Source organism: Mytilus edulis, chromosome 8 (genome assembly GCF_963676685.1).
Source record: "Mytilus edulis chromosome 8, xbMytEdul2.2, whole genome shotgun sequence".
Taxonomy (NCBI): Eukaryota; Metazoa; Mollusca; class Bivalvia; order Mytilida; family Mytilidae; genus Mytilus; species Mytilus edulis.
In genome coordinates, this window is record NC_092351.1 from 37,968,181 (window position 1) to 38,031,485 (window position 63,305).

At 31.9% G+C, this 63,305-nt stretch overlaps 4 protein-coding genes across 5 annotated transcripts; 2 read left to right on the forward strand and 2 right to left on the reverse strand.

The window, feature by feature from the left end:
* Nucleotides 1-273: 273 nt before the first annotated feature.
* Nucleotides 274-2,174, reverse strand: LOC139484070 (uncharacterized protein KIAA1958-like). Its single transcript, XM_071267793.1, has 2 exons — nucleotides 1,721-2,174; nucleotides 274-1,356 (listed from the first exon to the last, which is right to left on the reverse strand). Exons 1-2 carry the CDS (start codon nucleotides 1,970-1,972, stop codon nucleotides 274-276), a joined length of 1,335 nt encoding a protein of 444 aa, XP_071123894.1. The 5' UTR covers nucleotides 1,973-2,174.
* Nucleotides 2,175-3,063: 889 nt separating this feature from the next.
* Nucleotides 3,064-31,033, forward strand: LOC139486799 (uncharacterized). Of its 2 annotated transcripts, XM_071271771.1 has the most exons (21): nucleotides 3,064-3,321; nucleotides 6,457-6,672; nucleotides 9,385-9,449; nucleotides 10,428-10,487; nucleotides 10,659-10,727; nucleotides 11,953-12,015; nucleotides 14,549-14,611; nucleotides 15,727-15,789; nucleotides 17,809-17,871; nucleotides 18,901-18,963; nucleotides 19,291-19,353; nucleotides 20,193-20,255; nucleotides 20,851-20,913; nucleotides 21,771-21,833; nucleotides 23,117-23,179; nucleotides 24,153-24,215; nucleotides 24,843-24,905; nucleotides 27,751-27,958; nucleotides 28,487-28,552; nucleotides 29,043-29,135; nucleotides 30,320-31,033. In XM_071271771.1, exons 1-21 carry the CDS (start codon nucleotides 3,313-3,315, stop codon nucleotides 30,611-30,613), a joined length of 1,836 nt encoding a protein of 611 aa, XP_071127872.1. In that variant the 5' UTR covers nucleotides 3,064-3,312; the 3' UTR covers nucleotides 30,614-31,033. The 2 variants fall into 2 exon arrangements, with proteins under 2 accessions (XP_071127872.1, XP_071127873.1); XM_071271772.1 differs by lacking the exon at nucleotides 19,291-19,353 and having other exon boundaries at nucleotides 3,146-3,321.
* Nucleotides 4,840-5,834, reverse strand: LOC139486802 (uncharacterized). The gene is made up of 2 exons (XM_071271775.1): nucleotides 5,452-5,834; nucleotides 4,840-5,091 (listed from the first exon to the last, which is right to left on the reverse strand). Exons 1-2 carry the CDS (start codon nucleotides 5,701-5,703, stop codon nucleotides 4,930-4,932), a joined length of 414 nt encoding a protein of 137 aa, XP_071127876.1. The 5' UTR covers nucleotides 5,704-5,834; the 3' UTR covers nucleotides 4,840-4,929.
* Nucleotides 31,034-38,094: 7,061 nt separating the features above from the next.
* LOC139486809 (uncharacterized) lies at nucleotides 38,095-56,198 on the forward strand. The gene is made up of 6 exons (XM_071271782.1): nucleotides 38,095-38,203; nucleotides 41,032-41,174; nucleotides 45,970-46,297; nucleotides 48,016-48,341; nucleotides 49,624-49,844; nucleotides 52,440-56,198. The coding sequence occupies exons 2-6, from the start codon at nucleotides 41,042-41,044 to the stop codon at nucleotides 52,683-52,685; spliced, it is 1,254 nt and encodes a 417-aa protein (XP_071127883.1). The 5' UTR covers nucleotides 38,095-38,203; nucleotides 41,032-41,041; the 3' UTR covers nucleotides 52,686-56,198.
* Nucleotides 56,199-63,305: the final 7,107 nt, after the last annotated feature.

Genomic DNA, 63,305 nt, shown 5'->3' on the forward strand with positions numbered 1-63,305 from the left:
CAAGTCTAAATAAGATAAAGAACACACAGGTTGATTTAATACTAAAATTATTTTTCCATCAATATAAAAAAAATTGTCATTAAAAAAAAATGAAAATAAAGTATCATCGACATCTTCCTATTATAGTCTTGATATGTAAGATATCAGTGTCACAACATGACACAATGAAAACTAAAAAAAAAACCCCGCTTTTTCATACATTTCTATGTACGGCTTAAAAACAACTTAAAATAACAATTCAGTGTTAAAAATTGAAAACAAAATCTGTGAGGTTCACATCTTCGTTACAAAATTGAGCACGCAGTTTTGAAAAGAGCTGTTACTTGGCAATCCCCGATATTTTCCTTCTGGTTTTGAAACATTAAATGCATTTTCTGTATTTTCAATATTAAATTGCTCAGAAAGGATTGCACGAGTATCGGTTAATGGTTTGGGATTCTCAAGTTTTATCTGCTTATTAGATGGATTCAAAATGTTAGAGCATATTGTCTTCATGAGTGACCCTAATCTATTAGCACCCAGTATGTGGTCAAACTTAACAGAACCATCATATAAAACAGGTCTACGATAAAAAGGACTGCTAACCGATTTATCAATTTCGTATATTGCATTCATATACATCTGATACGATTTTAGGGTCTGACAATCCTTCTCTAAATATTGTCTGACAGATTTTGGTGCAATATAGCGATGGTGTAGCCCTCCATTATAGGTTTTATTATCCTTACCCCGGCATTCAATATAGTTTCCGTTATCATCTTCTCCTAATTGTATTTGAGAAATTTGCAGATTACGGTGTTCGTCACGACCACGTAGACCAAAATATTTACAGTTGTAGAAAAAAACAGTATGCAATAAACTTTCGGATGAATGATTACCAAACACAGACTTGTCCCACAATATTTCTTCCTGTTCAACTGAAATTGGATCTGCTTGTTTAACATTTATACCATGCCCATCTGATGTTAATTTCTTCATCTGTGCATCAAGTATTTGTCTAAACCTCAGAAAGTTAAGATTAGAAACACCGTGTGACCGCATTCCTCTTAGAAGTCCAGTTACAAGAAGATAAAGTGTTTTCGCTGGATATTTCTCTCCATTCTTTTTCCGAACTTCTACTACAAATTTTCCTAAAATGCTGTTAATATCTTGAACAGACAAATCCTTCAGGTTTGGTATAATTAAACCACTACCAATTTTAGAATTCTTCCAGTCTTCATAGACATTAACTGCCCATTGTGTGGCTTTCTTTGTGTTTTTGTTCTCAGCATCTTCAATAAGTGTATCAATTTCATTGTCTGTCATTTCTGCAAACCTTGATTCGACTCCTTGTTCCTGATCTTTAGGTTCTTCATCCTAAAATAAGATAATATCACATAATTCAACACATGGCAGAGGCAAAATCCAGCAGTGGCAAATATTTCATGAATGTTCCGGATGAGAACAATTAAACGATAAAACTAGTCGGAAGTTTCCGTAAATGATTATATCAAGGGTCTAAATAGCAGATCCAGAACTTTTTATTTAAGGGGGAGGGCTGACTGACCTAAAAGGAGGGGGCGCGCGTCATGCTTCAGTGATTCCCTATATAATCAACCATTTTTTTTCCACAAAAGAGGGACCCGGGACTCCATCCCTTGGATCCGTCTATGGGTCCACACCTCAAATCATGCCATAATGGGTCTGCGCGTGGCAGATAATTCTAAAAAAAAAGACGTACCTTGACATTTTGGATCTTTCCGTTTTCCGAAGGAACTTGCAACCATAGATCTAAGTCTAGTCCTAGGTCAAATGAAACAGCTGAGGTGTCGATTAAATCTCCAGATGCATTTTCATCCATCACATTACTAGGAAACTCTCCAAAAAAGTCCTCTATATTTACATTTCTCAGTTCCATTTCATCCTCCAATGTTTCTAATACTTGTGATAAGATCATATCATCCTCCGATAATTCATGATGAAATCCACCCATTTCAACGTCTTGTTGGGCGGATGTGATTTATGCGGGAAAATTGTTGACGTCATGTGTTAAAACAGTTATTGGCCAATCAAATCGGTATATGTTTTAATTTGCACAGCACGAGATGACCCATTAACCCGAACTCCTTCGTCGTTCGGGTTAAACAGGGTCACTCGAGCTGTGCAAATTAAATCCCATATACCGACTTGCTTGGTCAATAACTATAATGTGACACCAGTATCGTGCGACGTTTCATAAAAAAGACCATTCAAATATCTACTTGAGAGTCGGACTGCCTGAGTTCCTAGATTGAGGCTGTGACCCGAAGTACTATTTTGACATTCAAAATATGTTAAACTACTAAGGAAACATATCTGCAAAACTTCACAGAACAAATGGGTATATTTATCCCTGATAGAAGATTGCTCAAATTTGGACTAAACCATTCGATTTACATTTACTGGTCTGAATATTCAGGTATGGCAGATGTGTTGAGTGTGGGTAGTGGGGGAGGGGAGGGGTTTGGAGGATGCATAAAAAAAAAACGTTTAACAAATTTCCAGGCAGAAAATATGAGTACTAATCTTTCAATCTTTGAAAGTTTGCACATTTCTCTTCATGTTTGCTACATGTATGCTCAATGCTCCACCGCCTACGATAAATTCTAACCCCCCTTTTATCTATAACTTTGATTGCTCCTTGATATTTCCTTCCTTTCGATTACCTTTTATTTTTACCATTCTTAATTTTTTATGACCCAAGAAGTGTCATTGATGATTAATGTCCAACAGCAAGTATTACATGCATAACATACTAGTAGTAAAGTGATATGAAAACGAACATATGAATTCACAAGAACGAATAAATAACTATATATATATATATATAGATACTTATTTCTAATTCTTTAACTTGACAGGAGATTTAATCAACGTTGTCCCGCCCTCGGAGCATGCTACCACAAGATTTGACTAAGTACACCAATATTGATTGAAAATAAAGTAATTTGAATATTATTCTACTTTCATAATACACACATTGAAAATACTTTCATGATAAAATTTAAATGAAAATGAAAATGAAAGTGTGTATATCATTTAACCAGAGCACCCATTGATCTTTATTTAAATTTCACTGACTGTTTATTTTATTGATATATAAAGACATTTTATCAACAAAATCTGCAGTGTCAGCAATTTAAGTGTTATACATGATAAAAAGAACCGAAACTAGTGTATATCTGTACATAATAATGTATAATTGATCGGGTTTTAAAAATAAATAATCTACGTGTCAAAGATTATTAAGCAACACGGATGTAAAATTGAAGAGAACGAAAGGAAAGTTAAAAGATGGGAAAGGTATTTATAATCTTTATTATAAGGCTTTAATCGGTGAAGTAATGTTGTTTATCGACTTTACTTTGTATTTTGTAGTAAATGTCCTCAGTTAATATCAAGTCACAAAGCAAATCATAATTAAAGTTAGAGGTTTGTGTACATTGAACACTCGCAAATATTAAAGATATCCAGTATTATATACTAGACATTGGTAGCGAAACAAGACAAAGGGTATAGGTCAAAGAAACCACAATAAAACTAGTAGAAAGGATTTCTAGAGGGTAATCTATGAATGGAATATATTAGTAATAAGCTAGCGTTTCCATGCCAGTACATGTCAAACTCTGAATCGTGTTAAGTATATATTTAATACAGATAATACTTAAGAACTGCAGACGATACATAATCCTTGAATGGTTTTAGGGTTCATCTGCACATACAACAAGCACATGTAGGTCGGCTACATGTCACGAAAAAATAATATGCGCTTCTCTGTACTATATTGATACGATGGAAATGTATTTCAAGAGACCTGTAGCGAACACACTCGTCAGATTCTTAAGCATCTATAATTCCGAGCATTATTTTTTTTTTATCGAAGATGTCCCTCGAATGCGTTAATGACCAACTAATCAATAAATATATAGAGGTCGTGAAATATGGTGTTTCTAATATCCAGGAATTCTGCATTGCTATTAACAAACATTATTCAAAATGCCAGACTTTAACACATGACAGAGGCAAAATTCCTTTGATCTTACTGTGGTATAATCTGGATAATGCACGGGTCAGGTGTGCATTAACTACTTCAATAATTGCACAGGTCACGTGAACTTCACGTCCTTGACAGATGTTTATTGTACAGTACTTTGCGTTTGTTGATTCCATTGCTACTACAAATATTTGTTTTTCTCCATTTTGTAAGAAATATCAAGTGGATACATGTATCTATACTCGGACATAAAAATCAGTCACTTGATAAAACATCAGAATAGAAAACATACAAAACAAATGTAGTAGTATTACAATCAACACAATACAAGTCTAAATAAGATAAAAAAAAAACACAGGTTAATTTAATACTAAAATTATTTTTCCGTCAATATAAAAAAAATTGTCATTAAAAAAAATGAAAATAAAGTATCATCGACATCTTCCTATTATAGTCTTGATATGTAAGTTATCAGTGTCACAACCTGACACAGTGAAAACTAAAAAAAAACCCGCTTTTTCATACATTTCTATGTACGGCTTAAAAACAACTTAAATAACAATTCAGTGTTAAAAATTGAAAACAAAATCTGTGAGGTTCACATCTTCGTTACAAAATTGAACACGCAGTTTTGAAAAGAGCTGTTACTTGGCAATCCCCGATATTTTCCTTCTGGTTTTGAAACATTAAATGCATTTTCTGTATTTTCAATGTTAACTTGCTCAGGAAGGATTGCACGAGTATTTGTTAATGGTTTGGGGTCCTCAAGTTTTATTTGCTTATTAGATGGATTCAAAATGTTAGAGACATCTTTTAGCATAGAATCTGCAGGTCTTTTGTAGGTACGAACAGCCTTTTCACTCCTGTGACCTGTTCTATCCATTATCATCTGCTCACTGACTCCTGCTTGGTACAATCTAGTTGCAAGTGTTCTTTTCTTCATAGACATTAACTGCCCATTTTGTGGTTTTCTTTGTGTTTTTGTTCTCAGCATCTTCAATAAGTGTATCAATTTCATTGTCTGTCATTTCTGCAAACCTTGATTCGACTCCTTGTTCCTGATCTTTAGGTTCTTCATCCTAAAATAAGATAATATCACATAATTTAACACATGGCAGAGGCAAAATCCGGCAGTGGCAAATATTTCATGAATGTTCCGGATGAGAACAATTAAACAATAAAACTAGTCGGAAGTTTCCGCAAATGAATGTATCAAGGGTCTAAGTAGCAGATCCAGAACTTTTTATTTAAGGGGGAGGGCTGACTGACCTAAAAGGAGGGGGCGCGGATCATGCTTCAGTGATTCCCTATATAATTAACCATTTTTTTCACAAAAGAGGGACCCGGGACTCCATCCCTTGGATCCGTCTATGGGTCCACACCTCAAATCATGCAATAATGGGTCTGCGCGTGGCAGATAATTCTAAAAAAAGACGTACCTTGACATTTTGGATCTTTCCGTTTTCCGAAGGAACTTGCAACCATAGATCTAAGTCTAGTCCTAGGTCAAATGAAACAGCTGAGGTGTTGATTAAATCTCCAGATGCATTCTCATCCATCACATTACTAGGAAACTCTCCAAAAAAGTCCTCTATATTTACATTTTTCAGTTCCATTTCATCCTCCAATGTTTCTAATACTTGTGATAAGATCATATCATCCTCCGATAATTCATGATGAAATCCATCCATTTCAACGTCTTGTTGGGCGGATGTGATTTATGCGGGAAAATTGTTGACGTCATGTGTTAAAACAGTTATTGGCCAATCAAATCGGTATATGTTTTAATTTGCACAGCACGAGATGACCCATTAACCCGAACTCCTTCGTCGTTCGGGTTAAACAGGGTCACTCGAGCTGTGCAAATTAAATCCCATATACCGACTTGCTTGGTCAATAACTATAACGTAATCATGGACCCATATAGTTTAAGATGTAAAAATAAAAATTAATAGGTGTCAACATTGTACCTTTCTTTTCAATTCGACAATTCATATAGATAAAATGTATTTGCAGTCAAAACCAAAAAAATAAAATAAGGACAAGTTGTATGATTGTCAATGAGACAACTACCTACAGGAATTAAAATGACGAAGATAAAAGCAAATTATAGGTCAGCGTACGATATATTTTCAGCCGTCAACAATGAAAAATACATATCGTATAATTACCAATAAAATCTGAGCCTGTGGTGTTACAGTACAACATATGAACAAACTAAAAAATCAGTTTGCAAATGACTAAGCCCAATAGATCGGTATCGAGCAAAAACGAAAACCAAAAAGACTAAACTCAGTATAGACATAAATGACCACTATATAAGAGTGCTTGCAGTTATTTAAAGCTGAATTAAAACCAATTACAACTAACAAAAACAAATCTTGTTTTTCGTAATTTCAGATAAGTAATTTCAACTCATCAAATCTAAATTTACAAATTTTCAGAAAAAAGGAGGCAACACGAAGAAGCGACAAAAACATGACAACAATAAGTACGGAAAAAAGGAAAAATCTGACGAATTCGAACACGAGAACAAAAAGGAAGAGGAAAAAGAAAAGGAAAATGTAACCGTTTTTAGTACATGCTTTAGACGATTTAAAGGATTGTGTGTATTTTTGTTTTGTACACTGCCGCTGCTACCTTTTAAAATTGCATATATGGTAAGTAACATCAAGTATGGAAAATTGATGAAGCTGTAACTTTTATATGGTGTCCGATTTTGTTGCTTTTTGTTCATTCTTCTGTCAATTAGTATATACAACTCATCTCTGACCAGTGACTAGATTTGGAGGAATGTAATACCTTCTAAAAATCCGAGTAAAATTATACATAAACTATTCTTGATTGAATTTATTTTGGTTTTCCAAGGCAAAACATCTATTCGAACCACTGTTATAAGCCCTTATATGCGTAACAAAGGTACACACAATTCACTTAATGTTTAATGCGGAATTTGCACTTCAATGTTGCAGACATTTTTGTTGTTGAAAATGTTGAGTCAACAGCTATCGTTAAAAATTTAAAAGCCAAAAATGTAAAAATAGCTAAAGACTTGATGAGCTAAATAACCACTAGGGACATACATAAATAGCATAAGTCACCTTAAGGTGAACATTGATAAGGTTAGTTGAAAATTGAATTTCTAAATAATTTGAAGCGGGCATCTGAAAATTTAAAAAAGGTATGTAATAAACCATGTTGGTTACAAAGTATTGAACTATACCCACAGGGACTAGAAGCGCGATATGGACCCAGTGTAAAAAATATAGAAACAACACCTTTAATTATCAGAATTTCAGCATCAAAAGGTACATTTGTGATATTATAAGGAACATTTCAAATGAAAACATCTTTTTTATCAGAAAAAAATATTATGACAAAACAGTCCTACACACAGCCCTCAAATTAAAAAGTTTTACAAAACTACTGTTTAGATAAAAACAACATAAAACCTAAGTGGCTGTCAACATTCCTTAAATGAAATTTGTCAAATTTGTTTTTTTATCAGTAAAATTAACATTACACAGGTTGGGTCGGTAACCGTCGGTTCAATTATCTTGCTAGCTACAGGGATAATTTCTGCCTCCTTTGTGATAAAACTGGTTTACATATAAAATGGCATTGTTTTTCATGACTTTTTATAAGGATGAAAAAGAAACCAACAGAAAGTACCTGTTTGGTATACACATTTCAACTACATGTAGTTATAATAAATAAGAATGTTTTAAATAGATTAAATTTTACATCAAAAATGCATGACAGTTGGTATTTTTAAAGTTCATCTTATCAGTTATTTTGCACTTTACATGTATCACACATTTCAAGTTAATAAAATAAAGAAGAACAAAGGGAGGCGGAAAAATTAAGATAAAAGTTTCATTTAAATATTAATAATGAATTAAAAATCCATAAATAAGGATTCACAATTTATTCTTTTAGTAAATTTCACTGAGGCTCTAGCAGAATCTCCTCCCACTCCACACACACATTCCTAAATAATAATGATCAATAATATTTCAGGATAAATGTAACTGTCATGACTGTTTTTTTTATCATTTAGTCATCTGAGAATCAACATTCCAATTCTGAGCTGACCACACTTTGCAGTTACTCTTTAATGATTTGTGCTTTGCTGGAGAAGCTTGTTTTGTATTGACTTAAGCACCTCCTACCCTATTTGAATCACAACGTCCAGACTATAAAATCAATGATTAAAATTTATTAAAAAGTCGTAAAGGTTCCGCGGAACCCAGTGTCTCGCCTACTTTTGCTGTCAATCGCAGGCTCAACAAAAATTTTAAAAACTTTAACATCAGAATATGTATTGTTTTCTGGCAGAAAAACTAAGTTCACTTACAGATAAATTACGGATAAAATGGATTTTTTTTTAACACAATTTACTTCTGGTTACTATCTTAATATGACCATAAATAAGCTTCTGTCTAAGTTTGGTACAAATCCAGGATAGTTTAAGAAAGTAATTAAAATTTTAAAAACTTTTAACCTCAGAGTGAATGTAATGTTACCCAGCAGAAAACTAAGTCCATTGATAAGTAAAATACGGAAAAAATGGAATTTTATTTTAACAAAATTTCCTTCTGGATACTATCTTATCATCATAAACAATGTTCTGTCAAAGTTGGATACAAATCTAGGATAGTTCTAGAAAGTTATTAAAATTTTAAAAACTTTAACCACATTTTGCCACCGTCGCCGACACCGACGATGACGGAATGTAGGATCACTATGTCTCGCTTTTTCGACTAAAGTCGAAGGCTCGACAAAAAGGGGGATTTTCCAGTTTAGGGACAATTACTCAAAAGTGCTTTCATCAATTCTCAGGAAACTTTGGTGAATTGTCAATATCCATTGATGTAAGCTCCCTTTTGATTTTCATAAATTTCTAATATAACATTGAAAAGTAATTGAACTTTATTCTATGAAAATGTGATGGGCGTATCATGTGTTCATGGCGCAGCTATTTATTAATAATGTGAAATCTTCATCTATGACAAAACTGTAGTCAGGTAGTGTTTACATTGTTGCGAATCATATTACTCCATCTTGAACATAGTTAAACTTTTTACAGATAAAAATTGAAACAATAATATATTTAATTAAAAGTGACAAGTACTAAGTTAATACTAGCTTATCTGACATTTAATACTAGATGAAAGAGCGCTCCAGAAGAGCGAAAAATAGAGGGCTGTGTGGTGGACTGAAAATACAGAAGAATAACAAAACAAATAGGCACACATTAAAGTAATCCCAATTTGACTTGTTAAGATCATAAAGAAATGATGCACGAAGTTCGCTTGTTTAAATGAGCAGCTGTTTCAAACACATAATACCGATAACATTTTTCATTTTAGATTATGATTTGTATTTGGGCCAATTTTTGTACTATTTGTGGAAAATTTACAACGATGTTATTTAGGTAAAAAAAATAGAGTTAAGAATTTTTGATACTATAGATATATAAGAACATAAAGTTATAACTTGTTTTATAATTTGTAAAAACTATCGGACAGGTGAGTTTCGACGAACGCCAACACATTCTTGGACTGAATAAGCACACAGTTAAACATATATCTAATTAGATATAAGGAGATGTGGTATATGAGTGCCAATAAGACAACTCTCCATCTAAGCCACAATGTGTTAAAGTAACCCATGATTGGTAAAACTATGGAATTCAGCACAGAGCATAATTTGGTTCGCACCAAATAGCACACTGTAAGGGCCCAAATTATGACTAGTTTAAACCAATTCAAACAGGTAAACCAACTGTCTAATTTATATACCAAAAGAGAAACGAGAGACAATTATGAAGAAAAAAGACAACAAAAAACGACAAACACTGAACAACAGGTTGCTAACTTAGTACAGGTAAAAATGATGCAGCTGGTTAAAGCATTTTATCGGACAACCTTCACCTGAAATAACAGTGCAACATCACAACATAGAGACATACTATGAATTATCAAATAAAATTGCTTAACTCAATCAAAAGACATATTAATAAAAGCAAGTAAACATACACTGAACGAATACATTTGAGTGTTAGTTTAAATGAGCAGTTAATATAGGTTTTGTAAAGAATTCTTTTACAATGACGAACCTTTCATAAAATATTTTCGCCAGAAGGTTGTTTACCGATGAGAAAAATCTCATTCAAACAAAAATGGTCTTAGAAGTTATAAACCTCCTAAACCCCGAGAAAAATAAAGTATATAATAAAATGAATGAATTGCTAAAAAACAAAAATATATCAAATGTCATTTGGGGTTTGCGGGCTTTGGTGTACCTTTATGTGGACAGCTCTAGCTTAATTAGAAAGAGTTCCAGAGTGTATTAATTTTTTAATAATCGAATTCAAAGATTTGCGATACAACTGATACTTTCTGCTTTGTAGAAGTAAGAAAAAAGAAGACAAAAAGGAAACTCAGGAAGAAAATGCAGTTGTCAAGACCAGGTACATGTTCAAAATAATACACTCAACTTTGAATATTCAATCATGCAGCAACTCAAACTAATTGCAGATTTAAATTTCTACTAATACAATATTTACATTCTAAATAATTACTAAAACAGATAACATATTCAATATATAACTTATTTATCAACATTACATATGTGTTTATAGTTCGGAGTCTCAGAAAAATTCACAGAAGAAGAAAAAACATGGACAAGGAAACAGACTACTCCCTAAAAGGTATTCTAATTAATGAATGTTGATAAAGAAATAATGGGATATTTGTACAAATAATATTAGTAATATTAGTAATGTAGTTGCCTCGGATATGTTTCAATTGTCTTAGCAAAATCGTGTTCACCTTCCTCATTAAGAAATGATTGAATGAAACATACCAATGAATTCTTGTCTGTGGTTCTCTGAAAGCAACATATCATTTATTAAATTGTTTTATAAAAGAATCACCGAGTACTATTTGTCGTTGCGACAGCATAAAAATATCAAGTTTGGTAATCCAAGTAAACTTAAGACTTAACTTTTTATTCGTTTGTCAAAGGTTTATAGAAACAATATGAAACTGCTCATTCAAATCACCCCTTTGAATAGCTTGTTTAAACATTCAGGATGAAACAGGTTTCAATCTAATATGTCCACCATTTACAAAAAGTAGGGAATAATGTACAATGAATGCATCGTCTTGTATCTTGAAATCCGTTGAACGTAGACAAATCTGACAAGAGACCAATGATCTGCAAATTGCTTTTTGTTTTAACCAAAACAGCCAAAGACGACGGCTTAGCATTATATCCAAATTCTGACATGATGTTTAATTTTTTGGGTTTTGTGATTATTTAAAAAAAATTAATAAGGAGACACTTTAAATGGCACACATGATTATCGAGACAAGGCCTACGAATAATGCTATGGACCTTAAAATTTTTGTAGGGATAATGGCTTCTAGAAAATTTGCATTTATAAAACCATATTTATTGAATATTTCTTAAATACACTTAAAGTGTGTGTGTCTGAGGGACGGGGAGGGATCGCACATTTATACTAGATTAATGATGTTGCCCTTGGGATTCCCTTATCCCACCCTTTTCATGTGATTTATATTCTAAAACTGTTTACCTTTTCATATGTTGTGTAGGTACACAAATGTTTTTTTACCATATCGGTTGTGTTTCGTGTGTTGTGTTGGAAACGTGAAATACCAAAGTGTTAAAAGAGGGGGAAATGTGGTACGATCACCATTAAAGACGACGGACGAAGACTTTATTGACTTTTATATATTTCTGATAGTAACCCCATCCGTCTATTCACCTATTTTCAAGCGTTTCAATGTGATATATTCAAGAGGAATTTTTTCCCTATATAAATGTATACAGGAAAAAAAATCTGAGACGAGTGCAATCTCTACTTATTCAAAAATATGTAATACATTCAAGATATTTTTATTTCTAAGCCCAAGCGAGTCGAATGGAAAGCTGAATCTAGTGGAGAAAGAGGAAGAGACAACATTAAAAAGGTAAGTCTTGTTAATCATCCTGTTGTGAAAAAGTAAAATAGCAAATATACCCAGGGAAAATCTTAAAACGGAAAGTCCCTTATCAAATGACAAAATCAAAAGCTCATAAAAAAAATAAAAAAATAGATAAAAGTGAAAAATGGCAACGTCATTTTACAACAGGAAATATAATGCTTGCGATCGCAGTTTCGAAATCAGATTGAGTAATGTATTTTGTATAAAGTTATTTGTTTGGGAAATATATAAGTGAGTCTACTTGAATGATACAAAATTCTTTAAAAGTACGAGCTTATAATTGACCACTGGAGACGGATGCTAACTATTTGTTAACAATTCTGCTATATATAAAAAACAAATGATTTTCATTCATTGCTAAGTTTTTAACTAATAATTAAATCAACGAAATATATTTTTCTCAAGTTCTGCATCTAAAAGCAAACACCATGTAAATTAAAGATATTTCTTTCAGTTTAAAAAAAATAAATTTAAAAAAAAAAGACCGAAAAGAAAATTATAACATTACAGATGTACAAAATCTTAAATGAGTTGCCGTATTTTGCAAGAAAAACATGAACTAAAAGACCATGCCTAATTATATATGTTCATTATTCAAATTCAAATATTTTATTGGACAAGGCACATATGATACAATGCGTATTCCAATATACAAACACATTAAACATGACAATTTATGCAAATACAACATAAAGAAAACATTTCAAGTACTAATTATATATATAATATCACAGTATTACACAGTATTATACTTATGGTAGACCAACTGACATTAGATTTTTATTACGAAGTTCAAAAGCTTGACTTAAATAATTACATATTTGTCTGGTGTCTGGTATTAGTATTCCTATCCATCATTCGCTTGGTTTGCTTATTTTATTTTTTTAATGGAAATTATGCATTACATAAAATTGAGAATGGAAATGGGGAATGTGTCAAAGAGACAACAACCCGACCATAGAGCAGACAGCAGCAGAAGGTCACCAACAGGTCTGCAATACAGCGAGAAATTCCCGCACCCGGAGGCGTCCTTCAGCTGGCCCCTAAACACATATATATATATATATACTAGTTCAGTGATTATGAACGCCATACTAAACTCCAAATTGTACACAAGAAACTAAAATTAAAAATAATACAAGACTAACAAAGGCCAGAGGCTCCTGACTTGGGACAGGCGCAAAATTCCGGCGGGGTTAAACATGTTTATGAGATCTCAACCCTCCCCCTATACCTCTATCCAATGCAGAAAAATAAACGCACAGCAATACGAACATTAAAATTCAGTTTAATAGAGTCCGAGTATGATGTCAGAAGATGTAACCAAAGAAAATAAACAAAATGACAATAATACATAAATAACATCAGACTACTAGTATTTAACTAACATTCCAGCTCCAGACCTCAATTAAACTGATTGAAAGATTATATCTTCATCATATGAATATTAGGCACAATCCTTCCCGTGAGGGGTTTAGTATCATACCATCATAACATATATGATGTGTTTAATTCCGATGCAAAGACCCTATAAGTGAATCAATATTAACGCCAAAATATGCAATCTTTAATGACCTGACAACAGTATCGTAACTATATCCCTTCTTAATAAGGTCTATTTAAAGGTTTTGTTAGCTAACTGAGGTGATTATTGACATTTTTGTGCTTTATAAAGAATATTTCTATAAAATATTAGTTGTGAAATACCTGAACGTATAAGAAGTCTGCATGTTGAGCTATATTTACGAATGATGTCCTCATACCGATGATAAAATTTAGTAAATGATTTGACTAGTTTGTGATATCGAAAACCCTGGTGTAATCATTTTTCAGTAATACATAAATTTCTCTGGTTAAAATCTAAAACATTGTTACATACACGAGCGAATCGTACAAATTGAGATATATAAACACCGTAAGATGGTGACAAGGGAACGTCACCATCTAAAAATGGATAATTAACGATAGGAAATGAGAAATCATCTCTTTTATCATAAATTTTAGTATTAATCTTTCCGTTAATGATATAGATATCAAGATCGAGGAAAGGGCAGTGGTCATTGTTAGTATTAGCTTTATTTAAAGTAAGTTCAACATGATAAATTTCTTAAGTGTACATACGGAAGTCGTCCTTATTGAAAGCCAAAATATCACTATGTATAAGTCACTAGTCCAAGCTGTCAAGCATTTTGTATTTCATCTCTCAATAATATTTAAATAACAAAACAGGAATATGGCTAAATGTGTTGAAATCTGTCATGCTCTTTTTGTTTTTAATCCCACACTAATTTTAGAAGTTCGTGTCCTAACTGTTGGCCTCAACGGTAAGTGATGAACGGTAAAACATAATTATATTGTTATGATAACAAAATGAGAATTTGATACCTTTCAATAGTCACTCTCGTTATTAAATTTTGATTAAAGTTATCAACCGACCAAAGGCTCGTCTTTTAATATATTGAATTTAACTCTAGAAGTTATCAAGAATTAAAACTCGTTATGAAACTTATATTTTCAGAATTACACTACACGAGGAAGGACTTAAAACTACGGAGTCACAGAAAAATAGTGCGTTGAACAGGTACATGATATTTATGCCTATAATGTTCAATAAATTAAATTATGTCGATTTATGGCTGTCTAAGAATAATAATTTGAACATGTTTATTTATTTTATTCTTAAAAATGTCCATTTCGATTATCGGTCATAGATGTGCAACTTTAATTGAGAAGCAGCAAGAGGAAATGGTTTAGGTTTTAAATTCTTTTAAGCGAACAAAATAAAGTATCTGGATTCACTGATTTGAAAGGATATGATTTAGTGTTTCTACGAATGCTTGTAAAACAGTCGGATGATATAAAGATGATATTAGAAACTCCCAAATATAAGATAAAATAACAAGTTTTGAAAAAAACCCCGAAAAGACGAAAGAACAAAAAAGTTCATAAAACACTACATAGAACATTGAAGAGAAACAAGAACACCAACAAAGACTGAGAGTGATTATTGTGCTCAATATTAAGAAATTAAAATCAAGTGTAATGCATACACTAGTAATTTTTGGAGCCCTTTACAGCTTGCTGCTCGGTGTGAGCCAAGGCTCTGTTTTACAGGCCGTACCTTGACCTATAATGGTTTACTTTATAAATTGTTACTTGGATGAACAGTTGTCTCGTTGTCACTCATACCACATATTCATAAAACTAATGACGTATCAAATTATCTGAATACGTCGATTTATACATTACTTTTGTCTTAAAAATACTTATATCCATTAGTTATGATACGTTAATTGTTCACGTCCACGATATTTGGACTCTTGTGTGTTTCAGTAGTTGTTTCATTGGCAATCATACCACACCTCCTTATTTTCATAAGGCTTTACAAAACGTATCCACCATAAAATCGGTATCAAATATTCATACGATTGATTATTCGTTGTTATAAACCACTTGACAATCTTATAAACCAGGTATTTGTCATTCCCACGTTTAATATTCATGACTAGTTTAGGTGTTGAGTCTTGGCGTGATTTAAGAAAAAGTTATTTTTAATCAGGCTGTATGGTTTGTGTATGATAGTCTCTTTACACATCATTTTAACCTTACACGATATGATAAATCCATATTTTAAATATTAAAGTTGGTTTAATTGTAAATTATCAAAACATACATCCCATGCAAATTGTTTTAAAGAGTAAAAGAAATTGAGACACAACTGAATTCGACAGACAAAGAGAAGAATGCAGCCTTAAAAAGGTAATGTTTCCCAGTCATTTCGAATTTAGAAGAGTTTCACAATTGGTTGCAAGATAAATTTTTTGGAATTCCAACGTTTCAATATAGGCATCAGGAAATGTTTTATAACCGTTATGATTTATTTTGTCAGAAACATTTGAAAATGCTTTTCCCCCGATTTTTACACAAACAGCTTTGTTTATTTAAAGTTTGACTGGTTTTAAAAAGGCAACAGTAGTATACCGCTGTTTGAAAGTAATATATCGATCAAGAGAAAATAAATCCGGGTTACAAACTAAAACTGGTATAAACACTTCAACTTTAAGAGGAAAACAATGTAACAACAGAAACACTGATAACAACTGTCATTTTCCGGATTTGGTTCATTGTATTTTCAATTATTTTTTGCCAGCAAGAAGAGAGATTTGAATTGTTGGCCAGAATTGCAGTGTACATCGTCGACTGTAATATTTGTCATGTGATTAATATTTCTTGTCAGTTCTTTATAGGCACTTTACCAAATTGTCTGTCATTAATAGATGACGAAAACAAAAACTTTATATTGAATTAGGTTTAGAAACTCTGGAGAATAGACGTAATAAACATAAGCTTATACTATTCTATAAAATATTAAATGGGATGACACCTGCATACTTATATGAGTTAGTCCAGCCATATCTTCCCAGACAAACTCCTTATACTTTGAGGAATGAAAATAACACTTTTCATCCGCCTCTTGCTAGAACTAGCTCTTATTTTAGTAGTCTCATTCCTTCCACCATAAGACTTTGGAATAGTCTTCCTTTGAGTTTACAAAAATCCCCAAGTTTGGGTATATTTAGAAGTGGACTGGAAAAGTTTTATAGGACTGATGATATATTTAAACCTTTCAACTATGGGATAAGGAAACTTAATATAAGTCATTGTCAACTCAGAAATAATGCTAGCAACCTAAAATCTCATCTGTTTAATCAGTTCTTATCAGAGAACACTGTTTGTGTAAACTGTAATCACCCTGTTGAGGATAACAAACATTTCTTTTTCATTTGCCCTAAGTACAATGATGTAAGACAGATCCTTCTTGATTCCATTAACTCCATTGCTGATAATGTTGATTTAAATATTGAGTTATTACTTTTTGGAAACAGATTATTTTCATTTGATATGAATATTGCTATTTTTAAATCTGTCCATAAATATATCAGTGACACTCATCGTTTTGTTTAAAACTTACTTATTTTTTATTTCATTTTTTTTTTTTTTTTTTTTCCGTCTACACTTAAACATTAATTCATTTTATCCACTAAGCAAGCTTAGTGTCTCTTTCAAGCCATATATGTATATATATATATTTCTAATGACTTATAAAGGATATTTGCATGTTTCAAGGTTCTTGAATACATGATGAGTAATTGCCTATATATACTTTGCATTTAGTAAGTAACATTGTAAACATTTATTTTTTCGTGTGTGCTGATAAGTAGCATGCATGTTCCACTATATTGCATTATTTTTAATACAGTTGTTATAATTGAATTATACCTTGAACATGTAATATGGAGAGAGCTTTTATAGGCTGTGCCTGTTGCTCAATCCTTTTCATATCTTAATGAATAAAATATGTTTAAAATCAAATTAAGAGATGTAAAACGCATAAAAATCAAAGCATTTTGAACAAACTTCAATGTTATTTAGGTACACCGATTCTACATTTATATTTTGATGATTAGTTTATTTTTTCACAGCATATGGGTTTTTTACTTGTTCATTTGACACCTAATTTTACGTTTTCAATGGAAAGAATATCATTTCAAAATCAAGAAGTTGTTTCTTTTAATGACGAGATAATCACGTATTATATATTACAAACTTTAAGAATTATACTTTTAGCTGATATTTTGTCTTAATTCTGACAGGTTTGTCAAAAATAGAGAAGCATATTAAATCAACAGCATTGAAGGGAAGAATATTATGTTTTTTTCAGCTATTGTTTTTTAATAAATATTGTCATAATATTCCATTTAATCAATTCATTCATAGAGTCACAGAATTCGAACAGAAATTGAAAGCTGCAGAATCAGACAAAGGAGATGCATTGAAAAAGTATGTTGCTTACGATGGTTAGAATAAACACTGCCTCACAGATGTGCGAAACCCCAGATCAAATTAAACTGGAAGTAGCATTTACCTCACTATGAACCACCATATATCTCTTTAATTTGTAGTATAAAATCCACCGGATTATTAATGTTGTCCATAAAAGTGAATAAAATTAGATCCATGGTTTCGTGTTGAAGACCGTACGTTGACCTGTTATGAAATAGAGAATGCAAACTTTTACAAATTGTGACTTGGATGGACAGTTGCCTAATTTGGCATTAATAACACATTTGTTTTTATATATTTATAGTCTTGATATAGAAATATCTAAAGAGGATAGAAAAGATCATTGGGTGTATATGCTTGGATTTACCTTCATACAAGTGTTCTTATAGTCCTTCATTTTACCATATTTCCGAAAACTGCTTGATATAAACGGCCTAATTTATGTAAAATGAAAATGAACGGAAAAAAAAATATGTAACACATTAACAAACGACAACCACTGAAGTACAGGCTCCTGACTATGGACAGGCACATACACACAGAATGTGGTTGGATTAAACATGAGAGTGGGATCCCAACCCTCCACTAACCTAGGACAGCGGTATAAAAACAATACAACATAAGAACGAACTATAAATAAAAACAATACAACATAAGAACGAACTATAAAGATCAGTTGAAAAAAAGCTTAACTCATGATATGGACAAAAACACAAGAGGACGTGACCGGGTACTTGTAAATCCCAACAACAAAAAGACACTAATATAGATCTGAAAGTTAACCGACAGATAGTTCAAAGTCACTAACAACTACTTAAAAAAATCATGCATTTTAGACTAAATTATCAATCAAAGAGGTATTAACCATTTAGAGCTCTCAATGTCTATTGTGTTATAATTTTGGTACGTGGTTGCTTTTCGGTGTACACGACAATGCCGATGTGTTTGCATTGAAAGATTAAGTAAAGATTTATTATTTATATTAGGTTTGTTCTGATTTGCTTTTTATATACTGTTTTTTTGTAGAATAAAGGAACTTGAGGCTAACATGAAATCGACAGAGAAAGAGAAGTTTTCAGCTGTAAAAAGGTAGTTTATACAAATCATTTGAAAATAAGAAGGAAACATCGTAAAAGACATTTTCCAGATTACTAGTAGATATACCTCAAATAACATATAGTAAATATAATAATATATCCAATAACCACTCAATCTTCCAAAATACTAAATAGTTTTATTAACTTGATGAAGGTTACATGTATGATACCTTTCAAACTTTATGAATTATACTTCTGGCTTGATATGTTTTTCTAATTTGATAACCAACACAGATATAGGAGTATAACGTTTTGAATCAGGATTTTGTTTGTTTAATAAATTTTATTGAAATATCCTTTGAAATGAATACATTAACAGAGTGAAAGATGTTGAACAGAAGTTGAAAGCCACAGAAACAGACAAAGAAGATGCTCTGAAAAAGTATGTTATGTAAAATAGTTACTGCAAATACCGCTTCATGCTCAACTTGATAAAGCTGTTTTTATTGAGCTTAATTTTGACTAATATATATAGCCATACTCAACTTTAAATAGGAAATATTTTAAAGTAATTTCAAAAAGAGAATATTTGTACAATCTGGCCAAAAAAATTTCTTTCTGACATATAACATAGGGCACATGTGTTGTTTATCTATTTTTGTGAGTAAGTGAAAACAATTTGAAAGCACTGTTGAACTTAACATGATACTAGTAGATCAGCATTTGTGTCACGAGAATAAATTTTCAGCCATTTATGGATGTAAAGAATAAGGGATAGTTAAAAAATATATCGGTCATTTATTTAAAAAAAAAACAAAAAAAAAACGAAATCTACCTGTATTTGTTATTGATTGGAGACATTTTGTTCATCAGATCTGTTTATCAAGTTGATGATTACCTTTCAAAATAAACAAAGAGTTGTTATGTTGTATCTTAACGGGTTCAAAGTAACAGCATAAGTACTGAACTCTTAAACACATCAAACGAAATTCACACACTTTACGTATTATACTTAAAGCGTATACTTTGTCTAACTCTGCCCCCTAATACACCACTGAAGAGACAATAATTGTCGAAATGCGTATATGTTCAATAAAAGTACTACCAATAGGTCAATACCTCTGATGTTTGAATGTAAGTTACAAAGCTAGGGTATCAACCGCCCAGTAACCAGAAATTCGTTACTGACATAATTGTCTGGTTGAGTTGTTTTGTTTTCAAGTTTTAGAATTTATTTTAAAGCAAGAGTTATAATATCATATCCAATCAATCCATTAACAGAGTCAAAGATGTTGAAACGAAATTGAAAGCTAGTGAATCAGCCAAAGAAGATGTTTTGAAAAAGTATGTAACTAATTAAAGATAGTTAGAGTGAACAATTGTTCACAGCTGTTTTGAACACCAAATGACCGAAAGTTGAAAATTGTTTTGCATCCCTATTAATTAACAAATATATATTAAATGTAATTGTATAACACTTACCGGAATGAATGGTTTCGAGAAAATAAATCCAAAAACGTATCACCATGCTTATGTTAACCTCCTTTTCATATGATCATAGTACAGGCTGTTTTTGACCGACTTTGTATTTGGTTGCCACCTTTTGTTTCATGTGGAACAGGATCTGTTTACCCTTCTGGAGCTACTGCGATCACCTCCAGTTTTTTGTGGGGTTCGTGTTGCTTAGTCTTTAGTTTTCTATGGTGTGTCTTCTGTACTATTATTTGTCTTTTTTATTTTTAGCGTTGTAAATTTATTTTCGATGTATGAGTTTGACTGTCCCTCTGGTATCTTTCGTCCATCTGTGATATCTTTTACTCATAGACAGATACACCATGTGCTTATGTGAGAGTCATGTAAACGCTGTTTCTTTTTGGGGGAAATCAGTTGTTTTATATATATTTAATTCTTATAATTATTGACGTTTGTCCATTAACAGATTAAAAGATATCGAACAGAAATTAAAAGCTACAGACTCTGACAAAGAGAATGCTTTAAAAAGGTATGTAGTTAAAGATCATTCAAACGAACACTGCTTTACATATCTCGAGCTTTGAGTGTTTCTGATGAAGTTAAACCCAGAAAAGCGCTTCGGATGCATCTAATATATATACTGTAAACCAACTTATTTTCGCAAATACTTTTTTTTCGCGTTTAGTCCTTTCTAATACACTTCGCGGCGATTTAATTTCACGATTATATAATTTATTTGATGTAGTTAGATAGGAAAAGATCAAAGTTATACATATTCGCGACTATTTAAATTCGCGTTATTTTTCTCCTCGCGAAAGTCGCGAAATTAAGTCTCTCGCGAAAATTAGTTGGTTTACAGTATATGTCGGACGTCCATGAAATTTAATATAATAAGTATCATATCAAATCTTTAAGATCCACTAAGATCATGACAACTAACGTTTCTAACATATGATATGCTCTTTGGCAATATAATTCATACACAAAAATAATTTTTAAAGATATAATGTCAACATTAATTTTGTCATTATAACAGTTAAAAAAATGCATCGGTGCTTGTCATGTAAATGCGGTTCTTTCTTTTAAGTAATGGTTTGTTTAATATATATTATTTTAGTATTCGATGTCAACTTAACATGTTTTATAAAATTTTGTACTTACGAAATTGGCTGTACCGAGTCTGGAATATTGTTTTCCATCCGTTCGATGTGTTTAAGCTTTTGCTTTTGCCATTTAGTAAGGGACTTTCCGATTTGAATAGTATCTTACGATTCGGTATTTTTGATATTTTACTTTTCATATTACATATATATTAGAGTGATATTAATGTTTATATTTGTTCTGACTTAATTAACAATATACTTCTTATACTTTTGTTTTTGATAGAATAAAAGAATGTGAGGCAAAACTGAATTCTATCGAAAAAGAGAAGACTTTAGCGTTAAAAAGGTAATTAAACTTCCAAAGTATGTGTATATTAGATAATAAAAAGAGTGACACATACACCAAAAGCGGGACAAGTTGATCGACAACATATTTGTTTTAGATTAGTGAATTGATATATCAACTGACAACCGGCATTACAATGGCTAGTATGGCTACAAATTGTGCAAACGTACGTGTTATTGTGTACTCATTTGATGCAGATGTCCAACAAAAACTTCTTCAAGGACAAAAAGCAAAACTCATTTACGAAGTTCTCTAATTCTATGGACGACTTCAAACTTGATTATTGTCAACTACTACCCTTTTCTCCGCCGTATCATCCCTCTAACTGATTAAATGGGGTTTACAGTTTTTATATTGATAAATTTACTCAATGTTATGGAGTTTTTAGATCTTTAGATACAAGAGAATACGTAGTAATCTAATTTGTGAGCTTACTATTTGCTTCGTTATTCCTATTCTGGATGGTGAATTTTTAACTGAGCGTAGATTTGAAAAAAAAAGTAAAAACACAAAAATACTGAACTCCGAGGAAAATTCAAAAAGGAAAGTCCAAAATCAAAAGGCAAAATCCAAAATCAAACGAATGGATAACAAATTTCATATTAAATTGAGACTAGTGATGCAAGCATAACATGAGATCTTATCATCTTGACGTTTATCGGTTCGCTCTTGTGCAATCATGCAAATCAAATCACGTTTTGTTTTACACCTTGGTTTGCTCTCAATCGATTTTTGAGATATGAACAGCGGGAAAATTGTGTCATCTTAATCATACTTTGGCACAAAGGTAGATGAACTTTAGTTTATAATCAGTTTTGTGTCAGTGTTGTGGTGTAAGTCGAAGGCTATCACAATTGTTACTTGATGAATATTTTGTGAATGATCTTTCATTCACTGATGTAAAACTTTTAAATACAAAGCAATTTAAATACATACAGCAAGGATTTTTGAAGTACATCGGATGAACACGTTTTTGTTGTGAAATTTGTATAAAAAACACAGTTGCTAGTGAATTAGACACCCTATATATCGTTCTATGGCCTTTTAAAAATTACATCTAAAACTCCTAAAAGGTGTCTTGATCTTTATTGTTTTTAAAAGCATGACACATTTCCACCCAAAATATACTTGCACTTAAGATTTATACTCATTTTTTCTTTCAAACAAACTTATACAAAATCCGAAATTCAAATTTATTCAAGGATTAAAATGATTTCTTTGATGCAAACACTTGTTTGATAATAGTAAAAGTATAACAATAACTTTCATTTATTCATTAATAGAGTCAAAGATTCCGAACATAAATTGAAATCTACAGAATCAGACAAGGAAGATGCTTTGAAAAAGTATGTTACTTAATGTAGATAGTAAAACGCTTCACCGCTGTGTTAAATGCCAGATCAGACTGGAAGTAGTATTTTACATAACCATTTATCATCATGCGATATCGAAGTTCAAAACTAACGGCACAATTAACTGTTGTATTTATAGAAAAATAACCAATGTATCAAAATAAATACAACAAGATTATAGAAAAAAATCAAAGATACCAAGCTTACAATTTAGAAGGCTGTATGTGCCATGCATCTGTCACAACATGATACACGAGTGTGCTCAAATCAAACAGTTAGAAGTTAAAATCCATAACAAGGTTAAAGTAAATTGCAAACTGTATTTCCAAAAAAGTTGTGCCACATCTTTCTTTGTCAGCTAATGCCCAATTTATTTAGATGTATTTCGTAAGTATAGTATATCCTTGTTTGTGGAGAGCTTTATTTTTTTTATATAACTTCTTCATTATTCGAAACAATTTGTTACTCTGAAGTTCTTTTACGTTTTTCCTCCTAAAAATAAAAGTAGAAAACGACTTCCACAAAAATATGGTCAATAATTTTCAAACATAGTTCATGAAAGTCTGACATTTTGAAAAAATATAAAAACTCTAAAAACGAGACAATCACAATACGGTGTACAAATAAAAAAAGACACAAGAATTTCAAGTTTTTTTTTTAGTAAATTTGGCATTAGGGGAAGAACGTTTGATTTTCTTGGTGGAAGTGGATAAATATTTGAGGATTAACTATTTGTTTTATGTTGCTTCGCATGTTATTTTTCGAGACGATAATTCATTTCTCAAACAGAATCATTTCCTGCATTTGTGTTTGAAGGATAAAATTTCCATCCTGTTTTAGTCATGGCATCTATTTTACGCTTTTACAAGGCCAGACTATTCATTTTCAAAATCAAACGAACATAACCCTCGAAAATAAAAAAAAGTCGTGCCCTTATGATATTAAAATAATTTCATATCTCTTTTAGACTTAAACAATACATGGATGCAAATGCATTCCTTCAGAGAGAGCATACAAATGCATTGGAAAGGTAATATTAAATATACATATGTTTATTACATATAATACCATAACGGATTTTGTTTTGTAAATATACAATATACTACGATGCACTGTAATGGATGCCAAAATTGTCTCTTTACTTACAATGTAGTATTGCAAGTGATATCAAGTGTTGCACGAAATAAATTTCTGTTAGTATGATACTATCTACTCTAGATTTAGGGATATAGGAATAGTAAACATTCCAAAGATCAATAAAGTAATTTTCTTCCCTTTACACTGGGGTGTATTCGTCTTATTTTGTGGACAAATGATGTACCAATTTCAAGTCGAGAATATTGCAGTTTATGTTCTTTTTTAAAATGATTTAAAAAGATAAGAAAAATAGCAATAGTATATATTGGGTGAGTATTCTAGCTCTGGTAGTGATGCTATACGACAATTAAGTAATTTGTCACTGCTGCCTCCTTTTCAAACACGAAAGTTATGCGACTTAAATTGACCATGACGCCACAATCTATAAAACAATCCATTAACACTATAATGCATAAATGCATTAACATAGTATGCGTTTTTCCATGAAAATGCACTATTGATTAATATACAGTGTTCACTCGACTTCTTAGAATAAACGTTTCATGATACAATATTTCAGAATAACAGAAGCTGAACAAAGTGTACGTGTGCTGTCTCAGGAAAAGTCGGATGCTTTAACAAGGTGGGTGTAACAGGAAGTCTTAAAATTCCCTTTGAATTATTTTTGTAACAAAGATTAAAAAGAAAATCACAAAATTTTTAGACAGCTCATAAAAACGTTACCAACACACCAACATAAGAAGAAAACAGATTCACAACCAACATAAGAAGAAAACAGATTCACAAAAAAAGATCAAACACTTGCAAGTCATAAACCAGGCATCTTGAATTGTTACAAGCAAACAATATGATTCGTGCCAAACTAGTTTTATGTCCACACTACGGAAAGCTAGACGAGGTAGCAGCAAGAATTGAAGAAAGTAAACATTTATGAAACGATGAAAAACAAGACAAGACTATAAGTTGTATATTTCTTATGAAAGTTTACAAAAGTAACAAAATGTAAAAAAAATAGAGCTAGATTCGTTTAATTTATATTTCTGGATAAAGTGCCTGACATTATCTCTCTATTTTAAATGTAATCCATATCGTAAATCTCTATTGCCCTTTTAAAAGCAAAAGATCATGCATAAGATATCACGATATATAAAATGACTGCGAACTAAGAAATAGATGATACAGAAGTTTAAAGAGTTAAGACGTCTTCCTTTATACGTTAAAATTCAATTCAGCGTTTCGACCAAAATGCATTGTTCATATTTATATCACACATCATCATAATCACCATCATCGTCTTTTTATGTTTGGTGGACGTAAATTACAAAACTCAATAGGACTGGTATTCGAATATGAACCGTCGGTGATTCTTTTATTTGCGGACTTATTATGGTTTGATACGGCCTTTATTTACAATTCTGTACCAATTTCTCTAGAATAATTAAAGGGAGTGATAATTAACTTTAACCTTCACGTTCCAATATACAATGTAGTGAGTGTGTCTATTCATTGAAAACTGCAAAGATTGTCACAATAATGATCGCATCTATCCATGTTAATTTAAAATATGGATACTTCACGTTTTAGTTTGCTGTGTTGTGTTTTGATAATTGTTGTTTGTCGTTTCGTTTTATGTTATGGCATTGTCATTTTTGTCGAGCCTGCAACTTTTGTTGCAGAAAGCTCGACATAGGGATAGTGATCCGGCGGCGGCGGCGGCGGCTACGGCGGCGGCGGCGGCTACGGCGGCGGCGTTAGCTCACTTCTTAAAAGCTTTATAATTTAGAAGGTAGAAGACCTGGATGGTTCATACTTTATATATAGATGCCTCATGTTACGAACTTTCCGTCAGTCACATGTCCAATGTCCTTGACCTCATTTTCATGGTTCAGTGACTACTTAAAAAAAAAGTTAAGATTTTTTGTAATGTTAAAGTCTCTCTTATTATAAGTAATTGGATAACTATATTTGGTATGTGCGTACCTTGCAAGGTTCTCATGCCCGTCAGACAGTTTTCACTTGACCTCGACCTCATTTCATGGATCAGTGAACAAGGTTAAGTTTTGGTGGTTAAGTCCATATCTCAGATACTATAAGCAATAGGTCTAGTATATTTGGTGTATGGAAGGACTGTAAGGTGTACATGTCCAACTGGCAGGTGTCATCTGACCTTGACCTCATTTTCATGGTTCAGTGGTTATAGTTAAGTTTTTGTGTTTTGGTCTGTTTTTCCTATACTAAATGCAATAGGTCTACTATATTTGGTGTATGGAATGATTGGAAGGTGTACATGTCCAGCTGACAGGTGTCATCTGACCTTGACCTCATTTTCATGGTTCAGTGGTCAAAGTTAATTTTTTGAGTTTTGGTCTATTTTTCTAATACTTTATGCATTAGTCAACTAAATTTGGTGTATGGAAATATTTTATGATCAATATGTCTGTTACGCAGGTTTTATTTGACCTTGACCTCAGTTTCACGGTCCATTGCTAAGTGTTAAGTGTTTGTGTTTTGGTCTGTTTTTTTTTAATTTATAAGCAATAAGTCAACTATATTTGTTGTATTGAAGAATTGTAAGCTGTACATGTCTGTCTGGCACGGTTCATCTGACCTGGACCTCATTTTCATGGTTCGTTGATCAATGTTTGTTTTCTTTGATTAATGTTGAGTTTATGTGGCAGTTGTAATAAAGCTTTTTATTAGGTCTATCAACATAATATCAATGATTAGTAAAGAAGGCGAGACATTTCAGTGTGTGCACTCTTGTATTTCTTTTATGTTCTTTTTTGGTATCCTTAGCCTCACATTTTTAGTCTGCTTTCATACTTTCACATGCATCTTACACATTGATAATGGAGATCGCTTATAACCAAACCGTACAACTAAAAAGATAACTTCAGTAAACCAATGGATTTGCAATAAAATATCAGAAAAGTTCGTGTGTGTCAAATTTCTATTAAGATTGGAGTCTATATCATCTGCCACGTACGGAATACAACCCACAACCGCAGAGTTGACAGGACAGTGATTAAATACTTACACCAACTGGTCCACTGATCTGCGATTGCTTTCTAAACTTTGATACATGATGTTTTATCTTGTCATTTCCACAAAAGTGTCATCACCGACATTCAACGGATTTTTTTATTTACCTAATGCAGCTTGGTGTGTGTATCTAGTGGAGCGAGAAATGTTGACTACACCTGATAAATCAGTGTTCAGCTACGGTTAATGGTTGGTTTCGCAATTTAGAAAATCTTCAGTTTTTCTGTGTAGGTTTTTGTGGACTGCGTACTGAGTCTGATTGCCACATTAGTATCTTAAACTCCTTTCTTCGTTTCTTACTTGCATATCACATTCTATACATGTATCTTTAAAAATTTTATAAATTATCTTAAATATCTAACTGCATATATGGGTCATGGAAAATAAAGCAAAATTAATGTTCAACATCAATTTTATTGTTATAGACTGAGTGACATTATGGGAACAAAGCTACGAGACAACAACCCTGCAATCACAGACCTAAATGATCCGAATCGACCAATGAAACTTGGAGATCAGTTTAGTGAATTGTACGAAAACGAATGGACGGATGCATTTTCAGACATAATGGATTGTACAAATCTTAAATTATCAGAAATAGAGACAATTGATGTGCTTTTGAACATACTTAAGGTGACATTTTTTTATTTTGTTTTGTCAAAACCAAATGTCAAAGACATTTATTTTCTAATTGATTAAAAAGTCACTGCAATTGAAGATAAAAGATAACAATATTGTAAATAACAATTTGTAAGAAGAACCTGGCTGAAAAAATAGATTGAAAACATGCATTTGATAAATAGTTTTTTTTTTTAACATGAATCTGATTTTTTTTCTAGACATGAATCTGTTTTTTTTGTAGACATGAATCTGGATTTTTCTAGACATGAATCTGGTTTTTTTTCTCACATACTATAGGTATTGTAACATCGAAGGAGTTATTATATCAAACTGATCGATGTTAAGGTTAGTGTTTAAAAAGGTTATTCATTTTTATTGATTTTCATGTCTTAGAACTGGATTCATATTTGTAGATTTTTATTTGAAATAACGTAGCAAGCGCACAAATATTATGATCGAGTGCATTTGAACAAACAACTTTTGTTCCTCTATGATTTATATTCTATCAGAATTAAGTATTCATATTTTTTTCTTTTGTAGGAAATTTATAATATATGTTTGGAGGATATAGAAGAACAGTTATCAGGGCATAAAAAACTTGTACATGTATGTTATCCGTATTCTTATTTCTTCATCGTATAAAAATTATTTATGATCGTCTGTCAAACAACCACAAACTAAGAGGTTTTTATTTGACTATTTGTGTAAATAGTTCAACTTCATCAACATATATTCATCAAGAAATAGATATTGTTGTCAATTGAACTCTTTTTAACGTCTTGAGCGTGCACTACTAACTTCCGAATTATGATGAAAACATATATTACAGACATAGAAGAATAGTCCGTAGAGAAACAGAAAGTTCAACGGAGCTTTAAAACGATCCCAGCTAACGTAAAATATAATTTGAAAAATTGGGTCCGTGAAACACAGAATAAAGCAATATTAATTGCGCTTACTACTTTAGAAATAAGTAATAACCTGGTGATACATTAACCTTATTATTTGTCAGTGCAAATTTGTGCATCTCGTGTATAGCGTGATTGTCTTCTGTTATTGGTGTTATTGGCTTTAACGGCTTAAAATTGTTTTTTAGGGTTTCAGTGATGACGAAATTGAACCATTCTTAAAAACAGCAAAAGAATCAGTGAAAACAAATGCCGCAAATTATATTCCTCTTCTATCCAGAGTAAGTTGGTCTAAAATAATGCAATGTGTGCACTGAATATTATTCATTGAACAGATAATTCAAAATTATATATAATTCGTTTGCATCTGTCATTATTTATGTTTTTTCTTTGCTCGTGTTTAACATAACATGTGTTTACCTTTTCCATATTAAGACAGTCATTTTTCTTGTTGTGGAAAGCCGGGGAATAATAATAGATCCAAAGAGTTTCGGATGGAGTACAAAAAAGATTGAAAAGCATTGTCAGTTACGATAAGAGCCGAATGCATCTTTTCACTGTCGATACCTTACAGTTAACAGACCAACCAGTTAAACCACATGGTTATCGAGGCCACTTCAAATAGTAAAATAATATTATCAATCAAGATTCACTTGCCCGATATTAAAGAATTACACATATAGGTTATTGTGCTGATCGAAGTGTCGACATAAATACCAATAATGTAGTATCATTTTTATAAATTTCCTTTTTACAAAACTTCGAATTTTTCGAAAAACTAAGGATTTTCGTATCCCAGCCATAGATTACCTAAGCCGTATTTGACACAACGTTATGGAATTTTAGATCCTCAATGCTTTTCAACTTTGTACTTGTTTGGCTTTATGAATATTTTGATATGAGCGTCACTGATGAGTCTTATGTAGACGAATCGTGCGTCTGGCATACTAAATTATAATCCTAGTACCTTTGATAACTAATTATAGACGTATGCAAATCTAGATTTAGAGGTTGATAATGACTTCAAGTCAAAGATTTTGTGACTAGAACGACAAGTTTAGTCCTCTTCAAAGTCTAGAAATGTATCATTACTTTACAGCTTATAGTTTTTTTTATCAGTACTGGTGTTAAAGAATCATGAACAGCTAGGAATACTATATATTACCTTTTTCAATAAATACAATCAATAAGAAATTCTGTAAAATGTTCATGCAAAGAAAAGCCATTAATTGCATAACTATTGAATGATGATAAGCTTAAATAGAGTTTACCAGCACATATCTTTCACTTTAGGTATATACGAGGCAAGCTATAGAAGCTCTTGTGGGTTTCTGATTTTTTAAATGAACAAATTTTTTAGAGAGAAATAAGAAGATTGATTTGAGTTTAATGTATATTAAAAAAATCTACTCGTTCTCAAGTACTTTTGATCTGTAATTCATTATATTTCTGTCTTACTTTTCAGAAAATAATTAGCAGTACATCAACCTGTAAAATAGTAGCTAAATATAAAGATTTCAGTTTCAAATATATAGAAAATTGTGTGAAAATTTGTTACTTCGCAGCAGTTCAAAACCCGCCTATGGTGATAGATTTTGAACCTGGACAAATGTTTGATAAACAATCATATAGAGAATATACCAGATCAGGCACCGTTGTGGAGTATTTAGTCTGGCCAGTCTTATATTTACATAAAGGAGGTCCGATTCTATCTAAAGGTGTTGTGCAACCAAAAGAGGAAAATAATAGTAATAAGTAGTAAACTCTATGCTACAAATTTAATAGTTAAACTATTATTGTGTGCAATGTCATTGATGTCGTTGGTGCCTTTGATCCTTAGAAATAATCTATAATACATATCTGTGATTTAATATTAAAAGTATTATTTTTATATTCTTCTGGGAATATGTTTCCACTTTAAAATCTTATTGTACCAAATGAACACATATATTAGTTAAAATATCCATACGATGAAAATTTTAAATGTTTAAATCATTGATGATTTTAATGCATTCAAAGGTCACATGCAATAGTTAGTGTAATGTATAATACCTAAACATGTAGTTTTAATCTATGAAATGTACCTCAGTTTGTAGTTTGACAACGATGATATCAATGGATATTAAATTGCATTTCTCTTTTGTCAATATGTTGTTATTAGATTCCATGACAGAGTGTTCTACAATTCAATATATTTTTTTTAACAACAGAAATAAATAGTTATTTCAAATATTGGCTTGTTATAATCCTCCAGGAGTCCAAGCTCTTCCTGATGTTCCCTGTTACAATCCACTAATCGCTCAGGGCAGTGATAAGTTAAAAATACATATTACATTTTGTACATCAAATATATATTAAATAATATCACTTAATCACTTAATATGACTACTCATATGTTTTCTAATAGTTGCTAAAACATTACTTTTAATTTTTAAACATACTCTTCTATTGAACTCATTGAGAAAAATTGAGAAAACATTGACATTTTTTGTCTTTTGATCAGATATGCAGTAGGCTTTGTAAATTGAAAAACCCACAATTATAAAAAAAAATAATAATAGTGAAAGTCAAAATATTCTTCTTCAGAAGTTTTATATCCAAAAACTAAGTGTCTTAGTTTTATCTGAAAAGTAATTTTACTGTTCTTTAAAACTTCATTTCTTTTATTCCAAAAAAGTTTTAAATACGGACACAGTATAAAGAAGTGATCATAGTCTTCTTCTAGTGTACAAAGATTACAAGAATTATTGTTTACAATTTTCAACCTGCATAAAAGTTTCTTTGTAGGTAGAATACGTTGTAGTTATTTCCATCTAAAAATTCTATTTACTGTTAAATATCTGAAAAAAAAATGTATATAAATAGTTTTGATATAACACATCATCTATATCAAATATAAGCAGTCATTTGTTTGGTCCAATAGCTGGTTCAATATTTTTATTTATCAGAGACTTATATAAAAGTTTATCTGTTAATGCTTTTAATTTTATTGGTAAACCATCCAATATAAATTGGTTTCTTTTTATATTAACAATACTTTTTATAGAATTTTCCGATTTTTAAATTGCTGCCCAGTCTTTTTAAAAAGATTTCTTTACTAAATTAATTTTAGCTATCCAGTTTGATTTATTTTTTAGTTTATTTAAAAGGTTGTCTTGAGAAATACAGCCTTTTTCATCTATGATATCATTTATGTAAATAAGATCGCTTTTAATCCAATTTAATAAAAAAAACTATAGCTTTATTTTCAAATTTAATAAATTTATTGTTCCATAATATTTGTTTTCTTATATCTGTAAATGTTTCTGGTTGTTTTGTTAGACCTCCACCAGTTAATTTCCAACATTTGATAATATCTTTGTAAAAATCTGGGATGTTTTCAATGCTTCCGTCTGTCTTATCCCCACTGTTTGTTTGAAACACTAATCAGTTTGACCCAAAATTATAAAAAAAAGTGTTGAGGTATAACTGTCCACCCTCCTTCACAATCATTTACTAGTCTTTTTACCCACATAGCTTTCGAAGCAGTGAAATAACTTCTTATATCTATCATATCCAGTCCCCCCTTTTCATATGGATCAATGATTGAATTTCTTTTTATTTCATCTGGTTTATTATCCAAAACAAGTTTACAACAACGTGTTTCTATTTCTTTTAAATATATCTCTGGAACTCTGCAAGCAGACCCACAAAAGTAAAAATGGGCACAATTAATGTTTTAATTATCATTTTTTTTCTAAAAATAGTAACCCCTCTGTTTTCTTTCTGTTTAATTTCAGTCCGGAATAAGAACCAACAATTTCAATTTAATTCATAGCTACTTGAACATCATATTTAGAACAACAAAACATAACGTAGTATCATCTGCCATAATTCCCACAGATTAAAAAAATAATAACGCAGATAAAGGACACCCTTGACGTATACCTCTTGTGTTTTAAAAGACCTCAGATATCCAACCGTTATTCATTACACATGTTTTAATATCGCTATATAAAGTCTTAACCCATCTTATAAAAGATTCATTTAATCCAAAATGTTTTAAAACTGAAAACATAAAATTCCATTCTAGAGAGTCAAACACTTTAGAAAAACCAACAAAGACTACAGCCCCCTCAATTATGTATAAGTCAGTGAAATTAATAATATCTTGTATCTGTCTAAATTAAAACCAATAAATCTGTTTTTAACATATCCAGTCTGATCTTCTTTAATAAGTTTTGGTAAGATTTTTTTCAATCGTTGTGCTATATTTGAAATAAATATTTATTTATGTTGTTAAAAAAACACCTAAATAATTCAATATATTACTTGTCGTCCGTTGATGTTTACAAAAATTATGCTACTGTAGAAACAATCTGACATAATATTGAAACCCCGAATTATGATAAGAATAATATTTCTTTATTTGAACGAAGTAATAAAATGAACGGTACCAATTTTCTTGCACCAAATGCGCATTTCGACAATACATGTCTCTTCAGTGATGCTCGTGGCCCAAATATTTGAAATCCAAAGCTTATATAAAAGATGAAGAGCTATAATCCAAAAGGTCCAAAAAGTATAGCCAAATCCGTGAAAGGAATCAGAGCTTTGGATCAGGGAGATACATTCCTAAATTTATGATAATTTCTAATATTTTGTAACAGCTATTTTAATTACACCAAAAAATCCGTATTTTCATGCCAGTACCGAAGTACTGGCTACTGGGCTGGTGATACCCTCGGGGACTAATAGTCCACCAGCAGAGGCATCGACCCAGTGGTAGTAATGAAATTAACGGTACCAATTTTCTTGCACCAGATGCGCATTTCGACAATACATGTCTCTTCAGTGATGCTCGTAACATGTAACATGCTCTTCAACTTTGTACTTGTTTGGCTTTATACATATTTTGATATGAGCATCACGGATGAGTCTCATGTAGACGAAAAGCGCGTCTGGCGTACTACATTGTAATCCTGGTACCTTTGATAAGTATTAACCGTTGACATAAAGCTATAATATTAATCTATGAGGCCTTAAATATATAAAGAGCCATCAGTAATTATCTTCCATACCTTATAGTAAAATGAAAAGAACATTTTAAGCAATATATAAGAAGTATAGAAAAAAAACAAATTACATAGAAATACAAAACAACTTCTGATTCATGCAAAGGATATATAAAGGGGAAAACTTTTTGTGTGTTGACCATGGTAATTCAAAGCAGCCACAACAAAAAGCTAGGATGAAAGTCCGTTGATGTTTACAAAAATTAAAGAAGAATTTTATCTGAACACAAAAATTACCAAGGAACGACAATTTGATTGCTAAAATGGGTGTTTTTTACAGGATTAATTGATATCGTCGAAAAACTAAAAGATGAGTTTGATTCAGACAAAAAAACATAACCCCCTTGAAGTTTAAGGGTTGCTCCCTAAGATAGATGAGTTCTTTCCTTTTAAAGCACATGTGCAAATTTTAATAATTTGTCACGTTTTGATAACTTTTTACACCGATGGGTCGATCCCCACTGCTGGTGGACGTTTCGTCCCCGAGGGTATCACCAGCCCAGTAGTCATGTTCAGCACTTTGGTGTTGACATGAATATCAATTATGTGCATAATGGTCATTTTTATTAATTTCCTGTTTACAAAACTTTCAAGTTTTCAAAAAAATATGGATTTTCTTATCCCAGGAATAGATTACCGTAGCCAAATATATTTGGCACAACTTTTAGAAATTTCGGGTCCTTAATGCTCTTCAACTTTGTACTTGTTTGGCTTTATAACTATTATGATCTGAGCATTACTGATGAGTCTTATGTAGACGAAACGCGCGTCTGGCGTATTAAATTATAATCCTGGTACCTTTGATACATTGTAACTATTTGACGTTCCAATTTTGAAATAAACTGGAATAGTTTCTAACGTTTATCATAAAAATAGAAATAGATAAGAAAACATGCTAGCTATAACTGTTACAATTTTATTACAAACTAGTTTGGCGTATAATAACAAATAATGTCATATTAACACCATACTATTAGTAAACAACGAGAATCAACAGAGTATTATACTGGTGTGGTGCCTTCCGCACAGCAGATGCGATAACGAAATTAAGAAACGGGATATAAGCAGATATCGAAAAAAGGAATAACAAAAATATCGAACTCCAAGACAAGTTCAAAAAGGTTATTTAAAAAAAACCCCTGACAAAATCAAACTCTAATCAATCAAAGAAACAAGTGAAAAACAACTATCGCATTCCTATTGTTGGTTAAACCTGGTTTTATAGCTAGCGAAACCCTGTACTTAATTGCACGACAGTTTTTTTCATAGTTCTATTATATTAAGATACTGGACAAACAAACCAACAGACATTACACATCTATATGAAATATTATACATATTTATTACCAAAGTAATTTCCTTTTGCATTTCGATACTTTTATTATTGCACAAACCATGTGTTCTTTGACCGTCCATGACTAGCTTTCAGTAACTGCAAGTACTCTCAAAGCATATTTTCGTGTTAATTTGACTAGCAATGCATTTGTGTTGTTTAATGTTTATTTGAAAGTGTTATATCTCGTCTCACAATTTTTATATATACCACCTTTGATGTTTAGTGTTTGGTTAAATACATTTTTACTTCTGTTCTCTTACTATGAATAAACAAAAAATATTTGTGTCTTATGAGTCGAAAAATGTATTCTTGGGCTGTCCTTGACGTTGAAATACATCTTGGGATGTGTTTTAGTTCATTTAAGTCTTTGATGCATTTTATTAATTGTTTTGGGCTTTTAACTACCTTGTAGATTTTGTGTTTTTAGCAACGTATCAGATTTTGACGAAAGCAATCTATATGTTGTACTGAAAAATTATTACACCAGGGTTTAACAAACTAGTCAAAACTTTCACTTAATTTCATCATCGGTTTGAGGACATCATTCGTAAATATAAATCAACATACAGACATCTTATACGTTTAGGTATTTCACATCCAATCTTTTATGGTAATATTTTTTACAAAGCACAAAAATGTCGGCAAAAGGTACTAAACCTTTAAACAGACTTTAAAATTAAGAAGGGATATAGCTACATGTACGATACTGTTGTCAGATTATTTAAGATGGCATATTTTGGCTTTAATATTGATTCACTTATAAAGGGAATTTGCATCGGAAATAAGCACATTTATTCGATAAATCAGTTGTTGGCATGATACGGGTAATGTTCTTCTCATTTAAGTTTGTTACATCGGACTCGGACCACTCGGAATGGACAACATCTGTCATATTCCTGACTTAATACAGTCATTTTCAAATGTAGAAAATGGTGGCTTGAACCAAAGTGTCATGGTTGTCTTTCTGTATGATATCAATTAACATCTCACCCCTTATTTTATTCATTGTAAGTGAGAAGGTTGGTGTACCTATTAAAACAAGTTTAAACCCGCTGCAGTTGTTTGCACATGACGGAAGTCAGGAACCTGATGTTTGGGGGTTGTAGTTTGTTGATGAGGTTTAAGTGTTTCTCATTTCTCGTTTTTTATGTATGGATTAGACCGTTTGTTTTACTGTTTGAATTGTTTTACACTAGTCATTTTTGGGGGCCCTCTAAAGCTTGCTGTTCGGTGAGAGTAATTCCTCCGTGTGAAGACCGTACGTTGACCTATAATGGTTTTCCTTTGGCAAATTGTGACTTGGATGGAGAGTTGTCTCACTGGCACTCATACCATGGCCACATCTTCTTATATCTATGAAATATACAAGCACGAAAAAAAAATTATCAAATGAGTGTGGATCTTGGGAGAGTTTTTTTTTTTATGTCAAATGTTTTGAGTAGTGTATGTCTTTGAAAGTTTTATTTTATGTCTGTACTGTTTTCTTTTTGGTATGTACTGCTATTGTCAATTTTCTTTTAGGTAATATGCACGTTTTTTAAACTTTTATTCAGTTGTTAACTTAATTATTAATCAGAGTGCAAAAGTTTTGTCATACGCTGTATAGCTTAGAGTTTTATTTTCAAAGTTCTCAAATATATGAACATCACTATAGATCACTATATACAAATGTATATATATAGTTTATTAGTAACTGCGGAATCCGATGTGAATTTAAGAATGGATGTAAATTGGGTACCTTCATCATTACAAAATCATAGATCATTCGGAGGCGGTTCAAACCAATTATTCTTTGGATTCAAAATTAAGTTGGCGGAACTATATCAGGATATATACATGTATCTACAAAATAAACATGGTCATGACTGATTTTTCTTTCTGGATCATAAAAAACACAGGTGAAATACTCAGTGTAAAATAGGTAAACTGAGTTTACAGACACTCTCATTTACGATCATATCCTTTAAAGCATATTTTTATATTTCTAAGTTGTCCTTACCATAATTATAAACAAGTCTTCTTTGCGTTACTTATGTCTGTTTTAAGGATGTCTGCTTGTCATGTTTTGGAATTTTTGTCAGATTTTCGAAATCCTCTGGTTTTATCCATTTGAATGCCTTAAAATTTTTTGTCCATGAACCCCCATTTTTCTTTTTATAAATCTTTAACATGTATAATTATAAGCCATTTGTAAAAGTCTTATAAAATCTTATTTATTTTTTCATAGTATTTGATGATTTTGACTGGTCAATGATAAAGCTATGAAAAGTCAAGAGAGAACTTTTCCCCGCCAAATTTCTAATGGCTATTATCTCGAAAACAAACACATTCACCCCTATATTTTTTTATTCCTCAATTAATCCCCTATCAATATATACTAGTTTTATGAAAAGTTATTTATTTTGAAACTGAGCGCCAAACATCCTTAAGTTTACTACGCGGCGGTTACGTTTATATTGTAACTCATTGGCGGATCCCGATGAGAAAAGGGGGGGGGGGGGGGGGGGTTGTCCGGGGTTGGAACCGATCAATGCATTTGAATGGGGACATATAGTTGGACCCCCTTTTAAAATAGCTGGATCCGCCCCTGTAATTTGATACTGAAAAGCCTTTATCTAACACTCAGCTAGATATTTCTTTATATACGTTTAGTATCAACCATGACTCAATTTCCATTAGTCAATTTATTTTCCTGGCACTGAAAGAATGGAAAATGGTGCTTTTGTTTTCTTTGTTTCATCTAGGAACAGTATACTATTCAATATATTATATCGGACATTTATAGTCTGGTACAAAGTCTTCAGCATGAAACTCTGGGTGGTGCTCCTCTATCAATGGAAGTAAATACACGAAACAGAACTAGAGATGTTTTGAAAACTTAAAAGTGAAAGTAGAAGTTTTTTTACATGACGTGTCTATCTAAGAACTTATACTGACAACTATTAGTTCATTTGTAAAGGTATTTGTTAACATATATAAGAAGCACAGAGACTCAATAGCGGATATATCTTTAAATAATTTTAATCATTCTCATTTAATTAGCTCGTATACTTTTCCTGTCTACCGAGTTTTCATTTTAGTTGGCGCCATTATTTGTACTAGAATGTGCCCAGCCGTTTACTATCCATGAACGTAAACTGAAAAAAACAACAGATATGGAGTTGCAATATGTCCATGAGACCAGTGGCAGATCCTTGAATTTTCATATTTGGAAAAAAGGGGGGATGGGCCGGGTGGCTAACATGCAGTGGCTCAGGTCATGCTTCGGTAATTCCATTTTTAGCTCACCTGGCCTAAAAGGCCAAGTGAGCTTTTCTCATCACTTGGCTTCCGTCGTTGTCCGTCGTCTGTCGTCCGTCGTCGTTAACTTTTACAAAAATCTTCTCCTCTGAAACTACAGGGCCAAATTAAATCAAACTTGGCCACAATCATCATTGATGTATCTAATTTAAAACTTGTGTTTTTTTACCCGACCAACCAACCAAGATGGCCGCCACGGCTAAAATAGAACATAGGGGTAAAATGCAGTTTTTGGCTTATAACTCAAAAACCAAAACATTTAAAGCAAATTTGACAAGGGGTAAAATTGTTAACCAGGTCAAGATCTATCTGCCCTGAAATTTTTAGATAAATCAGACAACCCATTGTTGGGTTGCTGCCCTTAAATTGGTAATTTTAAGGAAATTTTACTGTTTTTGGTTATTATCTTGAATATTATTATAAATGGAGATAAACTGTAAACAGCAATAATGTTCAGCAAAGTAAGATTTACAAATAAGTCAACATGACCAAAATGGTCAGTTGACCCCTTTGGGAGTTATTGCCCTTTATAGTCAATTTTTAACCATTTTTCGTAAATCTCCATGATCTTTTACAAAAATCTTCTCCTCTGAAACTACTGGGCCAAATTAATCCAAACTTGGCCACAATCATCATTGATGTATCTTATTTATAATTTTTGTTTTTTGACCCGGCCAACAAACCAAGATGGCCGCCAGGGCTAAAAATAGAATAGGTTAAATGCAGTTTTTGGTTATTACTCAAAAACAAAAGCATTTAGAGCAAATCTGACAAGGGGTAAAATTGTTTATCTGGTCAAGATCTATCTGCCCTGAAATTTTAAGATGAATGGGACAACCTGTTGTTGGGTTGCTGCCCCTGAATTGGTAATTTTAAGGAAATTTTGCTTTTTTTGGATATTATCTTGAATATTATTATGGATAGAGATAAACTGTAAACAGCAAAAATGTTCAGCAAAGTAAGATTTAAAAATAAGTCAACAGGACCAAAATGGTCAATTGACCCCTTTAGGAGTAATTGCCCTTTATAGTCAATTTTTAACCATTTTTCGTAAATCTTAGTTAACTTTTACAAAAATCTTCTCCTCTGAAACTACTGGGCCAAATTTTACCAAACATAGCCAGAATCATTATTAGTCTATCTAGTTAAAAAATTGTGTTTTGTGACCGGGTAAACCAACCAAGATGGCCGCTAAGGCTAAAAATAGAACCCTGCCGCATTTTTGTGCCTGTCCCAAGTCAGGAGCCTCTGGCCTTTGTTAGTCTTGTATTGTTTTAATTTTAGTTTCTTGTGTACAATTTGGAAATTAGTATGGCATTCATTATCACTGAACTAGTATATATTTGTTTAAGGGCCAGCTAAAGGATGACTCCGGGTGTGGGAATTTCCCGTTACATTGAAGACCTGTTGGTGACCTTCTGCTGTTGTTTTTTTATTTGGTCGGGTTGTTGTCTCTTCGACACATTCCCCATTTCCATTCTCATTTTTATTAAGCACAAATATGATCTTTCTATATTAATCTGATTAAAATTAAATCATTGAATTGCTTAATTGTTTGATGCATGACATATCAGAACAACTTTAACTAAGAGCAATTCAAGGATTTAAAAATTAAAAATATATATCATACAAAATATGTCTCATGTGTTTAGGGCGGTGGGTATAATCAGAATATATACCGTGATGCATGTCAATGGAAAAATATGCCAACCAGGCATTTCAAAAGACTGGAAAGTAAAATTTTTGGGATTGAAAGAAAGTGTTTATTACTGCATAATAATGCTGCTAAAATTGATGAAAAGCTGCAAACTTTTTTGGTCACTGTGAAGTGCTATAATGTTTATATAAATAAGCATGCACATAATCAGTAACACAATAGGCTGTTAACACTTGTAAATTTTAAGACTGCAGTAGTTTCAGAAGTTAAAATGTTATCAATTTTCTAAAGAAAATAGAAACTACATGAGAGAAAAGAGAAAGCTACACTTCCATTAGACCAGTACATCAAGCATGTCAAGCACTAACAAAGAAAATAACATTCTCTCACATTTCTTTCCTCTCAATATAATTCATCCTCACAATTCTTATTTTTTCTCCTTAAAGAAAATACATCTGTACATACCACTCATTATATTATCTAAAAATAAGTCAACATGACCAAAATTGTCAGTTTTTAACAATTTTCATTAATTTGGTAAATTTTTGTAAAATTTTTACAAAATGTTTTATTCTATCTATTAAAAGGGCCAAGTTTATTATAGATGGAGAAAGTTGTAAGTAGCAAATATGTTCAGTATAGTAAGATCTACAAACACATCAACATCACCAAAACACAATTTTGTCATGAATCCATCTGTGTCCTTTGTTTAATATGCACATAGACCAAGGTGAGCAACACAGGCTCTTTAGAGCCTCTAGTTTACATTGTATTCATGCAGGGGCATCATCTGTGTCCCATAGCCATATTACCAATATTATTTTTTGTAGTATATGAATAATGGGTCTCAAAAGAAAGACTGCTTCAACAGGGAGAGCATCTAGAAAGGAAAATGAGTTTAATGAGTTCTCAGATATGGATGGTGATGATTTACATAAACCAAACTCAGATAAAGATCCAATAGACAAACCAGGTACTCTATTATAAATAATGTAATCAGTGGGTCTCATTGGGGTCTAAGCGTGATGTGGGACTGCCGATTTTTTGTAAGCGTGACACGGGAAAGTCAAATTATTGTGCCGTGAAAACAGGAATTAAGGTCTAGCGGGACACGGGAAATTACAAAAAAATGAGAATTGCTTAGGTACATAGTATAAGCGGGATACGGGAATCTGACAAAACAGTAAGCGGGATCGGGGATCAGAACCTCCCAATGAGACCCCCTACACAGTTGTATATACTCAGATTGATTATTTGATTGCTGGTGTTTAACACCACTTTTAGCAAGCTTGGCTATATTGCAGTGTAAGTTTTAATTGGTGGTGAAATAATCTGGGATACCAACAAGAGAGAACCACCTACCTTTGGCAGGAAAACTATGCAGTATGGGCTTTGCTCATTGTTGAAGGCCTTATGATGACCTATAGTTGTTAATGTCTGTGTCATTTTGGTCTTTTGTGGATAGTTGTCTCATTGGCAATCAAACCACATCTTTTTTATATTGCATTATGTGCCAATTCAGATAGTAGTCAAATGCATCTGTTGACAGCTTGGTTCTCACTCAAAACTTCAGTGTTTTCCATATTTGTGAAAAAGAAGGAGATATGATAAAATTGCTGTTAAGACAATCATGACAATTAACTACCAGAAACACAATTATCTACCAGAAACTAAAAATATTTTGATGTAACCAACTGCATGCATTTGTCATCATACTGCTACAACAATGAGCATAGCCATCTCATCATTTGGCCACACTGTATTAAAAAGCTATAAACATAATTAAAGATCAAACGTAACAAAAAGTGATTTTTTAATTTATTTACAATGTACGTTATTAAAGTCATACATTGTGGTAGATATATGGTAATGGATGAGGGCAGGTGTTTAGGATGCAGAATTTAACAATTTGTTTAACATGTTTAAAACAAGTTTGTAAAACTGTTTAAGTTTCACCAAATATATCCATTTTAAGGCTATTAGATCATGTGTTTTTCGTTCATATAGTTAGGTGCTTGAATCCTCATGAAGATCATATATATATATTGTAAATGGTATTGAATCACTGAAAAAGGAATCTTTGACAAAATAAATTATCTTCAATTTCAAACAGACTTAAACATGTTTAATATAAGAAGAAGAATATTATTGTCAATTGAACATGCATAGAGAGGATAAAAATAAAAATAAAACATTGAAATACTGTAAATTTAGAAATTGTTGTAATGTTTTTGTCTCACCTGTGAGGAAAAGTCACAGTATAAGAGACATAGATGTTACTAACTGACAGCAATGTAAAACTTTTTGTGTAAAGCTTCATATTTCAGAAGGGAGAAGACTAAGATGCATCATACCTTGTATGCAAATACCATATGTAATAATTATGAAGTTTCTAGCAGTCATTTGTCCTTGACTTCATTTTCATGGTTCAATGACTGCTTGTAATAAAATAACAGTTTTTGTGTCATATGAATTTTTAACTTTTTATGAGTAGAGGATTACTTTAAGAGGTATATGGGTTCTTTTAAAATTGCGTCATATAATGGTATGGTGTTCATGATGTTGTCGTCGTCAGAAGACACATTTAGTTTCTGGACAATAACTTTAGTTTTTTTAGTGAATTGATCTCTATAAACTTTTAACAGAAGGTTCAATACCACTAAAGAAAGGTTGGGATTGATTTTAGGGGTCAAATTAGGGGCCAAAAAAAGGGCCCAAATAAGCATTTTTCTTGGTTTTCAAAAAATAACTTAAGTATAATTAAATAGAAATCTATGAAATTTAAACACAAGATTAATGACCACAACAGGAAGGTTAGGATTGATTTTTGAAGTTTAGTCCTAACAGTTCAGAAATTAGGGGCCCTAAAAGGGCGCAAAGAAGCATTTTTCTTGGTTTTCACACAATAACTTTAGTAAAAGTGAAAAGAAATCTTTGACATTTAAACGGAGGTTAATGACCACACAAGGAAGATTGGGATTGAATTTGGGAGTTTTGGTCCCAACAGTTTTAGGAAATTGGGGCCAAATAGGGTTTCATCAAAAATTGAATTATTGGGGTTCTAATTAATATGCCAAATCTAACTGTGTATTTATAATCTTAATATTTGGTCAAGTTTTGAAATTGGTCTACATTAAGGTCCAAAATTGAATTTAGTTTCATTTCAACAAAAATTTAATATATGTTTTTTTTTGATAAAATGCTGAATCTAATCATATGTCTTTAGTTTTTTGATATTTGGCCCAAGTTATCAAATTGGTCAGCATTGAGGTCTAAAGGGTTCAAAATTGAACTTTATTAGACTTATTCAAAAATTGAATTCTTGGGGTTCTTTGATATGCTGAATCTAACCATGTATTTTAATTTTGGATATTGGACCATAATAGGTTAATAATGACGACTTCAGTATGTATATTAATGAAATTTATCCTGTTGAACTTACTTTAAATAAAGCTAATACTAACAATGACCACTGCCCTTTTCTCGATCTTGATATCTATATCACTAATGGAAAGCTGAATACTAAAATTTATGATAAAAGGGATGATTTTTCATTTCCTATCGTTAATTATCCGTTTTTAGATGGCGACGTTCCCTTGTCACCATCTTACGGTGTTTATATATCTCAACTTGTACGATTCGCTCGTGTATGTAACAATGTTTTAGATTTTAACGAGAGAAATTTATGTATTACTGAAAAATTATTCCACCAGGGTTTTCGATATCACAAACTAGTCAAAACATTTACTAAATTTTATCATCGGTATAAAGACATCATTCGTAAATATAGCTCAACATGCAGACTTCTAATACGTTCAGGTATTTCACATCCAATTTTTTATGGTAATATTCTTTATAAAGCACAAAGGTGTCAGTATTCACCTCAGAAACTTACAAAACCTTTGAATAGACTTATTAAGAAGGGATATAATTACGATACTGTTGTCAAGTCATTAAAGATTGCATATTTTGGCGTTAATATTGAGTCACTGATAAGGTCTTTGCATCGGAACTAAACACATTTATTCTAAAAACAGTTGTTGGCATGACACGGGTTATGTTCTTCTCATATATGTTATGATGGTATGATACTAAACCCCTAACGGGAAGGATTGTGCCTGATGTTCATATGATGAAATCATAATCTTTCAGTCAGTTTAATTGAAGTCTGGAGCTGGCATGTCAGTTAACTGCTAGTAGTCTGTTGTTATTTATGTATTATTGTCATTTTGTTTATTTTCTTTGGTTACACCTTCTGACATCAGACTCGGATTTCTCTTGAACTGAATTTTAATGTGCGTATTGTTATGCGTTTACTTTACTACATTGGTTAGAGGTATAGGGGGAGGGTTGAGATCTCACAAACATGTTTAACCCCGCCGCATTTTTGCGCCTGTCCCAAGTCAGGAGCCTCTGGCCTTTGTTAGTCTTGTATTATTTTAATTTTAGTTTCTTGTGTACAATTTGGAAATTAGTATGGTGTTCATTATCACTGAACTAGTATATATTTGTTTAGGGGCCAGCTGAGGGACGCCTCCGGGTGCGGGAATTTCTCGCTACATTGAAGACCTGTTGGTGACCCTCTGCTGTTGTTTTTTATTTGGTCGGGTTGTTGTCTCTTTGACACATTCCCAATTTCCATTCTCAATTTTAATGTCCAATTTAAAAGTCTAAGTTTTTAGACCACATTCATTCTGTGTCAGAAACCTATGTTGTGTCAACTATTTAATCACAATTCAAATTCAGAGCTGTATCAAGCTTGAATGTTGTGTCCATACTAGCCCTAACTGTTCAAGGTTCGACTTCTGGGGTTCTATAAAGCTGTGCCCTGTGGAGCACCTGTTTTTTGTTTTTTTTGTTTTCCAAGTTCTATAACCAATAGGTAAACTTTATTTGGTGTATTGAATGAATGTAGATGAATGTTGTGTAAGGTGTACATGTCAGTCTAGTCTGTATCATCTGACCTTGACCTCATTTTCATGGTTCATTGGTCAATATTAGGTTTTTGTGTTTTGTTTGATTTTCCAAATAATGATAGCTAAAAGGTCAGCTATGTTTAGTGTATGGTGCAAGGTGTACAAAATTGTCTGACAGGTATTATCATGATTATCTGACATTTATCTCATTTTCTTGGTTCATTGGTCAATGACAGTTTCTTAATTTTGTCAGTTTATCAAATACTATACATGCTATAAGTAACAGGTCAACTATATTTGATGTATATAATGATTGTAAGGTGTACATGTCTGGTTAATTCGTCTGACTATGACCTCATGATCATGGAACATAAATAAAGTTAAGTTTAAGTGTCAGATACTTGTAGTTAGCTGGGGAACCGTAGCTCTTAGGTCCTTATGCTATATTTTTACTATTTGCATTCTATGGTCCGCAAATAGTAAAAAAAAAGCATAAGGACCTAAGAGCTACGGTTCCACAGCTAACTTGTGGTAAAACGTACCTTCATATTAAAGACTTTCAACATTAATTCAATAACAAGCAAGACATAGGAGACATTTCAGCTTGTGCACTCTTGTGTCCTTGTTATGGATTAATGTGACTGAATGAGTATTGAGATAATACAATGTTATAAGAACTCACATTCTGATATCAGATACGGTACATATAATTTTATCTAATGTACATATGTATGCAGATTTTCAAGAATTCACAATAATTAACCTCACTTTTTTGTCTTTTCTAAAAATCACTTATAAATGCACACACTAATTTCTGAATTACAGATATTATAAATTGAAATTTATTTTCAGACAAGGGAGATAAATGGGAACCTGATTATGAAGATAATCTTTTTGAAGACATTAATTATGAAGTGAATTATGAAATAAAACATGAGAAGGATGACCCTTGCTATGCTAGGAAACAGGAACTTCTCCAAGACTGTAAAATATTAACAGAAAGTGTCAGAAAGCCATTGAACGTTGCTGTCATTGGACCACCAGGATGTGGTAAATCATCGTTCCTTAATACCGTATTTGCTAGTTTTAGCAGTAATCGCTGGTACGAATATGCCAAGTGTGGTTATTTTGGAAATCATGAAGATGTGATGGGAATGCAAATTACAAGACATCTAAGAAGGTACCTGATTTGCTTAAGATTATTATTTATATGGATCTGCACACTTTCAAAATTACTTGTTAATTTTTGTTTCTAATTTGTGCAATGCTTTGTAGGGAGCACAATTTTTGTCCAGCCTGCAGCTTTTGTTGCAGAAAGCTCGACATAGGGATAGTGATCCGGCGGCGGTGGCGTTAGCTAACTTCTTAAAAGCTTTATATTTTAGAAGGTAGAAGACCTTGATGCTTCATACTTTGTATATAGATGCCTCATGTTAAGAACTTTCCGTCAGTCACATGTCCAATGTCCATGACCTCATTTTAATGGTTCAGTGACTACTTGAAAGAAAAGTTCAGATTTTTTGTAATGTTAAATTCTCTCTTAGTATAAGTAATTGCTGCTGAGTGAGGAAAACTATATTTGGTATGTGCGTACTTTGCAAGGTCCTCATGCCCGTCAGACAGTTTTCACTTGACCTCGACCTCATTTCATGGATCAGTGAACAAGGTTAAGTTTTGGTGGTCAAGTCGATATCTCAGATACTATAAGCAATAGGTCTAGTATATTCGGTGTATGGAAGGACTGTAAGGTGTACATGTCCAACTGACAGGTGTCATCAGACCTTGACATCATTTTCATGGTTCAGTGGTTATAGTTAAGTTTTTGTGTTTTGGTCTGTTTTTTTTTATACTATATGCAATAGATCTACTATATTTGGTTTATGGAAATATTTTATAATCTATATGTCTGTTACGCTGGTTTTATTTGACCTTGACCTCATTTTCACGGTCCATTGCTAAGTGTTAAGTGTTTGTGTTTTGGTCTGTTTTTCTTAATTTATAAGCAATAAGTCAACTATATTTGTTGTAGAATTGTTAGCTGTTCATGTCTGCCTGGCATGGTTCATCTGACTTTGACCTCATTTTCATGGTTCATTGATCAATGTTTTGTTTTCTTGGTTAATGTTGAGTTTATGTGACAGTTGTAATAAAGCTTTATATTTATGCCAATCAACATAGTATCAATTATTAGTAAAGAAGGCGAGACATTTCAGCGTGTGCACTCTTGTTTCCTTTTAGTTTGACCCATACATTGTAGTTGATCCAATAAACAACATTTCACACTCCAGATAAGCACCCTACATCAAGACCACCAAGGTGGTTCTCTTAAAAAAGAAATTTTAACTGGTATTAATTGATATTTGTTTATCTGTTCCTTTGTTTGCAGTTCTTGTCATAAATGTATACATATTGTTTTTTATTATTGTAATATGAACATACCTGGTAGTTGAAATGGCAGTTTGAAAAATGATATAGTGAAAAGTAAAGATTTATAGATAATATACCAGTAGGAATAAGTAGCATATTTGATATTGTAGTTTCTCTTCATCAACAGCAGTTAACCTTCCTATCAACCTTGTGTTGGTGGTCTTTGGTTTTCAATATGCCACCACCTCGTTGAGGGGGGAGGGGGGGGTACCTTTTTATGTTTACCTGTTAGGCCCTTTTAAGGTGTTGTTAACTGTTATCTGTTTTCACTGTTATCAGCATTTTTGAATTTTTTTTTAAACTGTTTTTGCCAAAATCTAGGTGTTGTTAACATGTTAACCGACCCCCTATTGTCCCTCCTCTCGTGAGGTATTGCACTCTTTCCATATAGGAATGACTTTACTCTCAATCTGATAACTCAATATCATGAATATGGTGGCTAGTAACCTAAGTTTTTCTGATATATTTCAGCTTCCCAAAGGAAGAATATTACAAACAGAATGATTTGAGTAGGTTCCCTACATTTATAGACATGACTGGATTTGAAAACGATGATTCAATAATAAATGAAGAACTCTTACGTCTTGTTTTCTGTGGTAAAGTGAAAGAAAAAGAGATATTGAATGACATTGTTGCTTTTGGAAGATATCATGGAATAACAACGATGAGAAACGAGTACAGAGACAGGTTTACACACAGACGAATCAATAGGATCATCATTGTGTGTTCGTCCAATCCAGATTCTGCCATGCCTTCTGCTTTGTTAAAGACTGTGGTGAAAGTGGCCAATGAATTAGGTAATGTTGATAAGATTCATCTATTTTAAAAAGCTTATAAGTTGGGCAATAATGCTTTAATTGAAAGCAATCAAATTAACTATCAGTATTACATGTATTAAGGTTTGTTCGATAAAAAAATACTTGGAGCACAGGCAACTTCAAGATACTTCCTCTACAAATGGGTTTCAAGTCTTATAATGGAACAATTCAATTTGGAATAATTTTGAATTTTGAATTTTGAAAAAATTATTAGAAAATAATATAAAACTAACCCCACAAAAGAGAATTAGCCATTAATGCTTGACAAGTTAAAAAGAAGATGCAGTGTGATTGCCAAGGAGACAACTTTCCACAACAGACAAAATGACACAGAAATTAACAACTATTGGTTACCTTACAGCCTTCAACATTGAGCAAAGCCTATACCACATAGTCAGCTATAAAAGGCCCGAAATGACAAATGTGAAATAATTCAAACTAAAATCTATTGGCCTTATTTTTGTACAATAAATAAGCGAGAAAAAAAAATGTCTAACACATCAACAAGGACAACCACTGAATTACAGGCTCCTGACATGGAAGGTTCATTATACTGTAACTAGATAATTCTGTAAGAATTAACGAAACCTTTTAGCCATGCATTCATAGCTTAACCTTCTAAATGGTTAATTCCCATATTACATGTCTTATTAATTTTCTAGAATTAAAAGAACCCTTTAATATAACATACAGATCTGTTGCCTTTTACATGTATGAAATTGCTCAAGATATTCTTTAATAAATAAACAAGCATTAATGAAATGAAATTGAAAATTAAAGGACAAGTTGTAATGATAGGAAAATTCATATGTCAATAGGTTTTTCAAATCTCATAGACAGGTGAACAAACAAAAGATGACATGTTTACTTTCACATAAGAATCAGAAGTGTAGGTATATTATTCAGCTTCTTTATTGTTCCCACTTGACACAACATAATTTTTTTCTCTGAAAAGTATAAGAAAATATGGAAATATAATTTAGAGTTGTTCCCCTTGAAATGTCAATTTTTAATGTGAAATATTTGGCAGTTTTCTCGAAAACTATAGGAGCTATTAGTTAAAAGTTTATTACAAAAATATTGAGAATCACAAAACCCATCTACATGAACTAGTAAGTGCAATTTAAGGTCCACACTAGTACTAGTCAGACACTTTTTCATTATGTCAGTGATAATTGGGCTCATGTGAGCCTCTTGTTTTTTTATGTAACAATTGCATGGTAATGAATAGTTAATTATAATTAATGCTTTCTTTTTATAGACATTACATTTTATGGTGTCATGACTTGTGCTGATATATTTAGAGCAAAATATGATAAAAGAGTACAAAGCAGAGAGAAATTGTTCAGGGAAACCCTTGGTTTACCTAGAAATAGATTGGCAAGTGTAATTAATTACTGTCCAGCTGTGGATCCTGATCGGTCATATGAGGATACTCTATTACCAGATCTTGATGTACCTGTACTGAGGCTCATGAGACAGGTATACGATTAAAATTTAAAAAAAAATGAAATTTATCTTTACTAGCTGTAGAAACAGGATGAAAAGCAAGGCTTTATATTTCTGACCATGTATTGTACATTTATTGTTTTTAGGCTGCAATTTACACCTAACACTTAAAACTTTAGTGCTGATATCCACATCGTTCTCTCCAATTTAAAAAAAAAATCAACATAGTTTAAAGTTGACCACAGGAGGACCCAAAAATGAATTGTTATTGCTCAACATTCATGTGGGGTAACAGGTGACTTTCTTAAAGGTAGCACTACAGTCTAACAATGATTTTTTGAAATTATTTTTTTTTCACATAATTTTGAAGTTAGTACTATACTGCACAGTTTGTAAAAATCCCAAAGTCATTATCATATTGCAACAGGGAGTAAATTGATAATTGACTTATGTAAATAAAAGCACATGGTAATTAATCGAAATATATAGGCATTTGGGAGGGGCTAATATGCCAATCATCTGTTGATGACAGTGTCCAGCTGTTAATCCCTGACCACAAGAGAAATATTGTAGTCTTATCTCATTGTTTTGCAACAAAAATAATTTATGTAACAGCAGAGGCGGATTTAGGGGGGCCCAGGGGGCCCGGCCCCCCCCCCTTTTTGGGAAAAAATTTGGTTGCTTATATAGGGAATCACTGAAGCGTGACTGGAGCGAGCCCCCTCTTAGGTCAGTCAGTGGGCCCCCACTTATGAAAATTCCTGGATCCGCCACTGAACAAAAATAAAAATAAAATACTATGGGAAAGAGTGGGAAAGTATTAAAAGCCTCTGACTGCCTGTATACATTTATTCCCTTGGTCTTCTTCATTTAAATACAATTTTATGCATTTTAACTAATTTTCAGTTTGAGTTTAATTTTTCGGTTCCAAATAAATTAAAAAAAAATCTGAGGAAAAGTGTATTTTCAAAAAGAGGATGGCCTAACTCATGATCTTTTTATGAACATGTTTTTTATGCACACTTTTCTTAGTGTTCTAGCTTATTTCAGACATAGTTTATTTCTTTTTTAAAATTCAAATATTTTATATAGAGAATAATGATGTTAAACATTGATTATATGCAGCTGGTCAATCATGTTATTCTTTTATCTTAGACTGTCTGGAAAGAGGCGGAGCTTTGTCTATATTTAAATACTATATTATAAATGTTGGTCAAATCTAAGACGTCAAACTCCCGCCAAATGCCAAGTTAGTGTTGGACAGTTCACATATAATATAAAATTTACAGCATTAGAGCATCAAAGACACAAAGTGTGTGGTTCTATATATAGTAATGGTATCAGAACACTCCTGGGGTGTTCCCAGTGGAATTTGTGTATTTATATTGACTTTATAGAGGTGTTAAGGGGGAAATTCAGTTTTTAGGTCATTTCTCAGAACAATTTTTCATGAGAATTGTAATGAAAAAATGAAAATAGAATCTTTATGGTTACCCCCTTTGGCTTGGCTTTGATATATATGATTAAAGGGTGTATTTTCTACAATACCATGTCCCAGTTTTTGGATAATATGCTTTTAAATGAATTTATAGGTCTCCAAAGATGAAAGGTGAAATGAGGTTTGGAACCCAGCAGTTAAATCAATATATCTTCTTACTGGAGGCATATATAAAAAATCTAAGACATGGTTTTGTTGATTTTATATGGTCATGATGGTTGATTAAAGGGATGAAAACAAATGTTTACTACCATTTGACATGAATATGCCATTTTGATCGAAGTTAGAAGACCACTTTTTTGGCAATTAATGAGCTATATTTTGAGATTAATCAAACCAAAATTAAATTTTTAAATAGATTAAGAAAGAGTTATATTTCAGCTTTAAAATAAGTTAAAGATTTTAAAAATCCATCGAGCAGTTTTAGAGAAATTAATCCTTAAAGACTGTTGATTGGAGTCTGAAAATTCTGACTGTAGTGCTATCTTACATGTCTTAAATAAGTACAAATAATGCAATTTTTTTTTGTAAAACTATTATTTGAACAACAGTTTACTGATTGTAGGATAAAAAGAGGTTCTGGGTGGTAAACTTCCAAGAAAGTGAAAAATTGCCAGTTGACAGAAATTTCGTGCTTAGCTCTCATGCTTGGTACATGTTTTATTGTTTGAAAAAGATATGTAGTCCACCGTATAATACTGCCATTTTGAATTTGGCCTTTAATGTGAGCCATACGACTTTTGACTTTATTGTAGTATTAGGACAGTGTCAACTTCACAATGCAATTCCTCTTACGTGTCTTATATAAAAGAAGATGTGGTATAATTACCAATGAGATAACTCTCCAAAAGAGCCCAAATGACACAGATAGTATCAAATATAACTTTCCGTACAACCTTCAACAATGATCAAAGCCCATACCGCATAGTTGACTATAAAAAGACCCGAAATGACTAAGACCTTTTGACTGAATCCTCCATACTTGATAGGATTATTTGCCATTATTTGCTATTGCCCATATTTTACCAAGATTTTATTTTACCATTTTTACTAAGTTATTTCATTTGTATGTCTAGTGATATAAACATTTTTAAAAGCATTGTTATATATTATATCATTAATTTTTTCAGATATTGACGCCTGAACCCAGTGATTCAACAATGTACTTTGGAGATTATGTAAATGAAGTTATCTCTTTCATCAAGAACTTTTTCCTCTTCGGATGTGTTCTTTTTGTAGGTTTATATTTCCTAAGAGTAGATGTTTCGGTAATCAAGTTAATCTTTTACTGTCTATTATTGATAATGATAATTTTGTACATGTGTGAATATTTTATCAAATCTAATAGACCTGTAAATGCCAGTGCTGTAAGATGAACATTTCACATGTATTAACATTTGAGCATTGACATGTTCAAAACAGTTACATTTTTCATGATTTACTCTGGTTTAAAATAGAATTTAGAATTCTGTCTATTGGAAATAACATAAAAAATGTGGTGCACACTTAAAAATAACCCGCTACATACCACATTTTTTTATATTATTTCTTCATACACAGAAAAAATATTACACTTATTCTCTTAATAAAAAGGAGGTTAAGGATGCTATGTAATTATTGAAGTATTAATGTTATCAAACATGCATCAATTATTTTTATGTGTCCAGCAATTTTTGCTATATTTGGATTAAAGATTCTATAAGTTTTTTCAAAGACGTGCCAGAGTATTGAAGTTGTTTTGAATGAGTTCAGTGTTTTTAAGATATTTTGTTGGTGGTAAATGTAAGATTGTTTACCCTGAAGTACTGATGTGTTCAGATTTTGTATTATATTATCTTAAAGGATAATGTAAGAATGTTTACCTTGGATTATTGATGTGTTCATATTTTTAATACATTACTTAAAGGATAATGTAAGAGTGTTTACCTTGGACTATTGATGTGTTCAGATATTTTACTACATTTTCTTAAAGGATAATGTAAGAGTGTTTACCTTGGACTATTGATGTGTTCAGATATTTTACTACATTTTCTTAAAGGATAGTGTAAGAGTGTTTACTTTAGATTAATTATTGATGTGTCCAGTTTTTTTTTTATTATAGTATCTTAAAGGATGTAATGTAAGAATGTGGACCTTGGACTATTGATGTGTTCATATTTTTAATACATTACTTAAAAAGGACAACGTAAGAGTGTAAACCTTGGATTATTGATGTGTTCAGATTTTTTTTAAGGACAATGTAAATAGAGAATATCATATGGCTTTTTCAATATCACATCTGTATCAACCCAAGACACCAATATAATCACAAGAGCTCGAGGGATTATATTGGTTGAGGGTTGATACGGTGTGTGATATTGAAAAAAGCCATATCATATACACTTTATTATATACATATACCTAAAGTAGATGTTTTTTATGTGACATGATGTCATACAGAAAAGGAGGTTTGAAATGACGTCATACAGACTATAGGTTTGACATGACGTCATATAGATTAGGGATTTGATATAGCCTTTGCAACAGTGACTGCAATCGATGATGTGACTTCATATAGATTAAAGGTGTGATAAAGCTTTTGTAACCATGCTGATATTGATATCATCAAAGGTGGCTGATATATACAGCACACTTGCCATTGATTGTATAACACATACAATTTATTTGTATTTACCGCTAAGTATATAATAAGAGTGTTTACTTTAGATTATTGATGTGTTCAGCTTTGTTACTATATTATCTTTAAGGATAATGTAAGATATTTTACTTAGTATTGATGTGTTCAGCTTTTTTTTAGTTTGAATATTGATGTGTTCAGCTTTTTTAGCTCACCTGGCCCGAAGGGCCAAGTGAGCTTTTCTCATCACTTGGCGTCCGTCGTCCGTCGTCGTTAACTTTTACAAAAATCTTCTCCTCTGAAACTACTGGGCCAAATTTAACCAAACTTGGCCACAATCATCATTGGGGTATCTAGTTTAAAAAATGTGTTCGGTTACCCGGCCAACCAACCAAGATGGCCGCCATGGCTAAAAATAGAACATAGGGGTCAAATGCAGTTTTTGGCTTATAACTCTGAAACCAAAGCATTTAGAGCAAATCTGACATGGAGTTAAATTGTTTATTAAGTCAAGATCTATCTGCCTTAAAATTTTCAGACGAATCGGACAACCGGTTGTTGGGTTGCTGCCCCTGAATTGGCAATTTTAAGGAAATTTTGCCGTTATATGGTTATTATCTTGAATATTATTATAGATAGAGATAAACTGTAAACAGCAATAATGTTCAGCAAAGTAAGATCTACAAATAAGTCAACATGACCGAAATGGTCAGTTGACCCATATAGGAGTTATTGCCCTTTATAGTCAATTTTTAACCATTTTTCGTAAATCTTAGTAATCTTTTACAAAAATTTTCTCCTCTGAAACAACTGGGCCAAATTTATCCAAACTTGGCCACAATTATCTTTGGGGTATCTAGTTTAAAAAATGTGTCCAGGGACCCGGCCAACCAACCAAGATGGCCGCCATGGCTAAAAATAGAACATAGGGGTAAAATGCAGTTTTTGGCTTATAACTTAAAAACCAAAGCATTAAGAGCAAATCTGACGATTAGAAAATTGTTTATCAGGTCAAGATCTATCTACCCTGAAATTTTCAGATGAATCTGACAACCTGTTGTTGGGTTGCTGCCCCTGAATTGGTAATTTTAAGGAAATTTTACTGTTTTTGGTTATTATCTTGAAAATTATATGAATAGAAATGAACTGTAAACAGCAATAATGTTCAGCAAAGTAAGATTTACAAATAAGTCAACATGACCGAAATGGTCAGTTGACCCATATAGGAGATATTGTCCTTTATAGTCAATTTTTAACCATTTTTCGTAAATCTTAGTAATCTTTTACAAAAATCTTCTCCTCTGAAACTACTGGGCCAAATTAATCCAAACTTATCCACAATCATCTTTTGGGTATCTAGTTTCAAAAATGTGTCCGATGACCCGGCCATTCAACCAAGATGGCCGCCATGGCTAAAAATAGAAGATAGGGGTAAAATGCAGTTTTTGGCTTATAACTCAAAAACCAAAGCCTTTAGAGCAAATCTGACAGGGGGATAAATTGTTTATCAGGTCAAGATCTATCTGCCCTGAAATTTTCAGATAAATCGGACAACCCGTTGTTGGGTTCCTGCCCCTGAATTGGTAATTTTAAGGAAATTTTACTGTTTTTGGTTATTATCTTGAAAATTATTATAGATAGAAATAAACTGTAAACAGCAATAATGTTCAGCAAAGTAAGATTTACAAATAAGTCAACATGACCGAATTGGTCAATTGACCCCCTAAGGAGTTATTGTCCTTTATAGTCAATTTTCAACAATTTTTATAAAATTTGTAAATTTTTACTAACATTTTCCACTGAAACTACTGGGCCAACTTCATTATAGATAGAGATAATTGTAAGCTGCAAGGATGTTCAGTAAAGTAAGATGTACAAACACATCACCATCACCAAAATACAATTTTGTCATGAATCCATCTGCTTCCTTTGTTTAATAGTCACATAGACCAAGGTGAGCGACACAGGCTCTTTAGAGCCTCTAGTTTAGTCTTAATATTGATGTGTTCAGCTTTTTTTTACTATATTTTTGTTAAAGGATATTGTTATGGTGTTTACCTAAGAGAATTGGTGTAATCATTTATTAACATCATGTACATTGAATATTATTTATGTGTTTAGCTTTTTATGCTATACCGGTATTTTATTCTATGATATTGTAAAGGCATTGAAACCCTATAATATTTATGTAGTACACATAGAATGTTTTTATTGGTTCTATTTTTTGTACAATATTTTATTCAATAAAATTGCAATGGCATTTACTCTTGAATTTGATGAAGTCACATGTCTTAGCAATCTTTTTATGCCATGAATGCTTTTTAGCTCACCTGGCTCGAAGGGTCAAGTGAGCTTTTCCCATCACTTGGCGTCCGGCGTCCATCGTCCGGCGTCCGGCGTCCGTCGTCCGGCGTTAACTTTTACAAAAATCTTCTCCTCTGAAACTACTGGGCCAAATTTACCCAAACTTGGCCACAATCATCATTGGGGTATCTAGTTTAAAAAATGTGTCCGGTGACCCGGTCAACCAACCAAGATGGCCGCCACAGCTAAAAATAGAACATGGGGGTAAAATGCAGTTTTTGGCTTATAACTCAAAACCCAAAGCATTTAGAGCAAATCTGACATGGGGTAAAATTGTTCATCAGGTCAAGATCTATCTGTCCTGAAATTTTCAAATGAATAGGATAACCGGTTGTTGGGTTGCTGCCCCTAAATTGGTAATTTTAAGGAAATTTTGCTGTTTTTGGTTATTATCTTGAATATTATTATAGATAGAGATAAACTGTGAAAAGCAATAATGTTCAGCAAAGTAAGATTTACAAATAAGCCAACATGACCAAAATGGTCAGTTGACCCCTTTAGGAGTTATTGCCCTTAATAGTCAATTTTTAACCATTTTTCGTAAATCTTAGTAATCTTTTACAAAAATCTTCTCCTCTAAAACTACTGGGCCAAATTTAACCAAACTTGGCCACAATCATCATTCGGGTATTTGATTTAAAAAATGTGTCCGGTGACCCAGTCAACCAACCAAGATGGCCACCACAGCTAAAAATAGAACATGGGGGTAAAATGCAGTTTTTGGCTTATAACTCAAAGACCAAAGCATTTAGAGCAAATCTGACATCGGTAAAATTTTTCATCAGGTTAAGATCTATCTGCCCTGAAATTTTCAGATGAATCGGACAATCCGCTGTTGGGTTGCTGCCCCAGAATTGGTAATTTTAAGGAAATTTTGCTGTTTTTAGTTATTATCTTGAATATTATTATAGATAGAGATAAATTGTAAACAGCAATAATGTTCAGCAAAGTAAGATTTACATATAAGTCAACATAACCGAAATGGTCAATTGACCCCTTTAGGAGTTATTGCACTTTATAGTAAATTTTTAACAGTTTTTCGTAAATCTTAGTAATCTTTTACAAAAATCTTCTCCTCTGATACTACGGGGCCAAATCAAACCAAACTTGGCCACAATCATCATTTGGGTATCTAGTTTAAAAAATATGTGGCGTGACCTGGTCAACCAACCAAGATGGCTGCCACGGTTAAAAATAGAACGTAGGGGTAAAATTAAGTTTTTGGCTTATAACTCAAAAACCAAAGCATTTAAAGCAAATATGACAGAGGTAAAATTATTTTACAGGTCAAAATTTATCTGCCCTGAAATTTTCAGATGAATCGAACAACCCGTTGTTGGTAGATGCCCCTGAACTGTTAATTTTAAGGAAATTTTGCTATTTTTGATTATTATCTTGAATATTATTATAGATAGAGATAAACTGTAAAAACAATACATGTTGGCAAAGTAAGATCTACAAATAGGTCAACATGACCAAAATTGTCAGTTGACCCCTTTAGGAGTTATTGCCCTGTATAGTCATGTTTTAACCATTTTTTCATAAATCTTAGTAATCTTTTACAAATATCTTCTCCTCTGAAACTACTGGGCCAAGTAAATTATAGATAGAGATAATTGTAAGCAGCTAGAATGTTCAGTAAATTAAGATGTACAAACACATCACCATCATCAAAACACAATTTTGTCATGAATCCATCTGCATCCTTTGTTTAATATTCACATAGACCAAGGTGAGCGACACAGGCTCTTTAGAGCCTCTAGTTTAATGTTTTTAAATGCACGTAAAAAATTTGACAGGTAGTATTATGGTATACAAATGTCTGGCGTCCTTCTATCTGTCTTGGGTCCTTCTGTCTGTTAGTCACTCCATCTGTCTGGCGAAAACTTGTCCAACTTCAACTTGAGAACAACTTATCCAAATTTCATGAAACTTAACATAGTTGTTTCTTATGATGGTCAAACTATCTGTCTACTTTTTGGTGAAAATAAGATTAAAATTTTTTGAGTTACATTACTTTGTAACTAAACCAGGAATGTGTTTTTTTCACATGTTGCACTGTATCTCAAAAACAATTTATGATTATTGCTTAAAACTTTACACACATCTTAGTTATATTATTCTAAAGATCTGTATACTTTTGGTGATGATTCAAAATTTTAATTTAGAGTTACTGAGTTTTTTTTTAAAATAAGTTTTTTTTTTTTACATGTTGCATCTTATCTCCGAAACTATTTATGATTATTACATAAAACTAAAAACACAAGTGGATGGGCAAATAATGGGCTCTTGTCACATCTATTTATTAACTATATTTTGTTAAAGGATACCGTTATGGTATTTACCTATGAGAAACATCATGTACATAGAATATTCTTTATGTGTTTATCTTTTTATGCTATATTTTATTCTTTGATATTGTAAAGGCATTTGAACCTTATAATATTTTTTTGAAGAACACATAGAATGTTTTTATTGGTTTAATTTTTTGTACACGATTTTATTAAAGACTGCATGGGCATTTACTCTTGAATTTTATGTAGTCACACATTCTAGCAATCTTTTTTGTGTAATGAATGCTTTTTTACAGTTTTTTGTTAAGAAATACTTTGGCTGTATATAATGTGAGTCTTGGTGTTTTAAATATTTTTGGTTTAGTTTTTTTTTATTGATATTTTATCAAATAAAATTGTAAAGGAAATTACCTTTGGATAGTCAAACATAAACATTCTTTTTGTGTTCATTTTTTTTTACAATTTTTAGTACCTAATACTTTAGGGTACTGCTATTATCAATTGAGTACTAATGTAGTCAAATACTAACCTTTTTAATGCGTTGATAGTTTTATGTCATTAATGCAAAGTCCAGTGTGAGCTTTTGCTTTCGCTTGGGATACATTTTTATCGTCCATCATTCTTAAACTTTTGATAAGATAACTTGAAATTATTGAACTAATTCAAATATTACTTCATGATTAATTTTTCTGTTTCTTAGTTTAAGTTTGTTAGTTTTGATTTGGTACATCAACCGATGTGAACATTATGCATAGGTTAATAAAACATTAGGGTTGAATGCAGGTCGTTGAACAATATGTTTAACATCATATTAATACAGAAGAGATGACAAGGATGCAATAATGATCCAAATGTAAAGATGTGTTCTTGCTCTCTACTTGTAACACTCTTATGACAACTTTTGGCAGAAGTGATTTTTTGTCAATTTTGTCAATTTTACGTTTGAAAAGTACATTAATTTTGAAGATAAAAGTGACAGTTCACATCAAACCTGATCAGCAAAACAAGTTCCACAAAAAAAAAAAAAAAATTGATATTGCAAAATTTCAGATTTTATTTAAAGATGTATTCTCCTGACTAAATCTTGTTGAAATCTGGTTCTGGAATTATTTCCAAAACATGTAATAGAAGTGGAAAATATCAATAAATTTTTAAAATGTTATAATCAAACTTAACTCTGTGAAAAAATTGGGTATTTATAATAAGTAGTTTTTGAGAAATAATTTTTTCCAATTTCATTACCAATTAAGTAAGTCTTTTTAGCTAAAATTTGAGAAAATTGGTGAGGGGTACAAGAAACGATTTTACCAGAAACATGTACATGCCAAATCACTTTATTCTGTCTAAATTTCTTAGATATCTATTTTTTCAATCGTTTATAACATAGAAGTTGAAATAATATGCATTTTGTTCTTAAAACAGAGAAAATCAGGTACTTTCAAAGGGCTGAAGCAAAAAATTGAAAGTGAACAATCATGAATTTTTCTCCACCAATAATTTTTTATAGTCATAAATCTAAAGTTCTGGATTAAAAAAAATAGTTTAAATTCTAGAAATTTTGGGCTCCTCAGAGGTGTACATCCTTAAATAAGATAAGCTACAGAGAAGATGGAGTTGCCAATGACATATTAAAAGTAATAGTCAGAATTTATCCCAAGAAATATGTTAGTGTAATTTTGTATTTTCTATGATAATCAATGGTGAACAGATTAACTATTGTGTACTGTTATGTTACTTTAATGTTTTGTTTTTTGCTTTAGTCTGTTTTATTTGTTAAAATTAACAAGGCTTTATTATCTCGTTGATAAAAGCATTGGATATATAAATGCCTGTGATTAGAGCTATGCTGTCTATGATTAAAATAAAATTTTATAATGTACATATGTGATCATGCAAAGCAATAAGTCTGTGTTTATGTCTTGACAATTTTAGTTGAGCAAGAACTTTTTAAACGACAGCAATTTTTTTTGCGTTGTTTAATGCTATGATGTCATTAGAAATAGGAAGATGTGGTATGAGTGCCAATGAGACAACTCTCCATCTAAGTCACAATAGAAATTGGAAGATGTGGTATGAGTGCCAATGTGACAACTCTCCATCTAAGTCACAATTTATAAAAGTAAACCATTATAGGTCAAGGTACGGTCTTCAACACAGAGCCTTAGCTCACACCGAACAGCAAGCTGTAAAGGGCCCCCAAAAATTACTAGTGTAAAACCATTCAAACAGGAAAACCAGCAGGTCTAATCTGTAAAAAAACGAGAAAGGGGAAACACATATGAACATCAACAGACGAAAACTACTGAACATCAGATTCCTGACTTAGGACAGTTGCAAACAATTGCAGCGGGATTAAACGTTTTAATCGATAAAACGTGTGTAAATTCACATTGCGATAAGACGTGTCACGGTACTTGTCTATCCTAAATTCATGTATTTGGTTTTGATGTTATATTTGTTATTCTCGTGGGATTTTGTCTGATGCTTGGTCCGTTTCTGTGTGTGTTACATTTCAGTGTTGTGTCGTTGTTCTCCTCTTATATTAAATGCGTTTCCCTCGGTTTTAGTTTGTTACCCCAATTTTGTTTTTTGTCCATGGATTTATGAGTTTTGAACAGCGGTATACTACTGTTGCCTTTATTTAAAAGTAACAAACATTCTCCCGTATCTGAAACAATAGTGTAACATTGTTGTTGTCAATTGGGACGTCTGAAGATGCATTTTCTGTCAGGACAATAACTTTTGTTTAAGTGAATGGATCTCTATGAAATTTCACAAGAAGATTCAATACCACAAAATGAAGATTGGGATCAATTTAATGGGTTAGGGTATAAACAGTTTAGGACTTAAGGGACAAAAACAAGTTTTTTTTGTAGTTTCTAGACGATAACCTGTGTTTAAGTATATGGATATCTCTGAAAGGTTGCATACCACTAAGTGAAGGCTGCGATTGAGGGGTTATTACTCCAAATTTGGGGTGTAAAAAAGTGTGTGGGGGGGGGGGGTGAGTTTTTTTCCAAATTTTTTTTGGGGGGGAGGGTTCATATTGTTTTTTTTTAAATATTCGAAATTTCAAATTAATTTTAGGGTTCATATTGTTTTTCAAAATCTACGAAATTTTGCTATATTTCAAGAGGAAATCTTCAATTGCACAGTATTGCACAATAGCACAGTTTTGCACAATAACAACAGTATGCGCAATGAGAAGAAATTGCACAGTATTTGGCCATAGCACTCTAAGACATAAGCCCGGATTTCCTAATATTTTTCTATAAATTTATCTCAGCATGTTATCAGTAATCAGTTAGATATAAATTATGTGGACACACTTGTTTAGTGGTTCACTAATTATAACCAGATGTTGATCACAAAATGATAAGCTATACATTTATATTTCTCTGTGTCTTTCCTCCTAGCTTCATTGTATTTCTGAACAATAAATTTGAAAGAAAAAAAAATATCCTAAAGAAAAAATATATATTAAAAATAATAATATGCATAATATGCATGTTTAGTTTATTGCGATGTAATGGACAACTTTCCCTACATTTATCTGAAATAATTTTGTTCCTCAACTTTTATTCTATATTAAATAACTTTGATTTCTTTCAAACTGATGTAAAATCGGGGAAAATTAAAAAATTACCATAAACAATTAGCATAACTTTGAAAAATGATCTGGTCTATGCCATAGCTATTGGCTAAAAGACAACTTTTTTAGCCCTCCCCCTTTTATCTAAATCTGGTATTTTTCTTAGTTTTCTATCAATTTCGATTAAATTCATGTTTTTTCTATACTATATCACAATAAACATGCTCAAATTAAATTGTATTTGCTACTTGCCTTTGATTCTAAGTTAACTTTACACAGCTAGAAATTAACAGTAAAAACTCCAGATTTTTTTTTAAAAAGGGGGAGGGCTTTAAAAACTCCTTGTCTTTAAGTACCGTACTATGATCTATGCATGATAGAGCCAAATTCCAAAATTAACAATGATTTCCAAAATTCAAGTGTAACTAGAGGCTGTCAGAGTGAATGCAAACCAGATTTCCTGCAAAGGTTGAAAGCGGAACAGCCGAGCAAGTATGGACACAACATTTAAGCTTAAAACAGCTCTTGATTTGGATTGTGATTGAATATTTGACACAGCATAGGTTTGTGACACAAAATCAATGTGGTCAAAAGAACTGATTTTTATTAGATTACCAGAAAACGAAAAAAAATCAATTAAACCTCCAGATGACAATCCCCCTTTTTTCTTCAAAACAATAGAATGTGTTAATCAATGTGTTCACTTCTTTTCTATCATACCCATGATTGTTTGACAAAATTAGATTTATGTCATCTTTTTTTAAACGTGTGTACATTTGCTACTGTGCCAAACGATATTACATGCTATAAATTACAATAAAAACTTAATCACTTTAAATAGTTTTCTGTTTTTATTTCAACTTCCTTTCACATATTCAATTTCTATATCAATATTCACCATGTTCACTAGGAATCATTTATACACATTTGTAACTGTACTGAAAATGATATATAGAAAGTAATATAATATGTATGTGACCAGTTATTTAGGGGATTAAGATCAACAAACCCAGCATGATGCATGATCTGGGGTAATTGACATCAGCATGATGTCTGATAAGACCACAGCTACAAAGTAGCTGGAAATTCGGGCTTATGTCTTAGAGTGATAGCACAATACTGTACAATA

Bases quoted from the DNA above. Each gene is read 5' to 3' on its own strand.
- LOC139484070 (XM_071267793.1), bottom strand. From the start codon at position 1,972: ATGGGTGGATTTCATCATGAATTATCGGAGGATGATATGATCTTATCA. The intron at 1,357-1,720 runs GTACGTCTTTTT...ATCTTATTTTAG, and splicing joins GAAAGATCCAAAATGTCAAG to GATGAAGAACCTAAAGATCA.
- LOC139486799 (XM_071271771.1), top strand. The intron at 27,959-28,486 runs GTGACATTTTTT...TTTCTTTTGTAG, and splicing joins TGCTTTTGAACATACTTAAG to GAAATTTATAATATATGTTT. The intron at 28,553-29,042 runs GTATGTTATCCG...ATTGTTTTTTAG, and splicing joins GGCATAAAAAACTTGTACAT to GGTTTCAGTGATGACGAAAT.
- LOC139486802 (XM_071271775.1), bottom strand. From the start codon at position 5,703: ATGGATGGATTTCATCATGAATTATCGGAGGATGATATGATCTTATCA. The intron at 5,092-5,451 runs GTACGTCTTTTT...ATCTTATTTTAG, and splicing joins GAAAGATCCAAAATGTCAAG to GATGAAGAACCTAAAGATCA.
- LOC139486809 (XM_071271782.1), top strand. From the start codon at position 41,042: ATGGGTCTCAAAAGAAAGACTGCTTCAACAGGGAGAGCATCTAGAAAG. The intron at 41,175-45,969 runs GTACTCTATTAT...ATTTATTTTCAG, and splicing joins AGATCCAATAGACAAACCAG to ACAAGGGAGATAAATGGGAA. The intron at 49,845-52,439 runs GTATACGATTAA...TAATTTTTTCAG, and splicing joins TACTGAGGCTCATGAGACAG to ATATTGACGCCTGAACCCAG.